This window comes from Malus sylvestris, chromosome 3 (genome assembly GCF_916048215.2).
Source record: "Malus sylvestris chromosome 3, drMalSylv7.2, whole genome shotgun sequence".
Classification (NCBI taxonomy): Eukaryota; Viridiplantae; Streptophyta; class Magnoliopsida; order Rosales; family Rosaceae; genus Malus; species Malus sylvestris.
This window is the reverse complement of record NC_062262.1, coordinates 17,845,410-17,917,498: the sequence shown is the minus strand read 5'-3', so window position 1 is coordinate 17,917,498 and position 72,089 is coordinate 17,845,410. Positions and strand designations below refer to the sequence as shown.

Genomic DNA, 72,089 nt, shown 5'->3' with positions numbered 1-72,089 from the left:
TCAACATATAAAATAATAAAGATTTAACTGTTATCTTAAATCATGAGATCTCATTTCATGGTTAGGATTGTTTTGGCTCTAAATTCAATGAAAATGAAAATATGGATTTCAACTTGTATATTTTGTCTAAGTAAAGATCGAAGATGGAAAAATCATGAAGAAATTCTATCCCTCTTAACCCGTACAAAAATAATAGGATTGAGAGAGACATGTTTTCTTCATAAATACTTCATTTTTTTACTTTCTCTTGGACGAAATATGTATGTTAACATCCATATTTCTATCAACATCCATTGAATTTAGTGAATTAATTGTGCAAGTCGAGTTAATTTTGGACATCAAGCGAGCCCTAAAAATGCAAAGTATGATTGGGCTATATCAATGGTTCAAAAAAAATAAAAAAAATAAAAAGCATCATCAAAATCTATATATTTGACTCAAACATATATATGTAGCTGCTGACCAAAAGGCCTAATTGCCGTGTGAGGCACTGATATTAAACTATCGCTTAATATGCTTTACCTATTTATATAACCAACATAGTATATAGTATATGGTAATATATTTTGGATGGGGACGGTGTCTGGCATGTCAGCCAACCGGAATCATACAATTTAAAACCTCCACATGAAATAACAAAAGAAATGAATTATAGACTTTATAGGACACAAAAGAAAAACAGGATATTAATCAAGGGCTATAATTGTTATTTGACACCCTTGAATTTTTCACAAGGTAGAATGTTTTTTTTTTTTTTAACAAACGATATTATCTACATTAAATAGAAGATGATAAGTTTAGCATCACAGTATGTTAGCAATAATGTGGTTCAAACTTGCATTTGATAAAAATCAAATATAAAACTTCTCACTTACAAATGAATAGGAATATCATTAGACCAACAGGTAAAAATTTGTTATTTGTTATAATCTAGTTAAATTTTATGTAGGAATAATGTTTCTTTATCATATAATTTAGAATTAAGAACAAAATGCACTCCGTACGAGGTTTGGGATCACTTTTAAAGATGGACTTGGATTGTCTGCCCTCCTAGTTGTGGTGTCTTTCCATGCCCTTCTATTTTGTGCGGTCACGGTTAAGCCACGTCAATATTTTATATTAATTTTTTAATGAGATAATAAGATAAAAAATAATAAAAATATAAAATATTGACGTGGCTTAACCGTGACCGCAAAAAATACGAGGGCATGGAAGGGCACCACAACTAGGAGGGCAGCCAATCCTTGTCCTTTAAAGATGGAGGCTTGAACGGCCTAAAAAAATAGTTTGAACTGTTAAATTTCTCACACGAAAGTGATCCCAATACCTCATAGGTGTATTTTATAATTAGCTCCATAATTTATTACATATCTTATGAAATGAGTTTTCATGTTAATAATTCCAGCATAAACTCTAGACATCTTTTGGTTGTGTGCAATAATATAACCAAAGTCATACGACGGGCTATAGCTAGGTGCATCATTCACATACACTCACACATGTTTTTATTTTATTAACACAAGACGTTATCGTGATAGTGTATTTGTGTCATATAAGTCTCATTCATGATTGCTAGGACAGCCAGCCTAGCTAATATAAAAAAGAAACAGAAGAAAAAAGGTTGAAGAAGCTTTTGTGCCTTCAATCTCACTACAAGTGTTTTGAACCTCTCAAAGAAAAAAAAAAATTATTGTAAGCGTTTAAGCATCCACTTTCCTTGAGTGGGGTGTGGAATTTTTGGGCTCAACAAAGCACATGGCTTGATATATATGGAGAGTAGGTACTAGGCGGCTTGGTTATTTGAGGTAAACAATCCGACCAGTGGATAGTGGGGAAGATAATAATGATTTTGCTTATGAAATTACTTTGAAAGAGTAACGCTATGTATACTAAATTAAACTGTCTCCAAGGAGGAGGGAAACAAAAAGAATTCAAAATTTGGGCCAAAACATGTCCAAGAAATATACTTTGGGTGGAAAAAAAAAAAAACTAATGAAAAAGGCTTGAAAACTTTGAGTTTTAATGATAAGGACAAAATAAAAGGTAAAGTGAATAATAGCAGGTTTGACTTTTTAGTGTAAAAATGTAGTTTTTCATTAAAGTGAACAGTACCGTGGGCTTTTCGTTAAAACTCCCAAAAAAAAAAGGGATTTTGAGTTTGGGTTGGAAATTTGGGTCTGCTACAACCAAGGTATTAAATATCGATGATATCAGAAATATCGATAGTCCAAAAACACGGAAATATCGGGATATTATCGATATCGATAAAAATAATATGGAAACCACGGAAATTGTAAGAAAAACTTGGAAATTTTTATTGAAACTTTGCAGGATGTTTATTTAGTCAATTATCTATTAGTTTATCACAAAAAATTGGAAGGAAATGCATTGCATGATGGATTTAACTGATTTAAGTTGATTATATAGCGAGCTGGCAAACATTGTGAATGTAGAAAATATGTAGTAATTAATGAAAGATGTTTAAACACACCATAATCATTTATATATAATGAATTAGTACAATATTTTACACTTTATACATTGCATGGTAAGATACATGAGTGACTTAGTACCACATAGAGTTCCTATGAGGTTCAAAATTTTCATTATCTTCATCATCTCTATTTGTAGAGTAAGTGTATTGTGAAGAGTCAGCAACCATGGCAATGGTTTTCAAGAACCAAAACCCAAAAGTCAATAGGAAACCGAATACTTCGGTATTTTTACCAAACAAATGGGATTTGGAAACCAATCCCATATCGAAAATTTCGGTATTTTTCAAGATGGGATTCCCGAACTTCAGGATGGTTTTGGTTTGGGATTTTTCGGTTTGGGTTTGGGACCTTTTCGGTTTGGTTTGGGATTTTCGGGATTTTTTTCCAGCCCTACCATGTAAGTGACCAAATAAAAAATAGAAAAATTAAAAACCACATGTCATTGACTAAGTAATTAATTGACACAATTTAAAATATAATACCACAAAAAATTTGGAATATGTGCAAATTTGTTTCTTGTAAAAAGAATTCAAAATAAAACCATATATATAAATATTTTAGCATATTATCACAACAACATAAGTGATATGGTGGTTAAGGCGTTAAGGAGTCAAATGGAAGGGGTTCAAACCCCCTCTCTCAAGTCTCAAAATTGAGATTTTTTAGAAATTTTCAAGAATTTTTGGATTTCATATCACAAATATCGTGATATTTTAACGAAAACTCATTAAATACTCATCAAAATATCGGTAACTAAAAAAATACGAAAAATATCGGCGAATATTTTGGTCCTTGGCTACAACCACCCCCCTCGTTTGCGCCTCGGATGGATAAGGGAAGCAAGTGGGATGAGGGCCCAGCTTGTTGCAGCTGCTCATGAAGACCAGATTAAGGCAGTCCTCGCGCGTCAGATGCAGCAGCGTGGAGAGATTGCGCACAGCAATCGGTTTTTCTACGGTTGGGATTCAGTGGCTGGCTCCTGAGTTATGATCCTGTGTAGGGCTAGGATTTTTAGCCATGGGGTTCAGTGGTCGGCTCATATTTGTACAGTAGTATTTCAGCATATCTTCAAAATTAGTTGGCATGGAACCGAACTGATCTATTAATGGTATGGTTTTGATTTGGGTTTTGTTATACCAGCGGTATGCCATATCAGACCATACTGACCGATACATATTTGAAATATTTTTAAAACAATTTTAGGTATTGTTTTGTATGCAAAAGTCAAATAATAGTCCTAAGCCTTTAGGGTTTAGAAAATTAAAACCTCCACAACCTCCCGTACCGCAACGTCGTTCTCAGCTTTCCTCTTCTCGTTGACGAACCAACAGCCACCGCGTCGGTGGCCTGCCATCCCATAACAGATTGCAAAAATGATTTGATTTCCATTCTTGCTGACATTGCTGTTGCCTCATGAAGTAATCATTTGATTTCCATTCTATATTTTCAAGTTAGTTTAGTTGCTTTTGTTGTCTTATGAATGGTGCTTACAAGGTTCGAATTAATGTAGTTTAGCGTTATTAAATTGTAATAATTTGTGAATATATGATATTAGTTGCTGCTTGCCTTATGAAATTATGACATTCTATATATGCTTACAAAGTTTGTGAAATATTATATAACTCATATTATTACATTAGTTGCTACTACTTGCTCGTTGTGCCATTTACCAATCAGACTAGCCAACGGTTTCAGCTAAACCAATTTTTGGCAACCCATTGGTTGGTGGTAGATGATTTTTAGTGATTGTGTATATATGGTTGGCTGGTGGCACAATGCATTGGAGATTACGTTAGTTAGTAACTTATCTTTCACTAGCAAGTCCTATAGAAAGGGAGTGAAAAACCATTCTAAGACCATCTCCAACCCATGGGATAAAAGCTTAAAATATAAGTTTTTTTTAACAAACTATATTATCTACACTAAGGGGAAGGGGTAGGGGCTAAGCCTCACAATGGGCTAGCAATAATGTAGTTCTAATCCGCCTTTGACAATAATCGAACATAAGATCTCACTTAAAATATAATCTTTGAACCCCCCCCCCCAAAAAAACCATCTCCAACCATTGGGCTAAAATGCCCTGGAGAGAAAATATATCTTTGAGTTAGATTCCTCAAGAAGTTAAGTTTGGCTTAAATAATTTTGAACCCACCAAATTGTCATATTTCAAACAATTTTTTTCATTTTTTACTTATAATCCAACGACTGTGATCAAATATAACGGTACATAAAATATTTGACGGCCCAAAATTAAATTTAACGTCTAAAATAATTTTAAAAATTTATTAATATTAAATTTCACTGAAAACTTTATAAATACCTATGTATTTGTATGATTTTTAATTACTTATCGGAATTTAAATATTTTTAGATTAAAATGTTCATAAAAATAAATTAGGATAATCTACATAAATTTTATTTTCAAAAAAATTACCCAAAAAAATTAGGCTAAAATCATTATTTAATAATCTTGGGCTAAAAGTTATGGCTTAAAATTTTTTGGCTTAAATTTTGAAGTTTTATTCCCAAATGTTGGAGATGGTCTAACCTTGTTAAAAAAATTAAAGAAAAATAACCAAAATAAAAGTTATGGACAATATAGTAAAAGAAAATTTGAATTATCTTGGAGCAACGGCGGAGCCAGAAATTCATGTCAGGAGGGGCCTTTAAGCTAATGAAAGAAATTAGAAGAAAAAAAACAGTAATATCATGGAAAATCAAACAAGAGTGAAGGAGTTTTAAAGTTTGTATGAAAAAAATATTATTGAGAGAAGTCATAGTAAATAGAACATGTGTTGATATATTACACAACATTGATAATAACATTATAACTAGCTCAAACTATTATTATGAGATTTTTCTAGAATGTTTATACCTTGTTTTATATGAACTAACAAAAAAAAAAAAAAATTGGTGCAGAAGGGTAGTTATATATGGTTTTTAGGTAAAGGTTTAAAAAACCAAAAAGTAGATGATACCTCCAAAATCTGATCTACCAATACACCACATATTCATTATTGCAAAAATCAGTGGACAATAAATATAAGTTTAAATTTCAGGATGGACCCTGGACTACCCTAGTCTCCATGTGGCTCCGTCACTGTCTTGGGGTATTCATAATAAATTTAATTTACATCAGAAATATTCCGAAAGATGAAGATGCTATGATATTGCTGCAATGTAGCCTACGACGATAAAACCCTAACATAAGTTTGCATCAAGTAAATATGAAATTAAGAGTTGAGAGAAGTATTATAGGGCGAATGAGTTTGATTAAGTTATGAGATCACTTAGTTGCATGTAACTAAAAATGAGGTTTTTAGGGTCATAGGAAGAAAGCCAACGTCTCAACGAGTTCGTGGCAAATTACGAAATAATTATGTGATAAAATATTATGAATATTCCAAGATAAATTCAAAGTAGAATATGACACACTCCGATCCTAGAATCAAGGCGTGCTGGCCGTCACGTGAGTGTGACGTAGCCAAAAGTGCGACACGGAAGCAAGATATAACAGAAATATGAAGGAATTTAAACCAACCACTAGCAGTAAAAACCTACTAGCATCAAAGAGAGAGTTATAAAGTAAACACACGAATTCAGAGCGTAGGTCTAAGTGCAGTCAAGTTGGACCATAAATAAAGTACAACACCCGCAGGTGAGTCCTACATGCAATACGTCTGTCAGAATGCCGAAAAAGACCTCGAGAGCCACCAACTGCTAACTAGAACCTGGAGGGGCGCAAAACAAAGATGAGTGGGTAGTAAAACCAAAGATTTTCCAAAACATTTCATTTAAAACATTTCTAACCCCTCACCGTAAAACCTGTATACTTTCCCAGAAAAATAGTATATAAACATATATATATATATACACAAATCATCAAAACTCAGCTTACCATCTATCAACATAACATCTCAGAAAGAATATGTCATGCCATGCCAAAATATAATATGAATGCATCAATATAACTCAGGTGAAATAATAAATCAACCGGAGACCCTGCAGTGGTCCTGTACGGCTGATTCTATAGCTCAATATCCCATCCAGCCGGAGTCACCAACTGTGACCTGTACGGTCGTGTCGGAGTCACCAACTGTGACCTGTACGGCACTACACTGCACATAAGTCGGAACTACCTAAAGTAGTCTGTACGACTAAGATGGTGAAATAATACGCTCTAGTGCTTCTCTCATCAATCATCTGTACACATAATCTAAAGTCACCCACCAGTCGGAACCCCTCTAATGGTCTGTACGACTGGCATGTCGGAACCACCTCTAGTGGTCTGTACGACATCCACCTACTTGGATCCAAGGCGAGCGTGCGGTGTGGTGAATACTATAAGCACTAATACCAAAGGTGCAGTTTATGAGCTCACAACGCAATCACATCATCATTCATTCATATAAACCATATAAACTCACATGATACTCACTTGTGCGTCCACAGCGTCAATTCACATATATATGCATCAATTATCAATTTAAATATCTCAACAATTGCATGCATGGCAATTTAAATCATATTTTCATATAAACGCATTTTCTAGGAAAAACAGTAGTATATAGGTAATACGAAAACAAAACTGCCCACTCACTGATAAGTCGATGGGTCGTAACCCCGTGACGTCCCTGGATGCGCTCGTCCTCGGGATAGGTGTCACCTATATGCGAAACAACTATAAAAACGTTAATTTAAACACATGACCAACAATTCGAAATAACTTCTCATACGATGCTCAATTTGGGTATATGAATATACCACATCGACCTACTCGACGTCACAGACGTCGAGAAATTTTTAGATAAATTTTTGGAAGCCGCACGCGCCCCCACGCGCCGAGACAGGCACGTGGACACGCGCCCCCACGCGCATCATCCCTAACCTCGGCTCACCGGACTAAACTTTCCGGCGGCCGGTTTCCGGCCAACTTTGAAACTCCTTGTTCTCCTTCGTTTCTCAACCATTTTCTTCGTATTTTATACCAAAATGAAGCCCCAAACATGTAGATTCATGATATACTACTTTAAAGCTCCAAAAACAACTAAATCTCACTGGGAAAATCCAAGAAAAACCGGCCAAACTCGAACCTAGTGATCCCGACGTCCAAAACCTTCAAACGAAGCACTCCGAGCTTCCTTGGGACCTCACTAAGCTCACTATAAGCTTAGAATTCCCTGAAACACAACATTTCACGTGTGCATGAACAGTGACAAAAAATGAGGGTTCGGGTTTCACGTTCTAAAATTAGTACCATTCAACTCAGGACGACGAAAGGATGAAGAATCTTACCTCAATAGCTTCGATCCACTGAGTTTTGGAGGGTTTTGGGTGAGGTCCGTACGATATGGGTGAGAGAGAGTGAGAGAATCGTGAGGGAGGAGAGAGAGAGAGTGATACAGGGAAGAGGGAGAGAACAGGGAGTGTGTGAGGTGTCCAACACCAATCCTCACCATCCATTTCATCTAATTCCCTAACCACAAAATTAACAAAAGCCAAAATTTTAATCCAAAACTTATAATAAGTTAAACCAAATAACGTCACACACACATACCTTAATACCCGCTAAGGGTAAATCCGACATTTCACGTCCCCAATATAAAATCCCGGGACGGGCTGTGACAAAATAAATAAAATTGTCTTTTGGAACAATTTTTAACAACTTTAAAATTATAAATGAGGTTTAAGGGATCTAGGGACGATGCTAACATCATAACGAGTTTGTAACAACTTCCGAAATGTTTTTCCGGCATATAGTGTATTTATTATGAATATACTAAGGTAAAAGGAAATGATATGATCCCCCTAAATAATTCAAAAGGCGGCGCAACCTGACACATGTGTCATCAACAAAATATTTCAGAAGTTGCTACGAACTTGTTGCGACATTGGCATCCCTTACATCCTTAAAACTTCAGTTTTGAATTTTAAAGATGTCAAAAATCATTCCTAAAAACGATTTTAATTGATTATAATTTGAATCTATATTAGAATATTCATAATAAATTCATTTTACTTCCCAAAATTACTTCGAAAGTTGCTCTGAGCTCGTTGTGATATTGGCGTCGTCTACGTCTCTATAACTTAATTTTTAGTTTAGAAAAAGAAAAAATTAGCCTTATAAACTTGAATTTAGTTACATACGACTAAGTGGTTTCGTAACTTTGCTAAATTCGGGCTTACTCTCTAACACTTCTCTCGACTCTTGAGTTCAAATTCACTTAATTACAACTTAGCTAAGGATTTTATTTCACAAGGAACATCGCAATGAGTTCGTAGCATATTTCAATATATTATTCCGATGTAAAATGAAACTTTTATGAATATTTCAAGATAAGTTCAAATTAAATCATGATTAGAGGACGTCTTTTAACAATTTGGAAAATAAAAAGTGAGGTATATGGATGTAGGGATGAGTACAACGTCTCAACGAGTGCGTTGCATTTTACAAAATATTTTTCCAATGTGTAACGAATTTTTTATTAATATTCTGAATTTAAGTCATAAGAAAAATAGTAAAAAAATTAAAAGGAATAACACGTGAGTAGCCCTGAGTTTATCCCGCCCATATTTTTCTTATTCACCTGCTGCCGTGTGTCATTCTTTTTAGGTTTTTTCCAACGAAGTTAAACGAAAAACTTTTGGTATTGTTTATTTTAACGAAAAATTACATTTTTATACTAAAAAGTCAATCTTGGTACTATTGACTTTACCTTTTATTTTGTCATTATTATTAAAACTCAAAACTTTCAAGTCATTTTCATTAGTTTTTTTTAAAATTATTTTTCTTCTGATTTAATTTAAGATTATTAATAAAAAAAATTCATTATTCTACGAAAAAATTGCTACGGACTAGTTGAACGTTATCTTCGTCTCAACATCCCTAAAACCTAACTTTTGATTTTAAAAATTGTTAAAAAAAAAGTTCTCTAAACATAAATTTTAATTTAAAATTACCTTTAAAAATTCATAAAAAATCAATTTACTTCGAAAAAATATTCTGAATGATGGTACAAACAAGTCGGGATATTGGCGTTGTCCTTACAACTTTAAAACCTCATTTTCATTTAAAAAAAAAACACACTAGTTGTCGGAACTTGAATTACTTGATATAAAAACTTATTTTAGGACATTATTTGCACAGGAAACGTCGCAACGAATTCGTACCACCTTTCAAAAAAAAATTTTGACTTCAAATTAATTTTTTGTGAATTTTTAAAGACAAATTTAAATCATGTTTCACATGTGTATTAATGGTTCAACTTTTCTCAGGGCACTCACAATTAGTTTATACTTAGACTTTTACGTTAGATTTTAATTTACTCACAATTTTTCCATATCACTTGGTATTTATAGGCTATAGCTTAATCGCCTCCAAGTATCGGCCAACACGCTATAAATTTGAGCAACTTCTACTCATAATTTTTTCATATCACTTACTGTTTATAGGATTACAGACTACTCCACAGAACGAATAGGAAAAGGGATTCTAGACCACTCAACGTAATCCAACGAAGATAGGGATCTAGACCACTCAACGAAACTTAATAGAGAAAGGGATTCCAGATCACTCAACGGAATCCATTCCTAGAATGTGTATAGTGTTGGTTATATGTCAACAATCTGTGATAATTTTATATATGCTAATAAATAATAAATACGAATGAATATTGAAGAGAGTATGAACAACGAAATAATTTAAAACAGAAAGATTGAAGATCAAGGCTTGCGTACCGCAATGTCCTTGAAACAGAAATTCGTCCCTACTCAGTGCTTGTAGTTTTACGGACGTCTGCTTCACCAGGATTCAACGATCAAGTTAGAATTCCAGCACCAGAAAACTTAACTTCTGGCGAACTTCTGTGTGGTTCTCTCAGAAAGGATGTTTGAGATTGTAGAAGAAGAATATTGATTTTTTTGTATTCTAAATGTCATGCAGATGGATGTATATATAATAGAAGGATGCATGTTCGCAACAGGTATGAGAATGAGATGTGTCTGTTGGAAGACATCTCTCCAAAGGGGTGCTTTGCTCTGTGTTCTTTCTGAACTCTTCAAACTTCATCTAAAAGGATGAGTCTGCTGGTAAAAAATAATTAATTAATTAAATTCAAAATTAATTAAAAATAATTAATTAAATCCAAAAATAATTAATTAAATAATTTAATTATTAGAGCCCGAGCCCCAAGGCCCAAGACCCATTTTTTGATAATTAATTACCAATTAATTAGTGCACCCCAAAACCCAACCCCAAGGGTGAGCCCAATTTTATTCTCCAGGCCTATTACACCAATCACTTTCTATAAATGACAAAGCCTTATAAAGTAATAAAATATTTTGGGAATGGCCAATGTGGGACAAAGAAATTTCTACTCAAACTATTCAAATTTCCAACAATACCCCACATTTGAGTTGAAATTTCATTCAAACTCCAACAATTACCCCACATTTGAATGCAAATGTAAATGCAAATGGATGACTAGGCTGCCTAAAACTGAGAGAAAATAGACATGATATGCATAGAGTGAAGTGTCTTTTGGACTTGAACTTACCCTAGTGAAAACATATCGGGTTTACTTGGTGACGAAATGGATGTGGAAGATCTTAAACTGTCCACCGCAGTAGTAAACCGAGATAATATGCTACACACATATCATGTCTGCCACACGTAAATTCATACGGTTGTGTTCATTTTGGCCCTGAACAAATCCCGGATTTCATAGGAGTTTTAGAGAATTTAGCCAGGTCAATTCTCATAAATGTGGCCCCATTTACTCCTATATAGGTGACATTAATTAAGAATAGTCTGCTATATTCCTCTTGATAACAAGATATTAATGTCATCAAATGTATAAAACATAACCTCTCAAACGTCAACAGACAACACACATTTTATCATAAGAATGGGCAAGTTGTGTGTTCAACTTTTGAATCAAACTCAACCAGTTTGCCTATTGAACATAGACCATGGGATCTCCAATCAGCTAGGTTAGGTTTCCGCCCAGTTCGATTCATTGAATTGGCTTAAGACCCATTCCCCTCGATGTAAATAATATTTGCTCTCTTGGTAGGCCTTTTGTCAAATGATCAACTATATTTTCCTTTGACTTTACATAATCAATGGATATTATTCCATTGGAGAGCAACTTGTTAAGAGTATTATGTCAACGCCTGATGTGACGTGACTTCCCATTGTATACATGACTTTTGGCCCTTGATTGTGCAGCCATACTATCACAATGTATACATATAGCTGTTACCGGCTTTGGCCACATTGGAATATCCTTTAGAAAATTTTTGAGACATTCGGCTTCTTCGCCAGCCAAGTCTAAAGCTATAAACTTGGACTCCATGGTGGACCAAGCTATACATTTCTGTTTAGAGAATTTCCAAGATATTGCTGCACCTCCTAAGGTAAAAACATATTCACTTGTCGACTTGGATTCTGTAGTGTTAGAAATCCAATTGGCATCACTGAAGCCTTCTACAACAGGTGGATATTTTGTGTAGTGTAATCCGTAGTCAAGTGTATTTTTCAAATACCTTAACACTCGTACTAAAGCATCCCAATGCTCTAGTGCCGGATTACTTGTATATCTACTAAGCCTACTTACTGCATAAGCTAAGTCGGGCCTAGTTGAATTCATCAAGTAGATTAGACTTCCAATTACTTGAGAATATTCAAGTTGAGATATGGCATCGCCTTTATTTTTCTCCAACTTGCATCTAGCATCAAAAGTAGTTGCAGCAGGTTTGCAGTCAAATTGACCAAACATTCGTAATATTTTTTCTGCATAATGAGATTGTGTAAGGACATATCCTTCACTATTTCTCTTAATTTGAATTCCTAAAATGACATCGGCTTGACCTAAGTCTTTCATGTCAAAACTTGAATTCAACATTTTCTTTGTTTTGTTTATTACATCTTTATCGCTTCCCATTATGAGCATATCATCCACATACAAGCAGACAATAACACAAGTTTTATCATTACTCTTAATGTAGACACATTTATCATATTCATTTATTTTGAACCCATGTGTCAACAAAATATGATCAAATTTCTCGTACCATTGTTTTGCTGCTTGTTTAAGTCCATAGAATGACTTAACTAATTTGCACACTTTGCTTTCTTGTCCTTTAAGCACAAACCCTTCAGGTTGTTCATGTATATTTCTTCATCTAGTTCTCCATTTAAAAAATGTTGTTTTTACATCCATTTGATGTATATCAAAGTTGTATACAACTACAATCGTTATTAATGTCCTAATTGACGTTATGCAAGAAACTGGAGAATAGGTGTCGAAATAATCCAAGCCTTCTTTTTGGCGATAACCTTTGGCTACTAAACGTGCCTTGAACTTATCAATGATTCCATCCGCCTTAAGTTTCTTCTTGAAAATCCATTTATGGCCAATTGGTTTTACTACCGGGAAGTAAATTAACCAATTCCCATGTGTTATTTTCCATAATGGATTCCATTTCACTTTTAATTGCTTCCTTCCATAAAGGAGCCTCAGAAGAAGACATTGCTTCTTTAAAAGTTCTAGGTTCATTCTCGGACAAGAAAGCAATGAAATCTGGTCCAAAGTTTTTAGAAACTTTGATTCTTTTTCCTCTTCTTGGTTCCACATCATTTCCTTGGACACCAGAAGAAGAGGCTTCATCATGACTATAATCATGAACCCTCTTTGTATAAGAACCAGATTCCTTTTCTTTGTAAGAAAAAATTATCCTCAAAGAATTCTGCATCTGCTGATTCTAATATAGTGTTGACATGTATGTCAGAAATTGAAGATTTTACAACAACGAACCTATAAGCAGCACTATTATTTGCATATCCAATGAATACACAATCAATAGTTTTAGGTCCTAGTTTCGTTCTTTTTGGTAACGGAACTTGCACCTTTGCTAAGCAACCCCACACTTTGAGGGTTTTATAAGTGGGTCTATGTCCTTTCCATAGTTCAGAAAGGATGTTTGAGATTGTAGAAGAAGAATATTGATTTTTTTGTATTCTAAATGTCATGCAGATGGATGTATATATAATAGAAGGATACATGTTCGCAACAGGTATGAGAATGTGATGTGTCTGTTGGGAGACACTTCTCCAGAGGGGTGCTTTGCTCTGTGTTCTCTCTGAACTCTTCAGACTTCATCTGAAAGGATGAGTCTATTGGTAAAAAATAATTAATTAATTAAATTCAAAATTAATTAAATCCGAAAATAATTAATTAAATAATTTAATTATTAGAGCCCGAGCCCAAAAGGCCCAAGGCCCATCTTTTGATAATTAATTATATATTAATTATAATTAATTACTAATTAATTAGTGCACCCCAAAGCCCAACCCCAAGGGTGAGCCCAATTTTATTCTCCAAGCTTATTACTCAAATCACTTTCTATAAATAACAAAGCCTTATAAAGTGATAAAATCTTTTGGGAATGGCCAATGTGGGACAAAAAAATTTCTACTCAAACTATTCAAATTTCCAACTTATAGTCCTCCAGTGTGAATTAACCAAGCAGAACTATAGGCAACTATCCTATAGCGTGGTCCCCCAATGTGAATTTGCGAGGCATGACCACTTATGGATTATAATGTAACCAAGTAGGTAATGACCCCCTGATGTGGATTAACCAAGTGGAGTTACCCCTAGTATGCGTATGATCCCCCAACGCGGATTATCTACGCATGAGTATAGGTAAGCATCTAGCAGTGTGGTCCCTTAATGCGGTTTAACCAGGTTGGACTACCCATCGAAGTAATGTAACCAAGTAGACTGTAACCCCTTAACGTGGATTAACTAGGCAGAGTCACCCTTAGAGTGCGTATGATCCCCTAATGCGGATTAACCAGGCAGAACCATAAGCAAACCTCTAATAGTGAGGTTCCCCAATTGGATTAACCAGGCGAAATCGCCTATGGAAATGATGTACAAGGTAAGCAGTGATCCCAAGGCAAATTAATCAAGTGAAATCACCCATAGAATGTGTACGGTTTTCTAATGTGGATTAACAAGGCTAGACCATTCATGTACCACATTGCTTATGGTGCAGTCACACCATCACACATCATAGCTCATACATCAATTCAACATGAATTACAATGTAATTACACACACTATTGATTCCACATGACCAACGAATATCTAATCACACAAATGTATAGGTTATGCGCAGTAATTCTAATATGGTCCCCAACTTATCACTTCATACTCCTAGGCTTATAACTGTCCATTATCATTGTTGTTGTCTAGAATCGAGTGATCACGGGTCGTGAATCATCTAGAAACCGACAACCTGGACAAATGAGACAAATTTTGATTGGTTCATGTTCAAAACCAAGAGATGGGTTGAATGGGAGTGGTGGCCAAAGTCAACATCGCTTGAACTCGATGGAAACATTGTTAAAGTTTTCGAAGGGAGCTAGGTCAAATTGCCACACTATTTGGGCCGCCGGGTTGACCCGTGAGTTTAGTTTTCCACAAATGGGAAGGCTCATTCCAGTTTATATGCATTCCTTAAATAGAAAGTTTGAATGACCAAAATGTCTCCACCAATGCCCATTAATTTCTCCTTCGTTATAGCTTCTATTCGTGTTTTCACCTATGCATTCATAAGATCAAACTCTAAAAAAAAAAAAAAAAAAAAAAAAAAAAAAACTAAGAGTGACCTCAAAAGGTCTATGAATTTTCAATGACTAATTAAGGAAAATCAACTTTGTAACTAAGTAACTAAAACACTAAAACTTCCTAAAATAAAATAAGTTTGCATAAATATGAAATACGTAAAATCAAGCAGTGAAATCCGGAAACGAGATTTCACACCTGCCAAACGAGTGCTAAGTTTTACAAGATAAAGTGAGATTATCTTTGAGAATTAGACAGCATCGTCGGAAATAAACCTCTCTTTATTTTTATTTTTTTTATTTTTAACCAAGAACTAAAACCAGATAATGAAAAAGAAAGCAAAAAAAGTAGAGGAGAGTCAAATCTCCTCCATCATATGCCCTTTTCCTCCACTTTAATCATTAATCATGATTTTCTACATATTCAGGCAACAAAAAAAAAAGGAAAATTAAATAAAAATGAATAATCTGTTATTTTCTTATGCAGTACACTTGTAGATACATACACCACAACTATTGCAGCCCTCCACGTGTAATTCCACTCAAATCCAGAGCCTTATCAGTGCGAGCAACTCCACTCCAAAGCACTCTAGCCCAACAGGACTAGCCCTGAGTATTGAGGGGTCCTGTGCAAAATATTATTTGTTATTTTTTTAATGTTATATTTCTTTATTTATTTTTCAATTTTTTCATCTATAAAACTAAAATATTATAAGTTACTGCAACAAAAATAAGTTATTTGATTAGTCAGGTGTTTTTCTTACCTTCAAAGGTCCTGAGTTTGATACACGTTGGATGCCTTTTTGTTATCTCCTGTTTACAAATTAGCAAAAGCTTAAAATATAACAAAACTATATCACTGGGATTCGAACCCAGCACATGGGCTATAATAAAGAAGAGCTAAACCGCTTGTGCTAGAACCCCAGATAAGATTATCTTTTGCATCTAATCTATTTTATATGCATATGTATACATGTAATGAAAATTTAGGGGCCCTTCTGAATCGGGGGCTCTGTGCGGTGGCACCTGTTGCACACCCTTAAGACCGGCTCTACAGCCCACTTTGGAAATTGGGCATAAGATGAATTCGACAGAGAAGTCAGGTAATAATCTACTGGCTCAATGCTTGGGCATGTGACGCAAGGTTAATTTTATCATTACGTTAGCGATAATTTAAATTATTAAAAAATCATAAAAATTATTAAAAAAGTATAAAAAAATTAAATAAAAATATAAAGAATTATATTTTTTTTCAATAAATACTTAATCGTGTTCTTCCACTTTACATTATATTTCAATATTTTCAACTAATTTGTTATTATTATCAAAAATTAAAAATAAAGTTATCTTTTATTATTTTATAAAATAAAAAAAATTATATTTTAATACGAATTGACTGGGTATTCAGTTTAGTATCAATTCCTGTTTATTTAAAGAAATTGAACTGCCTATTGCGCCATTCCCGTAATTGCATACAAAAAGCAAGGGAAATATCAATATCGATCGTGACGTAATCACGACAGCAACCGGCACTACCTTATTTGTTCAACCCAAGAAAAATTACATACTAAACTGTCACGACAAAACCAAGAAAAAAACAATACAAACCGAAAAAGAAAAATAAGAAAGGCAGTGACGGAGCACCGTGGCAGGGCTGTGATTGACAGCCAAGCTCCCTCGGCCTCTTTATTGTGGCGCACTTTTAGCGCACGGAGAAAGTTTTAATTACGACGGGACACATCATATATGTTTTTATGTAAATAGTTAAAAATTTTAATTTTTAAATTATTAACCTTTTAACTCATTGTTTATAACCATTTATATAGAAAAATGTGAAAAGTCTATCCTCCGATGGACTTGGATTCTCTGCCCTCCTATTTCTGTGCCCTCCTGTTTTGTGTGGTCACGGTTAATCCATGCTAACATTTTATATTGTTTTTTATAAAAATAATAAGACAAAAAAAAAATAGTAATATAAAATATTCACGTGCCTTAACCGTGATCACACAAACACAGCCGCGAAGAGCGCACCCAATTGGGAGGGCAGAGAAGTCCATCCTCCGACACAACTACGCAGAGAATTTCGCAGAAGAGCAGTGAAGCAGCAGCTGAAGCACTGAACACGACAGAACTCACCTCCCCACACCAAACGACACCGTATTCGACACTCATCGTTCTCTCGCATTCTCTTCGTCTCCTTTCTTTCTCTGCAACTCTTCAAATTTCACCATTTTTCAGCAGCTCACAGAAACTGACGTGATAGCAACAATGGAGGCTTTCTACAGGCTCGAAGCTTGTGGAATAGTGTAGGTTTTTACTCCCTTTCGGAAGGCCTTCAGCTTCCTCCCCTTTCTCTCTCTAGAGATTTTCTCTCTCTTCACTCTATCTGTTATAGATGGCTGGCCGGAGATTGAGACTCAATGCATGGAACTTGGATCAGGAGAGGAAGAGGACCGGCGGACTGAGGACGAAGCAGGCGGGGAGAGGATCGTGCCGTGGAAGTTAGGCGCCGCCGAGAAATGCACACTCTCCGGACTGATTTATTTGTCATTTGAATCGGCTGTCAATTTTGTCTACTCTGTTCTGTTCGATTAGTGCTTTAAATTTTCTGAATTTTTGGATCTCACGGAGAGGCGGTAGCCATGGGGTTTTTGCTTAAGGAAGCGCTCAATAGGCTGTGCGGCGCCAATCAGTGGGCTTACGCTGTCTTCTGGAAGATCGGCTGCCAGAACCCTAAGTAAGTTTCCCAATAAATTGGAGCAAACACACAGAATACTGATAATTTTTGGTTTTCCAATTATTCGTTTCTTTAATTTTTTGAAAATTATGGTCAGTCCTCTGTTTGGTTGCTGAGAAAGTGGAGGAATAGTGTGACTAGTTAGTTTTAGGTTTTGGGGAGATTTGAGATTTTATTGTTACTGTTTTGTTTCCTGCATTTCTGAGTAGCCAAACAGAGTGGATCTGGTATCAGGATTGGATTATATTGTCCGTTTCCGTTCGGTTTGAATGAGTAGGGTGGGAGGACATAATATATAATCTAAGATACGATGGAGATGTAACAGTGTAACAGTGTAATGTGTCTATTGTGTTTGGATTCGCGTGATCTCAACTAAAGTCTTTATTTCCGTTTTTGGTTATGTTTTGGTTTGTTCTGTTTTGTCTTTGAGAATCTAATGAGTGAAAAAGTGAGTTTGCATTTAGCTTGCCAAACCTGCCCTTTAGTGGACGCATTTACTCCTTGTTTGTTTATACTCGGATACAAGCGATAGTCTACTTCAAATTAATCTAAACTACCGGGAAGAGGATTTGAACTTGGGTGCGGAGGGTTAAATCTGCTGATGAGTTGCTCTAAGAAAGTGCACTTGATATAGATATGTTTTGAAACTTAGATACATTATTATGCATGTTAAAACTACTCCCAGGTACCAACTGAATTGAATTTTGTTTTTATCTTTTAATCTGTTATGCAATCATGTGTCATGTCATCTTTAGATGCTTTGGTGTCTGCTTGCTTGGGAATGATATGTTTCTAATGAACTTGGTGGCAGACTATTAATTTGGGAAGAATGTCATTACGAACCATCAGTATCTTCTCTACCTAAACGCAATGCTGAAACTGAAAGAGCTGAATTACCATTCGGAGAGTGGGAGGGATGCTGGGTTTCTTCTAAAGTGTGCTCCTCTTCTAGTGGCATTCAACAAGAGGAAAGAGTGTCCACACTTATTAACACAATGATGATGGATAAACCGTTTAACATAGTGGGTGAAGGGTATGACTTTTCTGTTCCCTGTGCTTGTTGCTTTTCTTGTTAGCTGTAAACAACCATTTGAAAAACTGTTCTTTTGGCCATTTCAGGATAGTTGGACGAGCTGCATTTACGGGGAACCATCAATGGATTGTATCAGGCAATTACAGAAAAGATGCCCATCCACCAGAGGTATATATTGGTATTTCTAATTACCTGATTTTTATATGAAATTATTTTTTCTTTTTGCGGATGGAAGTATAATAAATTTCAACCACACATGAACGTACATACCCCTTCTTAGACTGGATACCCCAATCAGGATGTGACATGGCTGATCGACCACTTCTCACATTTCTCATTTATGGGATCTCATATATCACACACACACACACACACATATGTATATATACTATGAATATAAGTATATAAAAATATATATATATTTTATCTAACATATGAAATCACATTTGTGTGTGTATTTTCATTTTATATATACTGTCATGAAAATCCATGCTTACCAATTACCATCGAATCAAAATCCAATGTTTAATGAAAAATTTGATCTTTTTTAGAAAGAAAAGTAATTTCTCTGAATCTTTAAAGTTTCACAGGGGTTGATTTCGCAGTGAGTGGAAGATGCGTTCTTGTATAACAGTATTTCTACTTGTCCCCATTAGTACCGTTTTTGCTTGAAAAGTTTAATGAAATTTTTTGGGAAAAGGTCAGGACCAGTTAGTAAGCACGCGTATCTACTTGCTCAAGATCTGTTATTCAGTGCGTCTATCTTAGCTAAACATGTATATGTTGGTTATTCTCTTTTGATAGAGTACAATAACAACAACTAAGCCTTATCCCACTAAGTGGGGTTGGCTGTATGAATCCTGGAAAACCATTGCGCTTGGTTTTGCGTCAAGTCTTCCGTTAGCTTCAAATACTTCATATCTTTTCTTATAGTCTATTTCAAAGTCTTTGTAGCTCTTCCTCTACCCTTTTTGCATTGACTGAAGCATCTGTAGGTCTTCGGTTCTCGTGTCCAAACCATCTTAAATGATTTTCTCTCATCTCATCTTCAATTGCGGCTACTCCTACTTTACCTCGAATATCCTCGTTCTTAATCCTATCATTTCTTGTGTGCTCACACCTCCAACGAAGCATTTTCATCTTCGTTACACTCATTTTTTGCATGTGTTGTCTTTTGACCACCCAACATTCCGTGCCATAAAGGATCGCTGACCTTATTGCTGTCCTATAAAATTTTCCTTTGAGCTTTAGCCGCATACAACGACCTGATGCGCTCTTCCACGTCATTCTTCCAGCTTAGATTCTATAGTTGTGGTCTCCATCTAATTCTCTATTATTTTGAAAGATACATCCAAGATAACGACAACTTTCACACTTTGGTACTTCCTGATCCTTGATTCTCACCCCTATCTCATTTGGGACCCCATTCCCACTGAACTTGCACTGCATATACTTTGTCTTTGACCTACTTAGGAGAAGACCTTTAGCTTCCAACACTTCCTGCCAAAGGTTAAGCTTCACATTTACTCCCTCTTGTGTTTCATCTATCAGCACTATAACATCTGTGCAAAGTATACACCAAGTGATACCATCTTGAATATGTCTTGTTAACTCGTCCATTACCAATGCATAAAGGTAAAGACCTTTAGCTTCCAACACTTCCTGCCAAAGGTTAAGCTTCACATTTACTCCCTCTTGTGTTTCATCTATCAGCACTATAACATATGCGCAAAGCATACACCAAGTGATTCCATCTTGAGTATGTCTTGTTAACTCGTCCATTACCAATGCATAAAGGTAAGGACTAAAGACTTGAAGTTGAGCTTTAGTGTAGCCCTGTGGCCATTAGAAAGCTTTCAGTTTGTGCTGCATGAGTTATTACAATAGTCGTTGCTCCATCACACATATCCCTTATTGCTTGGATATATGCTACTTGTATTCCTTTCTTCACTAGTATCATCAAAAGAATTTCTCTTGGGACCAGTGTTATAAAAAACTCGCCTCAGGGCGCACCTAGGTAGCCTTGGAGGCTGGGTTTTCGCCTCTATTTTGTGGGGGCGGGCGTAGGGCGGCGTTGGGGCGCACCTAGACGGCTGAGGTGCGCCCAGGCGTTCAACTTGGGCCTTTTTTTCCTTCTAAATCCATGTATGGTTCTGAAATGCAGGAGACTTGTAGTTTTAATGAAGAAGAAATAGAGTGTTTCTCTCTCCAAATCCTACGCGACGAAGTCTTAACTCTAACTGTTTTCTATTTTTTTAATTTTTTTTTAAATTGTTGCCCATTCAGATTTCGCCACTGAGCATTTTAATTAGCAAAGTTTTATTTCTCTTCCAATTCCTTATAATTACTCCACTCAACCTTTATTTTCCTTTAAATTCCATATAATAATGGCTCCACTAAGCCTTCATATCCTTTTAAAATCCCTATGATTGCTCCACCCTGTCTTTATTTCATTTTAAATTCCCTATAATTGCTCCACTCAACCTTTATTTCCTTTTGAATTTCCCTATAATTGTGACATTCAGCCTTTATTTTCCTTGAAATTCCCTATAATTGTGGTCACTCACCCTTATTTCTCTTGAAATTCTCTATTATTACTTACAATAAAATAAATAATCATAACATTTTAAGACTTTTTGACATTTTCCTTTAATTCCATTTAATAATGGCTCCACTAAGCCTTTATATCCTTTTAAAATCCCTATGATTGCTCCACCCAGTCTTTATTTCATTTTAAATTCCCTATAATTGCTCCACTCAACCTTTATTTCCTTTTGAATTTCCCCATAATTGCGACATTCAGCCTTTATTTTCCTTGAAATTCCTTATAATTGTGGTCACTCACCGTCATTTCTCTTGAAGTTCTCCATAATTGCTTACAATAAAATAAATAATTATAACATTTTAAGACTTTTTGACATAGTTTCTAAGTACAACTAGACTTAGTAACGAAGAAGATGAAATTATCTTTGATTTAGTTATAATTATATTTTATAAATATATTATATATATAATATATATTAAAATTTTACGTACCATGAAGCTTTGCCTCACGCCTTGGTGGGCTATCTATAGGACGCCTCGCCTACGCCTTATACCTTGCTTGGGACCTTATCATATGACTTTTCCAAATCGGTAAAAACTCCGTCTATGCAAGTTTATCTTATCTTGCCAGTCCCAAAGCTCGGATAAAGGAGGGGGAGGGCGTTAGGTAGTCGACAATAGGCACTCCTATCTTACGTTGAATCCTTGGGATGCGATCATACCAACTCACATGCATCGGATCACATCTGAATTTCGAAGTTCAACGAGTTTTGGGCGAGAGCAGTACTAGGATGGGTGACCTCGTGGAAAGTCCTCGTGTTGCATCCCCCACAGCCGACCCCACATAGTGGGAAAAAGCTTAGAAGAAGGACGTAAAAACCATGTGCAAATCCTTTTTTCGTATCTCTTTGTCGTTCTATTGATCTTCGTAAGAGATAGATTGCCTCCATTGTCGAGCACCTTGGCATGAACCCAAATTGATTCTCTGAGACTTATGTCTCTTGCCTTAATCTATGCTCAATTACCCTCACCCAGAGCTTCATTGTATGGCTCATTAGCTTAAAACCCTTATAGTTCATGTAATTTTGTATGCCGCCCTTGTTCTCGTAAATAGGCACCAAAGTGCTTTCTCTCCACTCATTGGGCTTCATTTTCATTTTCAATATCTTATTGAAAAGGTTTGTGAGCCATGCTATGTCGTTCTAACATGCTATACCCGTCTCTCCCAAAACCTTCCACACTTGAATCGGTGTATTGTTGGGACCCAGACCCACTACTTTTCTATGCTTCATCTTTTCAAAGCTACAACCACTTCCTCTTTCCTGATTCGGTAGTAAAAGGAGTAATTTCTGCACTCTTTCGTGTTACTCAACTCACCTAAAGAAGTACTCATGTTGTGTCCCTCATTGAAGAGATTATGAAAATAAGCTCTCCATCTGTCTTTAACCGCGTTCTTCATAGCTAAAACATTTCATTCTCATCCTTGATTCTCCTTACTTGGTTCAAGTCTCTTGTCTTCCTTTCCCTTGCTCTAGCTAGTTTATAGATATCCAACTCTCCTTATTTTGTATCTAATTGGTTATACATGTCGTCAAAAGCCACTAGCTTCGCTTCTCTCATGGTGTTCTTTGCTTCCTTCTTTGCTATCTTATACCTCTTACAATTTTCATTGGTTCTATCCTTGTATAAGGCTTCTATCCTTGTATAAGGCTTTACAACATTCTTTCTTAGCCTTAAGCTTTTCTTGCACCTCCTCCTTTCACCACCAAGATTCCTTTTGATGTGGAGGAAAACTGTAGAGAGAGAGAGTAGCTGTTGACTATACTTGGATGAGTGAAACTAAATTTTAATGGAAGATAAATGATGTATAGCTATCTATTTAGTTTTCATAAATTTAGTCGTTTGTCAGAGGCATTTTTGCACATGACAATTTTGAATTTACATAAGCATTGTTTCATCAAAGGATAAAACTTGTATTCAAGTTTTGGGGTTTAGCATTTGTACTTATATGACTTAATTGTGACTGCTTCAGGTCCTCAATGAGATGCACCACCAATTTTCTGCTGGCATGCAGGTATGCTAGTTCCTATATAACAACTGTTTTGCGTATTCTATATTTTTCTGTTTCATGACATTACTTGTATTTTTATTTGGTCTGCAGACAGTTGCAGTTATTCCTGTTATTCCTCACGGTGTTGTTCAACTTGGTTCTTCCACAGCTGTAAGTCCTTGGTTCTATGGCGCCCTCAAATTATTCCCTAAATATTTGATTCCAGTAGTTTGCATCATATTCACCCTGTGCCTGCCGCTAAAATTTTCTATTCTCAATAAATGACCAAATTTGTCCAACCATGAGGCAAATTTTGGGTTGGCCATCCTGTTAAATTTTCCACATGGGCACTCAGATTTCGGCGATATATAAACACAAGAAAGCTGCATTTAGCAATATTTCCTAGGCAAGACGATGAAATCTGGATTTTATACTAACCTGTTGAGAAGTGGGTATTTTGTATGGCGTGAAAGCTAGTCATGGGCTTCAGGCCAAATAAATTAATTTATTGACTGGCTGCCATTTTACATGAATGGCTGTTGGTTACACCTTTGTTCTGTTACGAGCAAAAATTATTGTGATATTAACAAGCCCTACATGTCAATTTATTTTATTTTTACCCCCCTATGAATGACTATTACCACCTATGTTTTCTTCAAGTTTGACCATTCTAATAAGGGTTTTTATCACAAGTAGTCCCTGAAACTGACCTATACCATCAAGACGGTCCCTGAAAATGAAAATCAATCAATGTTATGGGTGTTGGAAATCAATGTGCTCATTCCGTTAGAATTTCATCAAAATTTCTGTTAGTATGCTGATTTGGCACATATGGACCCCACAAATATTGCCACATGGATAAGTTATTAAAAACTTTATAAAAATTTAATTTAAAATCATTTAAAACTAAGTTCAAAATGATTAAATAAAAAATTAAAAGCTGTTGAACAAAAACAATTAAAGCTGCTACTTTCACGATGAGGAAGACTCAATTCGTGCAAGGAGAGAGAGAGCCATGGGGAGGCTAGGGGTAGAGGAGATCATATGCAATGATCGAGTCGAGGACGTCATCCAAGCTTTTCTAAAAAATTCTACGATCTTAGGTTGTCTCGCTGTCTCAAAATTGGGATAGGGGGTTGCGATGGGGGACTGGTGGTTGTTGGCTTGGTGTCGGTTGGAGGTTGGGTTGAAGGGAAGTGGGTTGAGGTGGGTTGGTGTGGTCACGGTGGGGAGGGAAGGGGTCGACAATTCGACGGTGAGGGGGAAGGATTAACAATATTGATGTCAGGGGTGGGGTGCGGGTGGGGAAGATGGTGGCTTGGGGTGGGAGAGATGGCAAGAGAATTGGCAGATGATGAGGATTGAGAATTAAAGCTGCACCTAATTGTTTAATTTAATTAGATGAGGCTTGAGAATTAAAGATGCATCTAATTTTTTTTGTTGAATAGCTTTTAATTTTTTAATTTAATCATTTTGAATTTAGTTTTAGTGATTTTAAATTAAATTTTATAAAGTTTTGAATAATTTATCCATGTGGCAATATTTAATAGAGTTGTGGGGTCCACATATGTGCCAAATCTGCATACTAACAGAAATTTTGACGGAATTCTAACGGGGGAGGACGACATTGATTTGCAACAACATTTTCAAGGACTACATCGATTGATTTTCATTTTCAGGGACCATCTTGATGGTTTGTGTCAATTTCAGGGACTACTTGTGATAAAAACCCTTCTAATAATGCAAGCGGTTGATTAAGCCAAATCAATGTTTGATTTGTGTCTGTTGTCAGTTCCTTCCAACCTGATTAATGTATCCATTCTGATTCAGATGATGGAGGATACAGGATTCATCAATGATGTGAAGAGTTTAGTCCTGCAACTAGGACGCGTTCCCGGTGCTCTTTTAGCAGAAAATTATGTGCCAAAAGATTTGGTTGAGAAATCTCGGTTACCCTATACTTCTGGAACAGTGGCATCTATGCATCCAGCAGGTAATTTAAAGGTAACAAGGTCTACACGGATGACTGATAACTACACCCATCAAAGTCACTTTACTCGGGCCTCAGGCCTTTCTGGCCAACTATCTCACTCTCTTCTTAAAGATATTCAGAATAATTCTCAAACCACTTCTTCAGCATTTCAAACCCCAAATCTCACCCAAAGTCTGCCCAAAATTCATGATGATCCTCAACAACCAACAGTTTTTCCATCGATGAAGCCAAGCTTTGATTTGAGTGGCCAACTAAAGGATAGAGTTCGGGGAACTGAATTGATTACCTCGAATTCTGATGCGTGGTTGAACCAGCCGACTCCCTCTTACAATTCAGGGGCGGGACTCAAATACCCGTCTTTAGGTCAATCAGGTTCAGTTCAGAACAGCCTAAAGTTTATAAAACATATGATCTTGTCTGCTGGTAGCATTAGGCATCATCTTGATAAGAACTTTAGCGCATCAAATGGTATCATGCCTCAATTGGGAACAAGTGGAAGTTTAATACTTGATCAGAGCAAAGGTTCGACAACAGCCACATTGCTTGGAGGAAGTCAAGTGCATGGTGGATCGGGTAGTCATTCAAGGCCAATTTCTGTTCCTTGCTCTTTTTCAGACCCCCACAGGGTAGCTGACATCAACCTCTCTGGTGGATGTCTGTCTGGTGTTAAATTTCAAAAGGCTGATGCATTCCAAACGGAAGGAGTTTCTTCATCCAGTGTTGCAGGTCAATCATCTGCTAATAACATGCCTTCCAAAGGCTCTGACCAGAGACAGTTTTCCGCCGATGTGAAGCTTACCCAGAGTGAATTGGCCCCACAAAGGATAGATGATGAATTGTTTCAAGCACTGAACATTCCATTGGCAGATTCACATGAAAATATCCCCTTGAATGCACACATCCCTGGTATTGTTCTCGATGATTTTGATTATAAAAACTGTAGTCCAGGGTCTGCAAATGCTACAAATGATGCATATACTCAGGTTTCATCAGGGGATGATTTGTTTGATGTTTTGGGTATGGATTTTAAAAACAAGCTGTTTAATGGCAATTGGAATAATTTGCTTGCTGATGAGACACATTCAGACGCAAAAGATGTAGGTGAGAATACTTCAACATTTACAAATGTGCAGGAGTTGGCTTCAGATTATAATCCAGCAGGTCAAGAAATATCAAATGGTTGCATTTTCTCTGGGGCAGGCACTGAACATCTTTTAGATGCTGTGGTCTCTCGGGCTCAGTCTGCTGTCAAGCAGAACTCTGATGATAATGTGTCTTGTAGAACAACATTGACAAAAATCAGTAGCTCTTCCGTCCCTAATAGTTCTTCCCCGTATGGACGAATTATTATGTCTAATGATGTGCACGGGGAGAAATTTGGCCTTCCTAAAGCTCTTGTAAAGGCAGGGACGGAAGAAACTAGTTCCTTTCAGTCTGGGTGTAGAAGAGAGGATGCGGGAAACTGTTCACTGACTAACTCTATATATGGATCTCAAATTAGTTCTTGGGTTAAACAGGGTAATAGTGCAAATCATGAGAGCAGTGTTTCAACAGCATATTCTAAGAGGCCTGATATGATAGGAAAATCAAATCGCAAAAGGCTTAAGCCTGGAGAGAACCCTAGACCAAGGCCAAAAGATCGTCAGATGATCCAAGATCGTGTGAAGGAGTTGCGTGATATTGTGCCAAATGGGGCAAAAGTAATACCTTTCTTCCTATTCCTTGTTTTTAAATTTTCAATATTCAGATAGTGATGCCATTATTTTGATAACTTTATATGGTTTTACAGTGTAGCATAGATGCACTGCTTGAACGCACCATCAAGCATATGCTGTTCTTGCAAGGTGTCACAAAGCATGCCGACGAGCTAAAACAAACGGGAGAGTCAAAGGTACAATCACTGTCTACTTTTCCCCTTGTTTCCTTTAAAAAGGAATCTGCTTTCATTGTTGAGAGAAATCCAGAGTTAGGGGAGTGGGATTCAGAATATGAGATATTTAAAGACAAGGATATAACAAATACTCCTTTTGAGATGATGTATGTCCTTTACTGCAGATGCAGATTATTGGCAAAAAAGATGGACTGGTTCTAAAAGACAACTTTGATGGAGGGGCAACATGGGCTTTTGACGTTGGGACACAATCAATGGTTTGCCCTATCATCGTTGAGGATCTCAATCCACCCCGTCAGATGCTTGTGGAGGTTAGTGACTGGCATTTTATGAAATATCTGAAATTGGAGCTTTGGCTATCAGTGAAGTACATGGAACAATATGTTTCCTTTCTATTTTATTCTCTTTTTTTTTTCAGATGCTCTGTGAAGAACAGGGTTTCTTTTTAGAAATAGCTGATTTAATCAGAGGTATGGGTTTGACCATCCTGAAGGGGGTGATGGAAGCTCGGAATGATAAGATATGGGCGTGCTTTGCAGTAGAGGTAATATTGAAAACAAGAGCCTTTTTTATTTATGATCATCTGCAACCATGAAGTCCTTAATTCCCATTCAATCTACAAACCCTATGCACCTTTTTAAACCATTCACCCTGTTGTCAGAAAATTTCCTATTGATCATACGGGATCCTTTAAAGGATTTACACATGGTCTTTATAGATTTGGAAAAAGCGTATGATAGGGTCCCAAGAGACATTCTTTGGAGGATTTTAGAGAAGAAAAGAGTACGAGTAGCATATATCCAAGCTATAAAGGATATGTATGATGGAGCGAGGAATGCCGTAAGAACTCATGAAGGACAAACTGAAAGCTTCCCCATAACTGTAAGGTTGCATCAAGGCTCATCCTTAAGTCCTTACCTTTTTGCATTGGTAATGGATGAGTTAACAGGACATATTCAAGATGATATTCCTTGGTGTATGTTTTTCGCAGACGATATAGTGTTGATAGATGAAACTCAGGAAGGGGTAAATGTGAAGCTTAACCTTTGGAGAGAAGTGTTGGAATCTAAAGGCCTTTACCTAAGCCGATCAAAGACAGAATATATGGAGTGCAAGCTCAGTGTAAATGGAGGCCAAAATAAGTTAGGGGTGAGGATCGGAGATTAGGAAATACCACAGAGTGACTGCTTTCGCTACCTAGGATCTATCTTGCAAAAGAACGAAGAATTAGATGGAGACCTCAACCATAGAATACAAGCTGGATGGATGAAGTGGAAGAGTGCATCCGACGTGTTGTGTGACCGTCGTATGCCACTGAAGCTCAAGGGAAAATTTTATAGGGCGGCAATAAGGCCGGCGATGTTGTATGACACAGATTGTTGGGCGGTGAAGCATCAACACGTACATAAAATGGGTATAGCGGAGATGAGGATGCTTCGTTGGATGTGTGGGCACACAAGAAAGGATAAGATTAGGAATGAGGATATCCGAGGTAAAGTAGGTGTAGCTGAAATTGAAGGAAAGATGAGAGAAAATCGGTTACGGTGGTTTGGACATGTGCAAAGAAGGTCTACTGACGCTCCGGTTCGAAGATGTGACTATGGGACAGAGGTTCAGGGCCGAAGGGGTAGAGGAAGACCTAGGAAAACTTTGGAAGAGACCCTAAGAAAAGACTTAAGAGTACTTGGATCTAATGGAGGACATGACACATAACCGAGCGTAATGGCGTTCTAGGATTCATATAGCCGACCCCATTTAGTGGGAAAAGGCTTTGTTGTTGTTGTTGATCATACAGGATCCTAATATATGAAATCTAAAGGGATTTCTTAACATCAGCTTCACTTTACATTGAATACTTTCAAATATAAAACTAGAAGTCCAGGACATAATAGACCGTTGGTTCTTTTGCTCCCTCATATGACCGAGATCTTGGATCAAATTCATGATTCATGTAATTTTCTGGAGTCTTGAATTTATTTAATTTAGGTTAAAACTGAATGTTAAATTAACATATATGTGAGCAAATCTGGGTATATCATAGTTGTAGCAAAAAAGATGCATGGCAATTTTAAGTGTCCCTGTGGTCTGGTTTTCTCATAGTAGAGATGATGTTTGTTATATAGCCTGTAAGGCATTCCAGTCATGATATTACTGCCAATGTTTTCTTTGATTTTGTGGTACCAACTAGCAACTTTTGAATCTTGTTGCCAATATTTTGCTTGTTCGGAAGGCGCATCCAGTATTACCTTCTTTATATTGGTCATTTACGTCCAAAGTGTTATATGCAGGCCAATAGGGACGTAACAAGGATGGAAATATTTATGTCACTTGTTCAGCTTTTGGAGCAAACTGTAAAAGGCACTGCGTCATCAGCCAATGCCATGATGAACAATATGATGGTCCACCACTCAATACCTGCAACTGGCAGGCCTAGTAATTTGCAGTGATCCGCTAGATATACAGTTTCCGAGTTCATAGGCGAAGTAGATTGTGATGAACCACAGTTGCTATAGCTTGTTGGTCTGGACATGTTGAGAGTGAGCCAAGATTTCGCTTGCCATGACAAACATGCATTCTTGACTAGCATCTCTGGCAACTCTCACCTTGGCCCAGTTTAATGTTTCAGAAACCACAATCCTGGCTGTCTTCACTTTAGCGGGGTGAGATTTGTTAAACTAGTCAGAAACTGCTTTGTAATAGCATGTTTTCTTTGACGTAGCTAAGAAATCTGAATGTTCAACTATATGCCCTACTGAAACATTTCAGCCATGGACGGCACTGGTGGTGTGTGTACTGATTGGGTATAACCTATGGGATATAGATTTTTCCAAATGTATAGAGGTTGGTAGGGGTGGGGATACCGTAGGTTTCCGACTGTTAATTAAACGAAGACCACCGTTTCGTTTCCCGGAGTTTTCAAGGTTTATAGATCACTTATGTTTGATGTCTAAGAATGTGGTTATTGAATGTTTTTTCATCTGGTCTCGTGTTTTGGTTTTCGCTTAATTGAACAGCATGACATTATTTTTGTGTTCACAAGTTGTATTGGGTGAGGGAAATTAAAGAGAATAGCATTAAACTTTAGACCGACACTAGAAAACTTGCCTGTGCTTTGCCTAGGGTTTTAAAACCATTATCCACAACAGACATGATTAATTTCCGCTGAAAGTAATTAAAAAGATGTTGTAGTACCTAAGAACCTATGAAGTGAAACTTTGCTTGAGATATATGGTTATGCATACTGTAAGAACATGTACAATCAAAAGGGCGGATTTCAAAGACAACGAATATAATCATTGTCTCATTAATTACCTAACTCAAAAGGTTACGTTCGTCAGTATGTTGATTCTCTTTGCAGTGATCACCATAAAAGAGGATTTTTTTTTGTTTTCAAATGAAGACGACGTCCAACTTTTCACCCAAACGAAATAATATACCAAAAATGAAGTAAAAATGATAGCATGTGTAAAAGAGAGCATTGAAATAAAACATACGAATGAAGCCATATAGAGTTGTTTGAAACTAAAGATATATAAAACTCAAAATAAAACCTCATTACGCAAAAGAGAACACATAGTTCTGAATTCTTATTTGGATGGACTTCGAATGGCTTGCAAACATACTTATCGTTCCTTCTCGATCCAAACAATCTAAAAGCTTTATCTTATTCCTGACCAGTCAAGTAAAAAAAAAAAAAAAACCACACAAAATGAAAAGAAATGAAACAATAACTGATAAAACAATCGTGGTGAAAAAGAGCAAAGCAATTGCATTACTGTAAATCAAATCTACTACAAACAAAATCTGAGAGAGATCAAAACCTTGCCTCTCCAAGCACGCTTACATGCGTGCGATAGGTTTTTTTTTTTAGTCCCGGGCTCTACCTGTCCCTAAAGATGATGAATGCATACATTGAAGTGTATACATTTCAAACAGACTACACGTAGACATTATTCACTTTCACCTTGCAAATCAGTCACATACCAAGATATCAATTTGTGTTAAATTAGATCAATACGTCTGGTTTCAATCTAAATAACTATGTCAATCATATTGCAGGCAATAGGCATGAATGCAACACAATTGTGTTTCCATGAATTTTACACATGGTATGTAGCCTATATCCAATTTCCTTAAGAAAAATCCATTAGTTAAGTATTGATACGTAACTAAAATAACTCAAACTACAGGATCGAAATGATTGTTTCCACATAAAATAAATTCAACTGTTAGAAGGTCTTACAATTAGACAAAAGAAAAACAAAATGACAGACCACCACCCTCCAATGCCAACACAAAACACATACAAACAGTACATGATGAACATGAAAATGAAGCTGAAATGAAAGAAAAGTAGAGCCTAAGCTGAAATGGATTCAAAGGAAGATTTTTGCACCAGAAGAACAACATCGTTACCATTCAAATACAAACATATAAGACAACAACATATGTCAAACCATTTGCAAGACTAAGAACTCCTACTCTCAAGCCCTTGCCACTACAAAAGAACCGTATATTTCTTCCTAGATGATCAATTGAAACGCCCCAGAGATCAATTAATTCAAATCATAATTAAATTCTAATAGTGGTTTTAAAGAGTATAGGCGTGTTATATATATAGATGAAAAAACAGATGCCAACTTGTTTAGTCATAGATTCAGAAAAACAGACAGAAAAAATATTCATAGATCAGATACCTTAATGGTGTTCACGTTAATATGTCAAATTTTGCCTTTTTCTAGATAACTCTTTGCATGTATTGGATTGCAAACTTCACCTAAATAAGCAAGAAAAAAAAAAAAAAAAAAAAAAAAAAAAAAAAAAAAAAGAGGGTGAAGGTTAGAGGTTATAACAGTCATGACTTAGTATGCCACTATAACAGAAAAACAAAAAAAAAAATAAAAAATCATTGCCCAATATAGGCGAGGACTGGTAGCGACCATCAGAAAAGCTCTAGTTAAAAGCAATCAATTCCCCAATATGCACCAAAATACAGTTACAATATCCCAGATAATCAGACATATAGGATCTGCTTACAGTGAACTTCGACAAACTAATGTTGTAGGTGTCCACCAATTCCGTCATTAAATCAACCAAATGAGAGAATATAGGAACTAACATTGGGTGTCAAGATTTCGTACCGTGGGTGTAAAGAATTTGTACCCGTATTGCGCGGATTCATAACGATGAACTAAAACTGCGGTTGAGTATTCCTTAACGATACAACAGTAATAAGATTAGTTATATTAAGCAAGCTTGAGAGGTAAGTAAGAGAACAATAATGTCGCACTGGAGTAATCTGAAGCAATAACGTATAACTATTCAAGATGACACATAAAAGCTTAACTTCGTGGATGAAAAAAAGTTCAAATGGTGGTTTGATTAAGGAATACTGAGAGTTTTGCCTTAACCATAGCTACATTGAAGAATGCCAAGTAAAATTGCATACGACAGAGAGACTAAAACATGAGCCGGTCCACGTTCTCAGCCGGACGTTAACAATTCTCTGTCCAAACAGAGAAACAATCAAAACATACTGATGTGCCAACAAAATGCTACATTAGTAAGAATACTCCACTTAAGACAAAATTTAGAGCTGTAATTGGCATTTAGAAAACTAAGTAGTAATATTGTTATTCGAATACAACCCGAGTGTTATTCAAAAACTGAGTCGTATACTATTGAAACTAAGTAGTATGCTATTGAAACTAAGTCGTATACTGTTGAAACCAATTATTTCCTTACTACAACCAACACTTCCAATATCAAAAGAGAAAGAAACCAATTATTTACACTAAAAACATTTTCGATAAAATTTTGTCTGCCTTTGAAACTACTTTACCTCATCCTCACTAAATCTGCCAACACTGCATATTCTCTCGAAGAGTTCTCCCCCAGTTACTCCATCACAATGGCTAGATGAGTTAGTGTCAGCTGCACCTGAGAAAGAGACCGCACTACTCTCAAGTCTTAAAAACAAACCTCTTTATCCATTATCACAAATAAGCCACTCTAAATACTTTCCACTCTACAGTAAAAAGAAAGTGCAGGAAGTAAAGCTCATATTCTTAGCAGAATTATTTCAACAACAATTCTGCAAGTGGTGGATTGCCCCGGTGGGTAGGGCATTTCTCTTAGTCCAACTGCATCCAGGGTTCAAAGTTCTAACCATCCTCCGTACCATTTTAAGCACACCAAGGGCCAAATTTAGCATGTTCTGTCTTCATCCACCCAAGCCTATATCATGGCAAGCAAGGCAGATTCACTCTCACGTCCATGTGTTACCAAATCTCAGTCTATATGATTTTGCCAGAGCTACCTAATGTTGAATATATATATATATATATATATATATATATATATATATAGGAATTGCTTAAGGGGAGGGATCCCCATTTTTTCAAAAAAATGGGGACACGCTCCCCACCGTTGGATTTGACTTAAATGAAATCCTGTGGTTGAGATTCTATGGCCTGTGTTTTAATCTCAACCACACAATTTCATTAAAGTCAATCTAACGGTGGGGAGCGTGTCCCCATTTTTTTTGAAAAAATGGGGATCCCTCCCCTTAAGCTCCCTATATATATATATATATATATATATATATATATATATAGGGAGCGTGTCCCCATTTTTTTTGAAAAAATGGGGATCCCTCCCCTTAAGCTCCCTGTATATATATATATATATATATATGTTGAATGTTCTACTAACATCAACATTGTAAAGGTTCCTAATCGAATCATATATTTAAAATGCAAGCATGAAAGCTTTACAGAGACAAATAAACAAATGTAAATAACTAATTAGGCAATACACAGCAGAGAGGGGGAGAGAGAGAGAGAGAGAGAGAGAGAGAGAGAGAGAGAGAGAGAGAGAGAGAGAGAGAGAGAGAGAGAGAGAGAGAGAGAGAGAGAAAACGAGAGAGAGAGAGCAATTGAAAGGAGTGAGAAGCAAAGCAGCATACCAAGTGGAGAGTAGGCAGATAAGCATAGTCATCATGCAGGGAATGCCTGAGAACTGATCTGTGCTTCTCTTCCTTATGATCCTCTTAAATGTAATTCTACACATTTCTAAACGAAAATTACAAAGTAGAATTCAAAGAAATTTAAAGAAACCTAGTAAAGATTCAAGCTTTTTGATTATCCAAAAGATATACATAACCCCATGTAACAAAAACAAATTTATGACACAAAAGACATGATCTTTAGCCACAAAAAGCAAGAGAGAGAGAGAGAGAGAGAGATTGCTTTTTGAACCATGCAAAATGGGTAGAGAATCATAGCATACATATATATATACTGAAAAATAACTGCCCACTCACTGATAAGTAGCCGGTTCGTAACCCCCACTCCTAGTTTGGTTACTTTCGTCCTCGGTATAAGTCTCACCTATAAAAGAATAATTATACAAACATCATTTAAAAGCACATACACAACATTCGCTAATAACTTCTCATATATTGCTCAATTTGGGTATGTGAATATACCACCGTGACCTACACGACGTCAAAAACACGTAGCAATTTTTAGAACAATTTTTGGGTCACTCACGCGCCCCCACGCGCCGGGAAGGGCACGGGTCCACGCGCCCCCACGCGCGTCTTCTTCCTCGGCTCGCCGGACTGGTTCGCCGGTTTCTGGGCAGTTTTTCAAATTGCCATAACTTTGTCATTTCTCAACGAAATCAAGTGATTCAAAAACGAAAGTTGTAGCTCTTGAAGAGAAAAGTATAATGGTACCTCACAAAACACCTAGATCGCCGTGGTTTGTCCGGAAACGTCCTCGAAAGCCTCGGAGGTCGCCGGAAACTGGGTATTTTTCAAAACGTCATAACTTCTTCATTTCTTCACCATTTTCAACGTAATTTATATCAAAATGAAGATATTGATGAGATGAACACATTAATACCTACCTCGACCCCTAACTCGCCGGGGATTCACTGGAAAAAGCCTCGAAAGCTCCGGTCAAACTTTGAACTTGTCGATCTCCGTGTTCTTACGTCCAAAAACTTCCAACGAACTACCCCGAGCCTCCTAAGGACCTCAAGAAGCTTCCTATATGCTTGAAAAGTCCTAAAAATCAACCAATAAAAAGTTGATGAATAGTACCTAAATCGGAGTTCGTGTTTTCGACGTGAAAACGTTGTAGTTCTTACCTGAAATTGGTATGGTTGGACTCGTATCGTCGAGACGAAGACGATGGTGGTTTTATTTTCTTCGATCTGTGAAATTTTTGAGAGTCTTGTTGTTTTGCCGTGAGTGTAGAAAGAGAGAGGGAGTGAGAGAGAGCTTGAGAGTTTGTCGGGGAGAGATAGAGAGAATGAGTGAGAGGGGAAATCACGGATTAAAGAAAGTAAAAGGGAAAAGGAATGATTTCTGTAAGCCCCGTGAGGGCATAGGATTCCAAAGTTTAATCATTCAAACATATACGGCCGTAAACGTCCCTATCCGTCCATTATCAACCAACTTTAAAAAGAATTAGGATAATTAAACACACTTCACACAAACGAAAGTGTTAATGCGGGACGGGCTGTCACAACCTACCCTCCTTATAAAAATTTCGGCCCCGAAATTTACACAATCAAAATACAACACTAATAATCATAAAATAATCTCGGATACATCTCTCTCATCCGATCCTCTGTTTCCCAAGTAGCCTCTTCCACCGAGTGGTTCCTCCACAAGACTTTTACCAACTGCACTGTCTTATTTCTCAGAACTTTCTTTTTCCAATCCAAGATAGTCACTGGTTCTTCATCATAAGTCAAATTCGGGCTAATCTCCAAAGGTTGAACCTGAATCACATGCGATGGATCTGCAACATAATGATGAAACATCGAGACATGAAATACATTATGCACTTTGGACAGCTCTGAAGGCAACTCAAGCCTGTAAGCAACTTCACCAACTCGCTCGGTGATCTGATAAGGTCCGATGTACCTAGGGCTCAGCTTACCCTTTTTCCCGAACCTTACTACTCCTTTCCAAGGCGATAGTTTCAAAAATACCCAATCATTAACCTTATAAACTCGATCAGTAGCATGCCTGTCTGCTAAGCTCTTCTGCCGATCCTGGGCCATTTTCAAATTAGACTTAATTAATTGAACATTCTGAGTAGTCTCCTCCATTATCTCCGGGCCTACCAAAACTCTTTCACCGACCTCTGACCAACATAAAGGAGTACGACATGACTTTCCATATAAGGCTTCAAATGGAGCCATCCCGATGCTGGAATGGTAATTGTTATTATAAGCAAATTCCATTAAATCTAACTTTGCATGCCAATCATCGCCAAACTGCATTACAGAAGATCTTAACATATCTTCCAAAGTCTGTATCGTCCTCTCTGATTGATCATCTATCTGGGTATGATATGCCGTACTATATAGCAATCTCGTACTAAGAGCTTCCTGATAGGAGCACATTTATGCGACTTAGTTGGCTTGTTCTTGTGCATTTATGTCGTGTTTCCTTAGTTATTTTAATGTTTAAAGTCATTTTCGTGTGTTTTCAGATTTTATGGACAAAGTATGCAAGAAGATACATTTTGGAGGCCTTTGGAGCATGTTTCGGGCTTGGAATGGATAGCAAATGCATGGGCCAAGTGGATGGACGAATTTGACAACTAAAGAGGCCAAGAATATGAAGAATTATGGTCCAAAAAATGAAGAAAACAGCCCAAAAATCTGTCACCCCAACTTGCATTCCTTGCCATGCAAACCACATAGAATTCCCTTTGGATTCCATGCCTTGCTTGATCACTCTTGTCCCCTACATAATTTCTAATTTCATGCTTCAATTCATTTAATTATTACACTCAATTGCTTGATACCTCTTGTTCCCTTCACTCATTAGATTTTAGACAACATTTACATCCATTGCATGCACCAATTGATGCTCCATCATTCACATTTGGAATCCAATGCCATGTGCAACACATGTTGTTGCACCTTTGACCCATTTGTTGACACATTTCACCTCCCTTTCCATCTCTATGCAATGTACACAATCATTCATGCTCCCTAGCTACAACACCACTCCATTTTACCCTTCACACTTTGCATCATTACTTCATTTTCACCCTTGGACCATTGCACACCACACACACAAATTGCCATGCATTTCATCCTTAACCTAACTTTATTTTCTAAGGTTTTTGGGGCCTATAAATACATGTTTACACCCCTTGGCCAAAGGACAATCCCCCATATTCACCATTCATCACAGAAATTCGTCCATACACACCCTAGGAAGCAAAACACCCCAAAAACACCATTCTAGTGCCTAGAAAACATAACAGCCACTCCACCTTCTTCCACCCTCTTTGCCTAGTTCTCCACCACCCTCCAACCATCAAACACTCCTCCACACTCACCCTAAACCCTTCCATACCATTCCCCATCCATTCTACATCATAAAACTACCCAAAATCTGTCCATAACCCAATCTGCCGCAAGCATAGGGAAATGAGGAATCTTGGATGCACTTGCTACCAAGTTGGAGCATTTTAGGTGTTTTCTTTCCTTTGATTTTAATGTCTAATTTTATGTATCTTTGCTTTGTGAGTATGAGGAACTAAACCCCTCTTAGTTAGGGGGTGATTCGAAACTATGTTCATACTTGCAATATGATTTGATTACATCCAGTTGTGATTTATAAGTTGTGAATTCAATTTACTTATCCGTTCATATAAAAACTAATTTATGTATGTTGGTTAAGAGTGCACGCTTAATTTTCATGCATGAATTTGACGCTAGAATATAAGGGAGTTTCACCTAATCGTTATAAACTTATATTCACAAGTAGTGAAGGTTGCTAGTCACAATCACGTTAAGTAAACTCTTGGCATAAGTTTCATGCAAATCATAGTAAAGAGTAACTCGTCAATGCTTATGTTTTTCATAGAACTTAATGATTCTTGCTTGTATCTCTATTATGCAATTCATGTAGGGAACTTGTAGGGAATGTTTTGGGTTGTCGTATGCAATCATCCAACCTAATAACTTGTGGAAAAAACTGAGGGTTAATTAGTGCAATTCACGGTTAATTTGGGGCGTTGAGTATTCATAGCTTATCGAAAAGCAACTGGAAATCGTTTTGTATGCAAGTGTGACATGTGTAGAGAAGAACCTCCTAGCTAGCCTTCCATCCATAAGTTTCATTCAAATTCATTTTACAATCTGTTTTGATTCACTTAAATTTGTCTAAGAATTTGTTTACTTTGTTCTTGTCTTAATTTAATTATTTTCATCCAAAATCAACCCCATCTTATTTCTTTGAGTCATATTAATTAGAACTTGTCTTAGATTATGTTTTTAAGTGTTTTAGTTCATTAGAAAACCAAAATTCGTCCAAGATTGTGTTAGAGTCCCAAAACTGCCCAGATTGTGTGTTTAAGGTAGTTTTGAGTGTTTAGGGGCTGTTTTGAGTCTTTTGGTTTGTTTTAGTGTTTTAAAGTATAGTTTTGCATTCTTTGAGTCTAGTTAGTGTTTTAAACTTTGTTTTTACGTTTTCAAGTCAGTTTCCAAGTGATTTAGCAATCCCTCCTAATCCCCGGCCTAGAACGATCCCTACTTACATACTTTACTACAATTGATAAAAAGAGGGTTTAATTTGTGTGTTTAGTTATTTTACGCATCACTTCCTGAAAAGCTGTCCAGAACTTAGAAGTGAATCTAGGATCTCGATCTGAAACAATACTCACTGGAATCCCATGGTACTTCACAATCTTAGTGATAAACAGCTCAGCCAATTTGTTCAGAGAATACTTTTCTCTCACTGGAATAAAGTGCGCTGACTTAGTAAGTCGATCTACAATCACCCAAACACCATCATAACCATTCCGTGTACGAGGAAGCTTGTACACAAAATCCATAGTGATATTTTCCCATTTCCACTGTGGAACGGGAAGTGGTTGCATTAAACCAAACGGTTTCTTCCTTTCAGCTTTAACCTGCTGACAAACTGCACACCTACTGACATACTCTGCAATTTCTCTTTTCATACCTGGCCAATAGTAAAATGGCCTAATGGTATGATACATCTTAGTGCCCCCTGGATGCATTGCATATGCTGAAATATGCGCTTCATCAAGAATCTCTTTCTTCAAATCCGCATTATTTGGCATGTACATCCGCTTATCCTGCATAAGCATGCCATCAGATTCCCGAACATTGAGATCCTTTTTCTTTCCTTGAGAAACTGCAAGAAATAAACTCTGAACTTCTTCACCAATTCCTTGGGCTTCGAGTATACGGTCCATCAAAATAGGCCTAACTTGGAAACTAGCAAGTAAGGCTTCTTCTCGTCTTACCACAATTTCTTCTTGTTCCTCCAATCCCAATTGCACTCCAGTGGACCTCAAATCTGCAAGAAGTGGAACAAGAGAAGCATACAAAACGTTAACCCGACCTTGGGATTTCCTACTCAAAGCATCAGCCACCACATTAGCACGACCAGGATGATACTCAATAGTGCAATCATAATCGCTAAGCAGCTCTAACCACCTTCGTTGCCTAAGATTAAGCTCTTTCTGGGTGAAAATGTATTGAAGACTCTTGTGATCCGTAAAGATCTTACACTTTTCACCATAAAGATAGTGTCTCCAAATCTTCAAGGCAAATATAATGGCTGCTAATTCCAAATCATGAGTAGGGTAATTCTTTTCATGAGGCTTTAACTGACGTGAAGCATAAGCAATCACCCTACTATGCTGCATCAAAACACATCCCAGGCCATTCAACGAAGCATCGCTATAAATCTCGAAATTACCACTGTCATCAGGAAGTGCCAAAACAGGTGCATGAGTGAGACAATACTTAAGCTGCTAAAAACTCTGCTCACACTTACTATCCCACTCAAACTTAACTTCCTTTCTAGTTAACCTGGTAAGTGGTAAAGCGATAACTGAAAAATCCTTAACAAACCGTTGATAGTAACTTGCTAAGCCAAGGAAACTCCGTACCTCGGTGACTGTTCATGGCTGTTCCTAATTATTCACAGCTGCAATTTTCTGAGGGTCTACCAAAATACCTTGAGCTGATATGACATGTCCCAAGAATGCCACTTCATTTAACCAAAATTGGCACTTGCTAAACTTAGCATACAAATGGTGTTCTCTCAATTTCTCTAACACCAGAGTAAGATGTTGAACATGATTTGCGTCAGACTTGGAATACACCAGAATGTCATCAATAAAAACAATGACAAATCTATCCAAGTATTGCTGGAATACTTTATTCATCAAACCCATAAAAGCTGTTGGTGCATTCGTCAATCCAAACGGCATCACAAGATCATAATGAACATAACGAGTTCTAAAAGCAGTTTTGTAAACATCGTCACTCTTAATCTTCAACTGGTAGTAACCTGACCTTAAGTCGATCTTTGAGAATAAACAGGCACCTCGAAGTTGATCAAATAGATCATCGATACGCGGCAATGGATAACGGTTTTTAATCGTTACCCGATTCAATTGCTCGTAATCGATGCATAACCTCAAAGTTCCGTCTTTCTTTCTTACAAACAAGACTGGGGCTCCCCAGGGTGAAGTACTAGGTTGAATGAAACCTTTATCAACCAATTCTTGTAATTGAATCTTCAATTCTCTTAACTCAGTAGGAGCCATACGATAAGGAGTTAAGGAAATAGGATTTGTACCTGGAAGTTAGTCAATAGTGAACTCGACATCTCTATCTGGCGGAAATCCAGGTAAATCATCTGGAAATACGTCAGGAAAATGTCTGACTACTCCTACTTCTTCCACACTACTAGGAGCAACATCATCTAATATCACATGAGCCAAGTACCCTTGACAACCTTTCGATAACAACCTTTCAGCTCTCATAGCTGAAATAACTTCATGCCTCAATCCACTAGGCTCACCTACGAATGTAACTTCAGGTAATCCAGGACGATGGAAAGTCACTGTTTTCCCGTAACAATCAATTTGGGCACGATTAAAATGCAACCAATCGGTGCCTAATATCACATCAAAATCCACAATATCTAACGGGATAAGATTAGCTGGCATAACTACATCTTCTACCATCACTGGACACCCTGGATATACACAATCTACATAACATCTTTCCCTTCTAGGCATAGCAAACTCTAACTCAAACCCTAGAGGCGTAGATCGAGGTTGAGTCAATCACGGATTAAAGAAAGTAAAAGGGAAAATGAATGATTTCTGTAAGCCCCGTGAGGGCATAGGATTCCAAAGATCTTACACTTTGTATCACTTGGTATGAATGTGCAATTTTCTGTAAGCTCACGTGATGGTTGGAATCCTATGTAACCTAAAACACGAACTCCGATTTAGGTACTATTCATCAACTTTTTATTGGTTGATTTTTAGGACTTTTCAAGCTTATAGGAAGCTTCTTGAGGTCCTTAGGAGGCTCGGGGTAGTTCGTTGGAAGTTTTTGGACGTAAGAACACGGAGATCGACAAGTTCAAAGTTTGACCGGAGCTTTCGAGGCTTTTTCCAGTGAATCCCTGGTGCGTTAGGGGTCGTGGTAGGTATGAATGTGTTCGTCTCGTCAATATCTTCATTTTGATATAAAGTACGTTGAAAATGGTGAAGAAATGAAGAAGTTATGACGTTTTGAAAAATACCCAGTTTCCGGCGACCTCCGAGGCTTTCGAGGAAGTTTCCGGCCAAACCACGGCTATCTAGGTGTTGTGTAAGGTACCATTCTCTTTGTCTCTTCAAGGGCTAAAACTTTCGTTTTTGAATCACTTGATTTCGTTGAGAAATGACAAAGTTATGGCAATTTGAAAAACTACCCAGAAACCGGCGAACCAATCCGGCGAGCCGAGGAAGAAGACGCGCGTGGGGGCGCGTGGACCCGTGCCCTTCCCGGCGCGTGGGGCTCGTGAGTGGCTCAAAAATTGTTCTAAAAATTGCTATGTGTTCGTGATATCGTGTAGGTCACGGTGGTATATTAACATACCCAAATTGAGCAATATATGAGAAGTTATTAGCGAATGTTGTGTATATGCTTTTAAATGATGTTTGTATAATTATTCTTTTATAGGTGAGACTTATACCGAGGACGAAAGTAACCAAACTAAGCGTGGGGGTTACGAACTGGCTACTTATCAGTGAGTGGGCAGTTATTTTTCAGTATATATATATATACGTATACTTGACGTATTTCCCAGAAAACGTATTTTAAAAGAAATACAATTTAAGTAACCTGTTATGTATGCATCATATTATAGTATATGCATTACCATAATTATGCATATTGTTGCATGGTGCTGAGGAGGCCCATGTAAGCTACATGTGAGTATATTACATTTGAAATACATTTGAAATACTATTGAAATACAATTGAGATACGATTGAGATATAATTGAGATACGATTATGATACAATTGAGATATGATTGAGATATAATTGAGATACATTTGAGATACGTTTGAGATATGATTGAGATATAATTGAGATACGATTGTGATACGATTGAGATACGATTGAGATATGATGAATCATATGATTGAGATGTGATTGAAAGCTCATTCACTTCCACATGTATATTAGTGCTCCCGCCCAGAGTTAGGGGCACAGTCTTTCACGTGATGTTCACCTCCCGCACCGCATGCTCGCCTTGGATCCAAGTTAGGTGCATAGTCCTGTCGTATAGACCACTTTTAGTGGGTTCGACTCGTAGGTGACCCGCGATTTATCGCACAGTCTTTACGTGATTGTAGCACTAGAGCATATTATGTTATATACAGTGATGAATTGCAGACCACGTGAGGTGGTATTGAATGTGTGCAGGATATACATATATATACATGATGTGATGAGATGATTATGAGCTATATATGCAGCCGAGGGCTGAGTTGATTGTGATGAGATGATTATGAGCTATATATGCAGCCGATGGCTGAGTTGATTATGATGAAAGAGTATAAACCATATTTATAGTCGAGGGCTGAATTGATTATATGTTATTCCATAACTTTTATATAGAGATGATGAGCATTTAGTTATGATACGTTGGCATGATGTACATTCATATTATATGGCATGATTTTTGAGATATATTATGTATATGAGAATATACTTTATTCTGGGAAATTATACTTGTTTTACGGCGAGGGGTTAGTATATTCAAAGAGAAAATAAGGTTTTGAAGAAGTTTGTTTTGCTGACCCACTCAACTTTGTTTTGCGCCCCTCCAAGTTCTAGGTAGCGTTTGTTGTTGGATCTCGAGGTTTCCAGCTGAAGTTCTGACAAACCATCACTCATGTAGGATTATCTTCGAGTGTTGTAAATTAGTACATCTTATGTTCGACTGCACTTAGACCTTGTGCTCTGGTTGTGTATTCACACTTAAACTTATCTTAGAACCTATGGTATTTGGTTTTGAATTATTCGTACTTTCCTTAAAATATCGCTTCTGCACTGCGCACATGGCTACGTCACGTGATAGAGATGTCAAACTGACACACCCCGATCGAAGACACGTCACGTGATACAAAGTGACATAGGATTCCAACCATCACGTCACTTTAAAACACGGACCAACATTAGAACTCTCTCAAATCTTCATAGATCGAAGAAAATAAAACCACCATCGTCTTCGTCTCGACGATACGAGTCCAACCATACCTATTTCAGGTAAGATCTCTAACGTTTTCACGTTGAAATCACGAGCACCGATTTGGGTACTATTCATCAACTTTTTATTGGTTGATTTTTAGGACTTTTCAAGCTTATAGGAAGCTTTTTGAGGTCCTTAGGAGGCTCGGGGTAGTTCGTTGGAAGTTTTTGGACGTCAGAACACGGAGATCGACAAGTTCAAAGTTTAGCCGGAGTTTCGAGGCTTTTTTCCAGTGAATCCTTGGCAATTTAAGGGTCGAGGTAGGTGGGAATGTGTTTGTCTCGTCAATATCTTCATTTTTATATGAAGTACGTTGAAAATGGTGAAGAAATGAAGAAGTTATGACGTTTTGAAAATACCCAGTTTCCGGCGACCTTCGAGGCTTTCGAGGAAGTTTCCGGCCAAAAAACGGAGAGCTAGGTGTTGTGTGAGGTACAATTCTCTTTTTATCTTCATGGGCTACAACTTTCGTTTTTGAATCACTTGATTTCGTTGAGAAATGACAAAGTTATGGCAATTTGAAAAACTGCCCAGAAACCGGCGAACCAGTCCGGCGAGCCGAGGAAGAAGACGCACGTGGGGGCGCGTGAGTGGCCCAAAAATTGTTCTAAAAATTGGTACGTGTTCGTGACGTCGTGTAGGTCACGGTGGTATATTAACATATCCAAATTGAGCAATATATGAGAAGTTATTAACGAATGTTGTGTATGTGCGTTTAAATGATGTTTGTATAATTATTCTTTTATAGGTGAGACTTATACCGAGAACGAAAGTAACCAAACTAGGTGTGGGGGTTACGAACCAGCTACTTATCAGTGAGTAGGCAGTTATTTTTCAGTTTATATATATGTATGCTTGACGTTTTTCCCATAAAACGTATTTTAAGGAAATGTGATTTAATTATCCTGTCATATATGCATCATATTTTAGTATGTGCATTATTATAATTATGCATATTGTTGTATGGTGCTGAGGAGGCCCAGGTAAGCTACATGTGAGTATATTATGCTGGTAACGATGATGAGATACGATGTTGGTTATGATTGAGATATGATGAGATACGATGTTGGTTATGATTGAGATATGATTGAGAGCTCATTCACTTGTACACGTATATTAGTGCTCCTGCCCAGAGTTAGGGGCACAGTCTTTCACGTGATGTTCACCTTCCGCACCGTATGCTCGCCTTGGATCCAAGTTAGGTGCACAATCCTGTCGTATAGACCACTTTTAGTGGGTTCGACTCGTAGGTGACCCTCGATTTATCGCACAGTCTTCACGTGATTATAGCACTAGAGCATATTATGTTATATACAGTGATGAATTGCAGACCATGTGAGGTGGTATTGAATGTGTGCAAGATATACATATATATACATGATATGATGAGATGATTTTGAGCTATACGTGCAGCTGAAGGCTGAGTTGATTATAATGAAAGAGTATGAACTATGTTTATAGCCGAGTACTGAATTGATTATATGTTATTCCATCATATTCACTTAGAGATAACGAGCATTCAGTTCTGATACTTTGGCATGACATACATTCATATTGTCTAGCATGATTTGAGATATAGTACGTATATGAATATATACTTTATTTCTGGGAAACTATACTTGTTTTACGGCGAGGGGTTAGTATATTCAAAGAGAAAATAAGGTTTTGAAGAAGTTTGTTTTGCTGACCCACTCAACTTTGTTTTGCGCCCCTCCAGGTTCTAGGTAGCGTTTGTTGTTGGATCTCGAGGTTTCCAGCTGAAGTTCTGACAAACCATCACTCATGTAGGATTATCTTCGAGTGTTGTAAATTAGTACATCTTATGTTCGACTGCACTTAGACCTTGTGCTCTGGTTGTGTATTCACACTTAAACTTATCTTAGAACCTATGGTATTTGGTTTTGAATTATTCGTACTTTCCTTAAAATATCGCTTCCGAACTGCTCACATGGCTACGTCACGCTCACGTGACGGCCAGCATGCCTTGATTTCGATCGAGGTGTGTCAGTTTGGCGATGATTGGCATGCAAAGTTGGATTTAATGGAATTTGCTTATAATAATAGTTACCATTCTAGTATCGGGATGGCACCGTTTGAAGCTTTGTATGGAAAATCGTGTCGTACTCCTTTATGTTGGTCAAAGGTCGGTGAAAGAGTTTTGGTGGGCCCGGAGATAGTGGAGGAGACTACTCAGAATGTTCAAGTAATTAAGTCTAATTTGAAAGTAGCCCAGGATCGGCAGAAGAGCTTAGCAGACAGGCATGCTACTGATCGAGTGTATAAGGTTAATGATTGGGTTGAGTTGCCTTCAGAGCTGTCTAAAGTGCATAATGTATTTCATGTCTCGATGCTTCGTCATTATGTTGCAGATCCATCGCATGTGATTCCAGTTCAACCTTTGGAGATTAGCCCGAATTTGACTTATGATGAAGAACCAGTGAATATCTTGGATTGGAAAGAGAAAGTTCTGAGAAATAAGACAGTGCAGTTGGTAAAAGTCTTGTGGAGGAACCACTCGGTGGAAGAGGCTACTTGGGAAACAGAGGATCGGATGAGAGAGATGTATCCGAGATTATTTTATGATTATTAGTGTTGTATTTTGATTGTGTAAATTTCGGGGACGAAATTTTTATAAGGAGGGTAGGTTGTGACAGCCCGTCCCGCATTAACACTTTCGTTTGTGTGAAGTGTGTTTAATTATCCTAATTCTTTTTAAAGTTGGTTGATAATGGACGGATAGGGACGTTTTCGGCCGTATATGTTTGAATGATTAAACTTTGGAATCCTATGCCTTCACGGGGCTTACAGAAATAATTCATTTTCACTTTTACTTTCTTTAATCCGTCATTTCCTCAACCTTGTCCTCTCACTCATTCTCTCTATCTCTCCCCGACAAACTCTCAAGCTCTCATTCACTCTCCCTCCCTCTCAAACCACATGGCCAAACACACGGACCAACATTAGAACTCTCTCAAATCTTCATAGATCAAAGAAAATAAAACCACCATCGTCTTCGTCTCGACGATACGAGTCCAACAATACCTATTTCAGGTAAGATCTATAACGTTTTCACGTCGAAATCACGAGCACCGAATTGGGTACTATTCATCAACTTTTTATTGGTTAATTTTTAGGACTTTTCAAACTTATAGGAAGTTTCTTGAGGTCCTTAGGAGGCTCGGGGTAGTTCGTTGGAAGTTTTTGGACGTAAGAACACGGAGATCGACAAGTTCAAAGTTTGACCAGAGCTTTTGAGGTTTTTTCCAGTGAATCCCCGGCGAGTTAGGGGTCAATCTCCGTGTTCTTATGTCCAAAAACTTCCAACGAACTACCCCGAGCCTCCTAAGGACCTCAAGAAGCTTCCTATAAGATTGAAAAGTCCTAAAAATCAACCAATAAGAAGTTGATGAATAGTACCCAATTCGGTGCTCGTGATTTCGACGTGAAAACGTTAGAGATCTTACCTGAAATAGGTATGGTTGGACTCGTATCGTCGAGACGAAGACGATGGTGATTTTATTTTCTTCGATCTATGAAGATTTGAGAGAGTTCTAATGTTGGTTCGTGTGTTTGGCCGTGTGGTTTGAGAGGGAGGGAGAGTGAATGAGAGCTTGAGAGTTTGTCGGGGAGAGATAGAGAGAATGAGTGAGAGGACAAGGTTGAGGAAATCACGGATTAAAGAAAGTAAAAGGGAAAATGAATGATTTCTGTAAGCCCCGTGAGGGCATAGGATTCCAAAGTTTAATCATTCAAACATATACGGCCGAAAACGTCCCTATCCGTCCATTATCAACCAACTTTAAAAAGAATTAGGATAATTAAACACACTTCACACAAACGAAAGTGTTAATGCGGGACGGGCTGTCACAACCTACCCTTCTTATAAAAATTTCGTCCCCAAAATTTACACAATCAAAATACAACACTAATAATCATAAAATAATCTCGGATACATCTCTCTCATCCGATCCTCTGTTTCCCAAGTAGCCTCTTCCACCGAGTGGTTCCTCCACAAGACTTTTACCAACTGCACTGTCTTATTTCTCAGAACTTTCTCTTTCCAATCCAAGATAGTCACTGGTTCTTCATCATAAGTCAAATCCGGGCTAATCTCCAAAGGTTGAATTGGAATCACATGCGATGGATCTGCAACATAATGACGAAGCATCGAAACATGAAATACATTATGCACTTTAGACAGCTCTGAAGGCAACTCAAGCCTGTAAGCAACTTCACCAACTCACTCGGTGATCTGATAAGGTCCGATGTACCTAGGGCTCAGCTTACCCTTTTTCCCGAACCTTACTACTCCTTTCCACGGCGATAGCTTCAAGAATACCCAATCATTAACCTTATACACTCGATCAGTAGCATGCTTGTCTGCTAAGCTCTTCTGCCGATCCTGGGCCACTTTCAAATTAGACTTAATTACTTAAACATTCTGAGTAGTCTCAACAGGATTAGCAGCAGTTTCAGAATCATATCGAGACAAATCGGTAAATTTCCGATAGTACTCATTAGCAGACATCTTTCTTTGCTTCAAACTGACGAATTCCTATTTCTTCCGGTCAAGATAGGCTGGAGGAATAAACCTCTTATAAAATGAATCCTTAAAATTCTTCCAGTTTGCTACCTCTTTAGGCAACCATCCACGAGATTCTTGTTCCCACCAAGATGCAGTCTCTTTACCCAAAAACCAAGTGGTAGTCTCAACCCACCTTTCAGCAGGGAGATTGCCTTGACTCTGCATAACCCGAAAAGTCTTCTCTACATGCTCAAGCCATCGCTCGACCCCTTCATGTCCTTCATTACCCATAAAAGTAGGTAATTTCAAATTGTACACTGCCTCTAAAGGAGTTTTCCGAGAAGGGCGAAGTGAAGCTTGAATGGCATTGGCCATGGCTTCCCCTAACTGAGCGATATCGGGAAAACCAGGCTTAGAAGAAGTACTTGGATCTCTACGAGGCGGCATAGTTCTGACAGAAGATACCAAAAATAATTAGGGAAGTTCACAAAATATGCAGGACTACAACCTAGGGCTCTGATACCAAACTGACACACCCCAACCGAAGTCAAGGCATGCTGGCCGTCACGTGAGCGTAACGTAGCCATGTGCGCAGTTCGGAAGCGATATTTTAAGGAAAGTACGAATAATTCAAAACCAAATACCATAGGTTCTAAGATAAGTTTAAGTGTGAATACACAACCAGAGCACAAGATCTAAGTGCAGTCGAACATAAGATGTACTAATTTACAACACTCAAAGATAATCCTACATGAGTGATGGTTTGTCAGAACTTCAGCTGGAAACCTCGAGATCCAACAACAAACGCTACCTAGAACCTAGAGGGGCGCAAAACAAAGTTGAGTGGGTCAGCAAAACAAACTTCTTCAAAACCTAATTTTCTCTTTGAATATACTAACCTCTCACCGTAAAACAAGTATAGTTTCCCAGAAATAAAGTATATATTCATATACGTACTATATCTCAAATCATGCTAGACAATATGAATGTATGTCATGCCAAAGTATCATAACTGAATGCTCGTTATCTCTAAGTGAATATAATGGAATAACATATAATCAATTCAGCACTCGGCTATAAACATAGTTCATACTCTTTCATTATAATCAACTCAGCCTTCAGCTGCACATATAGCTCATAATCATCTCATCACATCATGTATATATATGTATATCTTGCACACATTCACTACCACCTCACATGGTCTGCAATTCATCACTGTATATAACATAATATGCTCTAATGCTACAATCACGTGAAGAATGTGCGATAAATCGCGGGTCACCTACGAGTCGAACCCACATAAGTGGTCTATACGACAGGACTGTGCACCTAACTTGGATCCAAGGCGAGCATGCGGTGCGGGAGGTGAATATCACGTGCAAGACCGTGCCCCTAACTCTGGACGGGAGCACTAATATACGTGTGCAAGTGAATGAGCTTTCAATCATATCTCAATCATAACCAACATCGTATCTCATCATATCTCAATCAAAACCAACATCGTAGCTCAATCATATCTCAATCATAACCAACATCGTATCTCATCATATCTCAATCATAACCAACATCGTATCTCATCATCGTTACCAACATAATATACTCACATGTAACTTACCTGGGCCTCCTCAGCACCATGCAACAATATGCATAATTATGGTAATGCATATACTAAAATATGATGCATACATAATAGGTTACTTAAATTGTATTTCTTTTAAAAATACGTTTTCTGGGAAATACGTCAAGTATACGTATAAAAGAATAATTATACAAACATCATTTAAACGCACATACACAACATTCGCTAATAACTTCTCATATATTGCTCAATTTGGGTATGTGAATATACCACCGTGACCTACACGACGTCATGAACACGTACCAATTTTTAGAAAAAATTTTGGGCAACTCACGCGCCCCTACGCGCCGAGAAGGGCACGGGTCCACGCGCCCCCACGCGCGTCTTCTTCCTCGGCTCGCCGGACTGGTTCGCCGGTTTCTGGGCAGTTTTTCAAATTGCCATAACTTTGTCATTTCTCAACGAAATCAAGTGATTCAAAAACGAACGTTGTAGCCCTTGAAGATAGAAAGAGAATGGTACCTCACACAACACCTAGCTCACCGTTTTGTGGCCGAAAACTTCCTCGAAAGCCTCGGAGGTCGTCGGAAACTGGGTATTTTTCAAAACGTCATAACTTCTTCATTTCTTCACCATGTTCAACGTACTTTATATAAAAATGAAGATATTGACGAGACAAACACAGTCATACCTACCTCGACCCCTAACTAGCTGGGGATTCACTGGAAAAAACCTCGAAAGCTCCGGTCAAACTTTGAACTTGTTGATCTCCGTGTTCTTACGTCCAAAAACTTCCAACGAACTACCCCGCGCCTCCTAAGGACCTCAAGAAGCTTCCTATAAGCTTTAAAAGTCTTAAAAATCAACCAATAAAAAGTTGATGAATAGTACCTAAATCGGAGTTCGTGTTTTCGACGTGAAAACGTTGTAGTTCTTACCTGAAATTGGTATGGTTGGACTCGTATCGTCGAGACGAAGACGATGGTGGTTTTATTTTCTTCGATCTGTGAAATTTTTGAGAGTCTTGTTGTTTTGCCGTGAGTGTAGAAAGAGAGAGGGAGTGAGAGAGAGCTTGAGAGTTTGTCGGGGAGAGATAGAGAGAATGAGTGAGAGGACAAGGTTGAGGAAATCACGGATTAAAGAAAGTAAAAGGGAAAAGGAAAGATTTCTGTAAGCCTAGGATTCCAAAGTTTAATCATTCAAACATATAGGGCCGAAAACGTCCCTATCCGTCCATTATCAACTAACTTTAAAAAGAATTAGGATAATTAAACACACTTCACACAAACGAAAGTGCTAATGCGGGACGGGCTGTCACATAACCCATTTTGACCCGTTAAGAACAAATTTATTTTGATAATTTTAAAGTTTAATTACTAAAAGATTTATTATAAAATACAATAGCCATATTAATATATACAATATATTCTATATTAAATATATAGTTTTGTATTATTATTCTATATAAGTTTAAAAAAAAAAGTTTTAGTCATTATTTATTTTTATTATGAGAGTTCCTTATTATCATTACTAGAATAAATTTTACTTAACATGTTGTTGTCCAAAATTAAAATAAACTATAGGCAAGAATTAAGAAGATATACATACAAGTACGAAAAATGTGAAAGAATATATAAACACTCGTGATTTATCATTATTCATCCACGAGTAGATAATGGTTATACTTACATTATCGTTTAGATTTTTAAAATCCTCCAAACCTTCATGAATAATGTTTTTTATTTGAGGGAAAAATTAATAAAATTAATAATAATTATTGTAGAAGTGTAAATGTAAAAAAAAAAAAAAATACAATCACTCATAGTGACAAACTTTACAACTTTCATGAAGGGATTAGCTTCGAAATCCAACATTATAATTCATAAACCTTAAATTTATATTTAACCGTTAATTGCTATTTACGTTTTATTCTTCTTACTGAATTTCATTTTTAAAATTTTCTTTTTTGAAAACATGATCATATGGCGGATGTAAGAAGATGAACGGTTCAGATCTTTGATATCACGTTTCAATATTTACGGTTAACTGAAATATGAGTCGATGTCATATAGTTTATAGAAACTTTATAAACATCAAACAATATTTTCACTAACCGTAAAACTCTGAATATAATATCAATGATCCAAATCGTTCATCTCCCTGCATCCTTTAATAGATCAAGTTTTTAAAAAAGAAAATCTGAAAAAAAACAAAATTTGATGAGAACAATGAAGCGTAAATGTAAACAACAATCAACGGTTAAATTTTGATCTATGATTTATATGATTATAGTGGCAAATTTCGAAGTTAAGCTCTTCATGAAAGTTGTAAAGCTTGTCATTACGAGCGTTTATATTTTTTTTTACACATCTACATTAATTAAAAAACTATTAAAGACTTTAGGTAAGTGAAAATATACTTAAAAGAAAAATGTGTTTTATGTTTTGGATGTGACAATATGGTATGTATATACTTATTTAGTATTATGTTTTTTATTTGATTATTTATTGGTTTAAAATATATTTTCCTTAACGGGTAACGGGTCGAGTCATATTACCTGTTAATATTATCGGGTCGATTTCAGATCGGATCATTTTACTCGTTTATTTTAACGGGTGTTATACGACACGACCCGTTAAGATATCGGGTATGACACGAAAACGACACGAACACGGAAAACACGACACGAATGCTAGGTCTATGGGAGAGGGCAAGTGGGAGTCCAAGGCCTGAGTGTCTGAGATGGAGTGATGCAAGGCTGACGTCAGCCACGTTATAAAAATTTTTGTGTCAGGCATGTGGGCGCGTCTCGGGTAGATTTTTAGACGATGGAGCTCGCGTGTCAGCCCCACTCAGTCACTTTGAATCTGGACCATTTGATTTCCAGATCAACGGTTCAGTTTTTCAGCTTTAAATTTTTTTTAGAAAAAGAAAAAGAATAAAAAAAATGTTTGGGTGGGCCACACATGACTCATGTTGGACTGTTGGATTTCAAAATTTTGTATTTCAATGGTCCAGATTAATTAAGTTATTAATTTTTTTTAAAACTAATTAAAAATCCGAAAAAATTAAAAAAAAATTATAATGTTTTTTTTATTAACACCTTACCATTTTCTTGCACTTTACACTACATTTCAATATTTTCAATGATTCTAAAAAGGTAACGACATGTGGAGCTATAGAATTGGATAAAAATCAATCACAAAAAATGTACTTTCGAATAATGACACGTAAAGTAATGAGGCCAGTTAAAAATCTTATCCGAAATTACAAATAAAATTATTTTTTTATTATTTTATAAAATAAAAAATATTAACATTTTATTGCCTATTGCTATGACTATTTAATTTAAGGATGAAGGTGCAAAAGACAATTATTATTGATTAAAGACAGTTACTATTCGGAGGATTCAATTGTCAATTGCCAATTGCCATGAAGGATCTTCCTACACTACACTGGGATTCAATTGTCATACCCGATATCTCTCTCTTTGCAACCAACGTCAGTGGAAAGCACCCACCCCCTCTCTAGCTCCTACCCTTCCCATCAACCCTCTTGCCTCTTACTGTGCAAACCCTAAACTCGATGTCACCCTCTGCCTCTTCGCACGATCTCCTTGACGAGATCGAAAGCAACCTAACGGGTTGGGCCTTTGCTAACTAAAAATTTAAGCCCAGGGAACACATAATGGGCGGCCCAAAACAACCCACCCGCAATTTCAGCCCCAATTTAATGGCTTCTTGTAAATAAAGTGAAATTGAAGGGCGAAATTGTGACTGTAGCTAAGCTACAGCCAATCCCCTTCAGACTTTAGAATAGATAATGGTACTTCCTAGTAAATTTTATGCTCACAAGAGCAACACAAATTGGTACAATTGAACCCCACCAATAATAGTAATTTACGGTAACTTCTCTAACTAACTATCATTGTGATAAAAATCCCCGCCTAGGCGATAGGCAGTTGGCCACAACCCTGGTTAATCTCTAGGTGTTGAAAATTAACAAAGGGCGTCTAGACTTACTTAGGCGCCCGCCTAATCCGTCTAGACCTGCCTAAGTCACGGCTTATTTAGACAAAAAATAGATAACTTTGATTTTGCATGTTTTTTTTTAATAAATTGTAAGAGTTTATTTTTTTAACAGCAATTGTAAGAGACTTATTGAATACTTATGAAAACACATTATATGCTTGTTTCTCATGTTTTCATTATATTTCAATACTTTATAATATATATATATATATATATCATTTTATTTTGCAGTTTATGATGAAATTATATATTTTTTAAGTATAAGCAGACACTTATTATACAATATATAATAGATTTACTTAAATCAGCTTAATCTTCTTAGGCTCCCGCCTAGCCACCTAGACCTAGCGTAGACGTTAGGCCTCAGTCCGTCGTCCGACTAGTGCCTAGTGTCACGGGCCGCATGTTAAAAACAAAGAAAATGCCCAAGACATCATATATCTAAGCCCATGAAGCCATGTCTTCATGGAAGCTTCTGGAACGTCCCGGAGAAATCAAGAACGTGGCGGAGCATTCAAGATAATCTAGGGCATTCCGGAACATTCCACACAAGTGTACATATTTAAGCCTCACCTAGAATAATCTAGATTAGGCAAGTTGTATCTAGAACTATGCTAGATATTTTTGGATGTAAGTAGGGGATTCTAGAACCCTCAATTGAGGAGGTGACTTAGGCCTATAAATAGGAGGTAAGGCCATTTGGCCAAACCATCCAAGAATTGTAAGCAATTGTAAGGTTCTCTTAAGTTTCAATACAAAACTTCCTTTCTCCCATCTTCTAAGTGATTTTAGCATTCTCCAAGCTATCTTAGCTTTCTTTGTGATTCGATCCGGGGAAGCGAGGCTTCGAAGGCTTACTTAGCTTGTTCATCGAGGTATTCAAGTCTAAGTGCCGCACGGGCGGAAGGCTTAAAGAGTCATCCCGTGACAGCTGGTATCAGAGCCTAGCTCGTGAATCACTTGAAGGAAAGTAGGATATGGCAAGTGTAGAGATGGTGTCCGGAGTCTCCGATCTAAGGGAGCGTACTGCCGAGGTCCAAGATGTTGCCAAGAGCAAGCCAAAGTTAAAGGACTTGCAAGCATCGATGGAGACCATGGAAGAGCGACTCGAGAAGGTGGAACGAACCATACTCGAGTTCGATACTCGACTTGATGAGGACGTTGTCGACAAGGAGGAAATCCAAACCATGGTGGACAATGGTAAGGATGAACTGCGTGGCTTGGTGGAAGGGCTACGAGATGAGCTCCTTGGCGCTCTCAACACCATGGCAGACAAGATGCGGAGGGAAGTCCAGGTTCACCTTGACAACATAGAGGCAAGGTTTGTGGCACTTCAAGAAGAGATAAAGGACACAAGGGAACTTAAGGGAGATGTGGCGTTTTGTAAAGAAGCAGTCGTCAAGCAATTCGTGCAAGGGTCGAAGGAAATCAAGGCGTTGGACTCCAAGGTAATCGACTCCTTTAAACCCAAATCCTATAATGGGAAGAGGGAAGCAAATGAGCTCGACACATTCGTGTGGAACGTGGAGCGATACTTCAAGTACCTGAAGCTTGAAGATGACGAGTCCAAAATCTCAACGGCAACCATGTTCTTAGCTGACAATGCCCTTATGTGGTGGCGTCGCCGAAGCATGGAGATTGAGCAAGGTACGTTCTCCCTCACCACTTGGGATGAATTTAAGAAAGATCTTATGTTGCACTTCTATCCCCAAAATGCCAAGTACGAAGCCAAGGAGAAACTAAGGTGGCTTAAGCAAACGGGGAGCGTCAAAGACTATGTGAACGCCTTCGTGAGCTTGTTATTCGAGGTGCCCAACATGTTAGAGGAAGACAAGCTCATGTACTTCATGAGTGGACTGAAAAATTGGGCAAAACTCGAACTACAAAGGAGACACGTGCAAACATTGTATGATGCCATTGCTGCCGCCGAATCCTTGATTGAGTTTAAATCAAGCCACCAAGGTGATTCCAAGTCCACGGGGAAGAGGGGTAACCATGAGAGAAGTGGGGGAGAACATAAGCCGAAGGATAAGGCCGAGACAAGCAAACCGAAAGAGAAGAAAGCCGATAAGCATGACAAAGGCAAGGGTAAATCTTGGCAACCCACTTGTTACCTATGCGACGGCCCTCACATGATGCGAGATTGCCCACAAAAGAAGGCCCTTAAGGCCATGGCCTTCAAGGAGGACAAGGCCGAGGAGAGTAACGATGCAACGATGGGATGCATCCGTCTACTGAATGCCATCCAGACAACCCTCCCACAACCTAAAGTTCAAGTTGGGGGAGGATCATTGTTCGTCGACGTCAAGACTGGTGACAAGACGACGCGTGTGTTGGTGGACACGGGAGCAACACACAACTTCATGACGTCGGAGGAAGCCACAAGGCTTGGCCTCCGAGTCACAAAGGAGCCTGGTAGCGTGAAGACGGTAAATTCCGTTGCCACCCCCATTGTTGGAGTTGCGCGCAATGTACAAGTAGACATTGGCACATGGAAGGGAAAGATCGACTTCACCGTAGTCAAGATGGACGACTATGGCGTAGTCATTGGGTTAGAGTTCATGGACAAGGTACGAGCCTTTCCCATTCCCTTCTACAATATTTTCTGTATCCTGGCCGACGGAAGACAACCTTGCCTGGTGCCATTGGAAAGGCAAGCCAAGAAGTGTACCCAGCACTTGTCGGCAATTCAATTTGCCAAGTCTTGGAAGAAAGGCGAGGCCACATTTCTTGCAACCCTAATGTTGAATGAAGGGGATGAGAAGCACGGGCCTTTGCCGAAACAAGTGGAAGACGTCCTTGTGGAGTTTGCGGACGTGATGCCTAAGGAACTGCCAAAGAAGTTGCCACCAAGGAGAGAGGTCGACCATGCGATTGAGTTGGAGCCTGGTGCTAAGCCTCCCTCCAAATCACCTTATAGGATGTCGCCACCCGAGTTGGAGGAATTGAGGAAGCAACTCAACGAGCTACTTGATGCTGGCTACATCCAACCCTTCAAGTCCCCATATGGTGCACCCATTTTGTTCCAACACAAGAAAGAAGGTAGCCTAAGGTTGTGCATCGACTATAGAGCATTGAACAAGATTACCATCAAGAACAAGTACCCACTTCCGTTGATCGCCGACTTATTCGATCAACTTGGTGAAGCAAGGTACTTCACAAAGTTAGATCTTCGATCGGGATACTACCAAGTGAGGATAGCCCCTGGAGACGAATCGAAGACGGCGATGGTGACCAGATATGGATCGTTCAAATATAAAGTCATGCCATTTGGTCTGACCAATGCCCCCGCAACATTCTGCACATTGATGAACAAGGTATTTCATCCTTATCTTGACAAGTTTGTCGTGGTTTACATTGATGATATCGTTGTCTATAGCAAAACATTGAAGGAGCACGTCAAGCACTTGCGCATAGTGTTCAAGACCCTTCGGGAGCATGAACTCTATGTCAAGAAGGAGAAATGCTCCTTTGCCACAAAAGAAGTAGAATTTCTTGGCCACAAGATAAAGGAGGGGAAACTTATGATGGAAAATGGCAAGATCAAGGCCATTCAAGAGTGGGAACCGTCGACCAAGGTACCAACACTACGATCCTTTCTGGGGCTAGCCAATTACTATCGGAGATTCATAAAAGGGTATTTAGCCATAGCGGCACCCTTAACAGACCTTCTTAAGAAGAACAAGGCATGGGAATGGACGGACCGGTGTCAAGAGGCCTTTGAGAGGTTGAATAAGGCCCTAATGGAGGAGCCTGTACTAAGGTTGCCCGACCTTAGTAAGCCATTCGAGTTGCACACTGATACTTCCGACTTTGCCATAGGAGGAGTGTTGATGCAAGAGGGACATCCGATAGCCTATGAAAGTCGCAAGCTAAACAATGCCGAGAAGAGGTACACGACCCTTGAAAAGGAGATGACCGCCATCGTCCATTGCCTTAGAGTTTGGAGGCATTACTTGCTTGGTACCCCATTCATCATCAAGACAGACAACGTTGCCACTAGCTACTTTCAAACCCAACAAAAGCTCACACCTAAGCAAGCAAGGTGGCAAGAGTTCTTAGCGGAGTTTGATTACAAGCTAGAGTACAAGCAAGGAAAGGAGAACGTGGTGGCCGATGCTCTAAGTAGACGAGTAGAGTTAATGGCTACGGTACTCAAGCCGCAAAGCCATCTATTGGGCCGTGTCCGAGAAGGTTTATCACATGACGTCCAAGCCAAGAACATTGTGGAGTTTGTCAAGGATGGGAAGACAAGAAGGTTTTGGCTTGAGGACGGCTTGCTATACACCAAGGGCAAGTGGATCTATGTCCCAAAATGGGGAAGCTTAAGGAAAGAAATCCTTAAGGAGTGCCATGACTCAATGTGGGCAGGACATCCTGGCACTCACCGCACGTTGGCTTTGGTGAATGATGCTTATTATTGGCCACAAATGCGAGATGATGTAGATTCATACGTAAAGACTTGTCTTGTGTGCCAACAAGACAAAGTGGAACAAAAGCAACCGGGAGGACTGTTGGAACCACTTCCCACCCCATCAAGACCATGGGAGTGTTTGACCATGGATTTCATCACACATTTGCCCAAGTCTGATGGATGTGGATCTATCTTCGTCGTGGTCGATAGATTCACCAAGTATGCCACTTTCATACCCGCACCCGTGGAGTGTACAGCCGAAGTAGCTGCACGTTTGTTTCTAAAGCACGTGGTGAAGTATTGGGGTGTTCCGAGGAGCATAGTCAGCGATCCAGATGCTCGCTTCACAGGTAGATTTTGGAATGAGCTCTTCAAGCTACTTGGCTCAAAGTTAGACTTCTCCACAGCTTTTCATCCCCAAACTGATGGACAAACGGAGCGGGTTAATGCATTGTTGGAGACTTATTTGCGGCACTATGTTAGTGCCAATCAACGAGATTAGGCTAAGTTACTTGATGTTGCCCAATTCTCTTATAACTTGCAACGTTCGGAGTCGACGGGGAAAAGTCCGTTCGAGTTGGCTATAGGGCAACAACCCTTGACCCCGAACACGGTCGTGACTGGCTACACGGGGAATAGTCCAGCCACTTTCAAAACCGCTAAGGAGTGGCAATTAGCCCACGAACTTGCTCGAGCTCATTTGGAGAAGGCTTCAAAGAAGATGAAGAAATGGGCGGATTGCAAGCAAAGGAATGTGGAGTTCCAAACTGGCGACCAAGTCTTTGTGAAGCTCAATGCGTCTCAGCACAAGAGTACTCGTGGCTTGCACAAGAGCTTGTTGCGGAAATATGAGGGACCATTCCCTATCATCAAGAAGGTTGGCAAAGCCGCGTATGTTGTGGAACTCCCACCCCGCCTCAAGTTTCACCCGGTGTTCCATGTGAGCAACTTGAAGCCTTATCATGCAGACGATGAGGAACCAAGCCGAGGTGAGTCTCATCGAGCACCCCCTTTGATGACGGAGGCATTTGACAAAGAAGTGGAGAGCATTGAAGCCAAGCGTGTCGTGGTGCGACCAAGACAACCAAAGCATGTGGAGTACTTTGTCAAATGGAAGGGGCTACCATACTCCGAAGCAACCTGGGAGAAGGAGACGTCCTTATGGCAATATAAGGACTTGATTCAGACATTCGAGAGGCAAGTGTCGACGAGGACGTCGACGGCTTAAGTGGGGGAGGATGTCACGGGCCGCATGTTAAAAACAAAGAAAATGCCCAAGACATCATATATCTAAGCCCATGAAGCCATGTCTTCATGGAAGCTTCTGGAACGTCCCGGAGAAATCAAGAACGTGGCGGAGCATTCAAGATAATCTAGGGCATTCCGGAACATTCCACACAAGTGTACATATTTAAGCCTCACCTAGAATAATCTAGATTAGGCAAGTTGTATCTAGAACTATGCTAGATATTTTTGGATGTAAGTAGGGGATTCTAGAACCCTCAATTGAGGAGGTGACTTAGGCCTATAAATAGGAGGTAAGGCCATTTGGCCAAACCATCCAAGAATTGTAAGCAATTGTAAGGTTCTCTTAAGTTTCAATACAAAACTTCCTTTCTCCCATCTTCTAAGTGATTTTAGCATTCTCCAAGCTATCTTAGCTTTCTTTGTGATTCGATCCGGGGAAGCGAGGCTTCGAAGGCTTACTTAGCTTGTTCATCGAGGTATTCAAGTCTAAGTGCCGCACGGGCGGAAAGCTTAAAGAGTCATCCCGTGACACTAGTATCTTCTAAAATCTTGCTAACTATACAAACACTTCAAAAGTTAAGTTGGACAAGAAAAACCTCAGTATTCAATAGTATTTAGACAGCTAGCATCCATTTGACATTTTTCAGCTCGTAAAGTTTCTTATAAATATATTGTTTCATTTTTTTCCCGTAGTAGTATAGATATGATTGCAAGAAAATAATGTGACCTCACTAAACCTTTTTAGGTAAAACCCAAAGACCTCTTTTCGTATTTAGGATTGGATTGGAAATAGATAACTCTCAAAATTCAAGGTTTATTAAAGGTGGAGGAGGATGATTTTTCATTGTAAGAGGGAGTAAACATAAAGAAACTATCATGTCTGGGATGGGACAAATGCAAAAATATTCCTAGGTCTAAAATTCATCACTTTTCGGGAATATTTGATAATTATTTCATTTTCAGTTTATTTTTTAGTCACAAAAAATAGTACTCTTATTACATTTATCATACTACATTTGTATCACCTTTCTAACAGAGATGAGATCCACAAACTGAATTCAAATGACAAATAACAAGGAATAATGATAAACTCAATATGAATTCACTAACTCGTTGAGTAGACAGTTGCTTGCAGATTGCAATGTCCTTGAAACAAATTTTCGCCTCTACTCAGTGTTTGTAGTTCATTAGGTGTCCGCTACACCAGGTTCAATTGTCTAAATCAAAATCCCAGCACTGGGACTTTGATTTCTGGCGAAAATCAATGTGGTTTTCAATAGGAAGACAAGTATGGAAGTTTGGGGTTGATGATTATTTTTCTGTCATGCGATGGTGTGTTTATATAAAACACGTTGAACCTAATGCCAATAGGTGTGAGCAGTTACAAACCGTTTCTCATCAGACTTATCTTTTTGGAAATGATATGACTGAATTAAACCAGGTTTTAATGATTACGTGTACGAGAAGCCTTTACTTCATCAACGTGGGATATATAAAATAAGTAAGAATTTCTACTCAAACATTCCAACAATACCCCAGATTTGAGTTGAAATTTCATCCAAACACTAATAACACCCCACATTTGAATGCAAATCTAAATGCAAATGTAATGCAAGGTTGCTTATCTTACTAAAGAGAGAATAGATATAGTACGCATCGAGAGAAGTGTCTTTTGGACTTGAACTTACTCTAGTGATAACTTATCGGGTTTACTTGGTGGAAGATCTTGAACTATTCACCGCAGCAGTAAAGCAAGACAATATGTCTCACATGTATCATAGCTGCCACACGTCAATTCATACATTTGTGTTCATTTTGGTCCTGAATGTATCCCAGTTTTCATAGGAGCTTTAGAGAATTTAGCCATCTCAATTCTCATAAATGTGACCCCATTTACTCCTACATATGTGACATTAATTAAGAATGGTCTGCCACATTCCTTATCATAGTAAGATATTAACGTCATTAAGGTACTGTTTGGTACGTGGGATGGGACGGAACGGAGTGGGACGAGGCGTTCCATCCCATGTTTGGTGCGCCTAAAACGGGTGGAACGCGCTGTTCCACGGGATGAATTTCGGGTGAAATTTCGTTCCGTCTCACCCCTCTGGAATGACTCGTTCCACATCCGTGGAACACAAAATTATAACCTCTCCATCTCCTTCTTCTTACTCTTTGTTTCCATCCGAGGGTATCTTTGCTCCATCTCCGTTCTGTCCCATCCTGTCTCGTCCCGTCCCGTCCCATTCCTTTCCGTCCCGTCCCGTCTGCATACCAAACGATAACTAAATGTTTTAAAACATAACCTCTAACATCAACAGACTACACATATCTTCGTGATAGGAGTGGGTATGATGTGTCTTCAGCTATTGGATCAAACACAACTAGTTTGCCTATTGAACTTAAACCATGAGATCTCCAATCAACTAAGTTTGGTTTCCGCCCAGTTTGATTCATTGAATTGGCTTAAGACTCATTCACCTTGATGTAACTAATATTTGCTCTTTTGGTAGGCCTTTTGTCAAATGATCAACTATATTTTCCTTTGACTTTACATAATCAATGGATATAATTCTATAAGAGAGCAACTTCTTAAGAGTATTATGCCTACGCCTGATAGGTCTAGACTTTCCATTGTATACATGACTTTTGGCTTTTGCTTCCGCTGTCATGCTGTCACAATGTATACAGATTTTGGTAACAAGCTTAAGCCACGTCGGAATATCCTCTAGGAAGTTTTAAGCCATTCAGCTTCTTCAATAGCTAACTCCAAAGCAATAAATTCCGACTCCATGGTAGATCGTGCTATACACGATTATTTAGAGGATTTCCATGATATTGCTGCACCCTATAAGGTTAATACATATCTAGTAGTAGATTTAGTTTCTGAAATATCAGAAATCCAATTGGAATCACTAAATCCTTCAATCACAAGTGGATATTTAGTATAATGCAATCCATAGTCAATTGTGGATTTCAAATATCTTAGTACTCGCACTAATGCATTCCAATTCCCATTTATTATTTTGCATAATGGATTCCATTTCATTTTTAATTGTTTCCTTCCAAAAAGGAGCCTTAGTGGAAGCCATAGCTTCTTTTTTGAATATCCATTTATGGCCAATTGGTTTACTATTGGTGGTAGATCAACCAATTCCCATTTATTATTTTGCATAATGGATTCCATTTCGCTTTTGATTTCTTCCTTCCAAAAAGGAGCCTTAGTGGAAGCCATAGCTTCTCTATAAGTTTGTGGATATTTTTTAGACAAATAGGCAACGAAATCTGGTCCCTAATTTTTAGAAATTTTATTTCTTTGTCTTCTCATGATCTTGGATCCCTGAAGAAGAGGTTTCACCATGATTTTGATCATGCATTCTCTTATTTGTTGAACTAGACTCATTTGCCTTTTCTTTTTCTTTATAAGGAAAAATATCCTCAAAGAATTCTGCATTTGTCAATTATAATATCATATAAACATGTATATCTGGGATTGCAAACTTTACTACAAAAAATATGTAGGCTGTACCAATATTTGCATATTCTATGAATGCACAATAGACATTTTGGGTCCAAGTTTTGGTTTTTTTCGCAACGGTACATGGACTTTCGCTAGGCAACCTCACTCTTTGAGGGTTTTGTATGTAGGTGTGTGTCATTTCCATTCTTCATAAGGTGACTTGTTGGTCTTATGAGGAATTTTATTTAATATGACGTTTGCAGTAAGTAATGCTTCACCCCACAAATTGTGTGAAAGTTCGGAGCTATTTAACATGGAATTAATCATGTCTTTGAATGTTCTATTTTTTCTTTCAGTTACATCATTTTATTGTGGTGTATATGGAGCCATTGTCTGATGTATTGTGCACAAAAATCTGAGAAGGTTAAAGACTTATACTCCCCTCCTTTATCAGATCTAAGTGCTTTGATTTTTCTTTCGAGTTGATTCTCGACTTCCACTTTATGTCTTAAACATATCCAAAGCTTCATCCTTGCTATGAATCAAATAAACATAATAATACTTACTAAAATTGTCTATGAATATAATAATTCTTTCAAGTTGGAGTGATTTTAAAGTCACAAAGATCACTATGAATTAGACCAAGCAATTCATTTGATCTTCCGAAAATTGACTTAAAAGTTTGCCTAGCAACTTTGGATTCCGTACATGTCTCACACTTATAATTAAAATTGATTTCAAATTTAGGTAGTAATTCTAAGTTAACAATTCTATACATAGAATGAAAATTCACATGTTATAGTCTAGCATGCTAAATATTAGAGGACTCTTCAATATGAGTAGAAGCCTTATTTATATTATTAATAACATCAACAACCAATACATTGAGTTTCACAAGGCCATCGGCTAAGTAGCCATTTCCGACAAACATCCCTCCCTTAGTTAGGACAAATTTGTTGGATTCAAATACAAGTTTGAATCCTTTAGCAAGGCCAGAAACTAGGTTTCTTCTTATTTCAGGAACATGCAGCACTCAAGCAAAGTTAGATTTTTTCCAGAAGTGAGTTTGAGTACAATTTTGCCTCTGCCTTCAATTGCAGATGATGCAGCATTTCCCATATATAATTTCTCTTAAGTAGCAACAACACGATACTGCATGAACATGTTTTTGTCAGCACATATGTGGCAAGTGGCACTCATATCAATCATCCAGTCGCTAATATTTGAATCCATATTAGTCTCGGATACTAGAACATCAAATTCACCTTTTGTCATAGTCATATTTGAATGGTTATTGTCGTTATTATTGTTGTTTCCATTAGCATGAATTCCATCATTTTGATGGCGACATTCATGTGTTTTATGGCCCACTTTTCCACACACATAGTAGCATCCTTTAATCATCTTCTTAAAGTTCTTGGCTTTTGGTGCATGAACAGATTGCTTGTTGGATTTCATTCCCTTATTTTTCTGAGAATTTGGCTTAGGCCATGAAGTTTCTCCTTCAATTGGCTTTGGCTTCAAGCAACACATCATGTTTGTCTCTCTTCCTATGCTTATGCTTGAGGTAAATTTTGAAATCATTCTAAGAGGGTGGTAATTTTTTAATTATGGCCCCAACTAGGAAATGTTCATTAATAGCACATCCCTTAGCATGAAGTTCATATATTAGCTTATAAAGTTCTTCAACTTGAACAACAAGGGATTTAGAATACGCCATAAAGTATTTCAAAAATTTGCCAATTACAAATTTCTTTGAACCGCCATCTTTAATCTTATATATTTTTTTTCTCCAATGATTCCCACAGATCCTTTGCAATCTTACAAAGTGAGTAGATATCATAGATATTATCATCCAAACTGTTAAATATGTAGTTTCTGCAACAAAACTCAGAATGATTCCAAGCTTCAATTGCGCTCAAAGTTTCCTTTGACATCAGATCTTCATTAGATTGCGGAGCATCTTCCTTGACAACATATGCCAAGTTCATTGTTGTGAGCTAGAAAAGCATCTTTTGTTGCCATCTCTTAAAGTCAAATCCTTTAAATTTCTCTGGCTTCTCTGAGTGAGGATTTTTGGAGCCATTGACAGCATTCGCAGACACATTTTGTTGATCCATTAAGATCTGTTTCAAGATTGTTAGAAATAGATAAAAAAGATTGTATTCTTCAAATATATTATATGAAATTAATCATATAAAATCCCAATATAAACTAATATATATAAAAGATGTAAAGCACATCAAGTGTGTGTGTATATATATATGTATGTATGTATGTAATTCTAGAAACTAGAATTAACGTAATACAACAAGTGTATACATAATTGGATTTTGAATAATAATAGCATAACAAACTGAATTCAGATGATAGATAACGAAGAATAATGATAAACTCCATATGAATTCACTAACTCATTGAGTAGACAGAGGCTTGCGGATTGCAATGTCCTTGAAACAAATTTTCGCCTCTACTCAGTGCTTGTAGTTCGTTAGGCATCCGCTTTACTAGGGTTCAATAGTCTGAATCAAAATCACAGCACCGAGACTTTGATTGCTGGTGAAAATCAATGTGGTTCTCAATAAGAAGACTAGTATGGAAGTTTGGGGTTGATGATTATTTTTTTGTCAATGTGATGGTGTGTTTCTATAAAACACGTTGACCTAATGCTAACAAGTGTGAGCAGTTACAAACTGTTTCTCATCAGACTTATCATTTAGGAAAGGATATGACTGAATTAAACTAGGTTTTAATGATTAATTGAAAGAGTCCAGAGGCCTTAGGCCTTTATAATTAGATATATAATTATCATGCTCTTAATCAAGAAATTGCTCCACATGGCCCATCTCTTAATTTAATTAGAGGGGGAAAGCTAAGTGTTATTAAGTGCATGAGAAACCTTTACTTCATCAGCGTGGGATATATGAAATAAGTAGGAATTTCTACTTAAACATTCCAACAATCACTATCACAAAAGCTAACTAGAATTGCAAACTGACCTTTTTCATATATGATTTCAAAATCAAGTGTTCCTTGCACATACCAACAAGTAGGAGTTTCTACTTAAACATTCCAACAATCACTATCACAAAAGCTAACTAGAATTGCAAACTGACCTTTTTCATATATGATTTCAAAATCAAGTGTTTCTTGCACATACCTTAACACTCTCTCTGTAGTTCTCAAGTGAATTCTTGTGGGATTATGGATAAACCTTGAGAGAAGACTTGCAGAAAACAGTATGTCAGGTCTTGTTGCTATCAAATGTAGCAAATTGGCAACCATTTTTGTAGAGACTTGAATCAACTGGTTCACTTCCATTATCCTTTCTTAGTTTCTAATTTGAAAGCAGAGGGGTACTCATAGTTTACACCTTGTGAGGTCGAACTTCTTCAACATTTGTTTAAGCATACTTTTTTTCTGATTAATGAAAATGTTGGATTCTTGCACAACTCCAGGAAATGGTATAGAAGTCCTCAATTTGTCATCTCATACTTCATCATCTTTTATTCTCTAAATTCATTTACCATATTCTCACTGTTCCCTATGAAAACCACATCATCAACATAAACTGACATAATGGGGGTATTTAATTAATTTCTATCTTGGTATAGAGTATTGCCTCACTAGGACTCTTCTTAAAACCATACTTAGTGAAGTAAAAGTCAATTGCACTATACCAAGCTCTTGGATATTGTTTCAAACCATAGAGTGCCTTCATGAGTTTGTAGACCTTGTTTCTGAACCTTCAATTTCAAAACCTTGTGGATGATCCATGTACACTTCCTCTTCTAGAACATCATTTAGAAAAGATGATTTTACATCCAACTAATACAAATTTAAGCCCTTTTTGTGCAGCCAATGCAATTAGTGGCCTTATGGTATCCAACCTTACCACAATTGCAAATGTTTCATTGAAGTCAATTTTAGGCTTTTGTGAGTAGCCTTTGGCCGACAATCTTTATTTGTTCTTCTGCACAAACCCATCCAAATTCAACTTGATCTTGTAGACCAATTTTAAACCAATTACTAGTTTGTCACTTTGGTATGTCAACCAATTCCCATGTTTCATTATTTTCTATCATTGAAATCTCATATTTCATAGCTTTTTACCATGATATGTCTTTCTTTGCTTCCTAAAAAATCTTTGGTTCAACCACATAGTAATTACAAGTAGCAAAGATTTCATGAAGCTTCTAATCTTATTGGTTTTAAACTTGGAGTTGAGCCTTGTGGTTCTTCAATCTAAGGACTTGATCATGTAGATTGAGAAGTTTGAAGTGGTGTACTAATTCTCACATCTTCATGAACTTCTTGTTCGTTTCTTGTTAGCTTATAGTTCATTGAGTTTAACTTACAGAGGAATTTTAGCTTGTTCTTTTGCATTAGTCTCCTAATTCCACAATGCCTCTTCATTAAAGATCACATATGTGGAAAGATTGATGTTTTTTGTTTTCAGGTTGAATAATCTATAACATTTCTCATTGATTTCATACCCCACAAATATGCATGGATTGCTGGATTCCTACAACTTGTGTCTCAACTATCATGGCACATGAGCTTAACACACTAAGGCAAAGACTCTCATGTCATTTTTTTACTGGCTTTCTGATAGGATTTTTACTACTCATGTGAACGGGCTTAAATCTCCTATTTTACTTGCAAGAATCACAAGGTTATTGTAGTATACTTGGATCTCGCAAGGTCGTCTCCACAGGGACTATTAAATAATTCGAAACTAATCAGATTCCATTTAATTATTGGAAAGTAGAAGTTTAGGTGATTGATTTTATAACCTAATTAAAATAAAAACGAAATCAATGAATTAAAATAAACAATCTGCAATATTAGAGCTAGAGAAAAAAGAAAACAGTTTTGGGAGAATAAAATTAAGAAAGCACTAGGGTTCCACCATCACCTAGCAATCCTATGAATTTTTACCAATTACTTATGATCTACACATGCCACTTTGAAGGTTAGATTTTCCTAATTCATATTCTACTTGGAACCTCCAACATAGAACGTATATCAACATGCAACCCGTTCGGACGTTCGGATCAAATCTGAACATAAAAGACTCATTATGCTTTATGAAAATTCTTTGAAAAACCATGCAATCCTTAAGACGTGATATTCATCCTAAGTGAAATTACAATTATTAATCACAAGAAGCCAGCGTCAATTTCAGGGAACCTTCCGACCAAAATTGCATCAAATTACTTTTCTAAAGATCCTAATGGTGATCAGGCATTAAGACAATTAGATAGTTTTTATCCCGGTGATTAACAATTCAAAGTATGCATGCAATCAATCATAAGCAATTAAATAAAAATCACATATTCATGCTAAGGCTCAAGGCTTCGCTCTAGCAATAGGAAATTAGTTACGCATATTCATAATTGAAATCATAGAAAATATTATTAAGAAAAGGTTTGAAAACACCTTCAAGTAGAAAATCTCCAAAACCCTAGCACTTCTCTCTGTCTCCAAAATTGCATAAAATAAAGCGTAGCCAAAAATGTGTTAGATGGCTCAGCCATATATTTGCTAAACCACCACATAAACCCTAATCCCCCTAAAAAAAACATAACCCTAAATTAAAATGGTAAAAATTCGTCCAAAATCTGAACAGCCACGTTTTTGACCCATAAGCTGCTCCAAAACTGCCCCAATATAGCTGGATTTAATGTTTGGAATATTCTGAACACTTCTCCAGAAGGCCACGAACCCATCCGAGGTCATCTTGGGCTCCAAAAACGCAATTTAAGCCCAAAAACGTCATTTTCCAGCATTGCGCATCGCTCCTTTATTTTATTTCCAGAAAATAACCGCTAGGTGGAAAAATCCCAAATTTTGATACAATCAAGCTAAGTGACTCACGAACATCCTCCAATTGGAATTACTCCAAAATTCGTCCATTTGATCCTGTTTTGCTCCAGAGGAAGTCAAAAGGCCTATATTGAAAATACAATTCAAAGTATCAAAATTCTTCCAAAATATTAACCAAAATATACTAAGATTAGGGTAAAATATATAGTATAAAATCTACTCATCAAAATACCCCCAAACTTAGCGTTTTGCTTGTCCTCAAGCAAAACAAGACTCAAACAAAAATAAAAACTTAACAAACTAGACAACTAGCTAAAACTCAACCAAGCCAAAACTTCCACCTTCAAGTTGCAATCCATAGCAAATTTTAAAAACTAGAACATCTTTTCAAAAGTTCCAACCAATCCCACCACAGAGTCTAAGCCATTTAGAATCAATTAAAAAAGAATTCACAAACTTCCTTTGCTGTAAAGTGAACCAACATAGTTAAGGAGACTCGACTAAAACTCTTACCTCTCGTCCTTCTTTATTTCACACATACTAACTTTAAATATAACTATTTTTCTTTTTCTCTTCAATTTTTTTCTTTTTTTTCATTTTTTTTCCAGTAACAGTAGTGGTCGTGCAATGTCGGTTCACTTAAGCTTTTGATCCAACCCATGTAGTGAGCTTTAGGTCAATGACTCCCAAACCACTAGGGCTTTAGGGCACTAGGTGTAAAACACCCCTAAGGACTTATTAACCCGAGCTGAAAAGGCTACGAAACCAACTAACCACCCTGCCCCATGCCAAAACTCTACCGTTTGACGCGAGAATCACTGTTGATTAGGCAGGATTGGTCCGGTTACTAGGCAAAACCTTGGGTGAGACAATTATTACTTTATTCACAATAATAACTGACTTTACTTAAAACAAAAAATAAAAATAAACTTAGACTAAAAGCAAATGTTTCAATCTCACTCCCCACAAACCATGTTGGTGTGAAGTGCCAAGTTTAAAGTATAATTCATGAATTAGTGCCTAAGCAACGATAAATAGCAAAGACTCTAATGTGGGATTGACCTTCACCATGTCCATTTGTTCTAACATTTAAAATAATCTATGGATATTAACTTAAAAAGAATGAAAATTTTTAATTGACACAAAAATTAAAATCCTAAAAGTTTACTTTCCCACCCCCAAACTTATTTCCCACTTTGTCCTCAAGGTGTGGAAAATAAATAATAGCAACTATGATGAAAGAGCGGAACATAAGAGACAAACTAAAACAGAAAATAAAATAAAACAAAAAGTGAAGGAAATAAAAAAAAACAGAAAAGAAAAAATAATAATAATAAAAAAATAAAAAAGAAAAGAAGGCACCTCAAATGTTCTAACTTCTAACCCAGGATCTTGGAGGTGCTGGCAAAATTTTGAAATAAAGTGCAATAACTTGCATGGCTCTGGGGAGTCGAACTCGCGAACTGGTGGGCAAACAGAAGACGTTGAGATTCTACACATCAACCACACGTGCTCACATGCGTGCACCATAAAACCCTAGCTGGTTGTGACCCAACTTTGGATCCTCCGCATCCATTCTCCTCGAGCCCAGCGCCTTCTTTGCATCAAACCCAGAGCCAAACGGCTCTCTTTTTCCCCATTTTAAAACAGCCTTCTCGGTCAGTCATGCAAAGCTCCATATATGTACACGTGTCGGCCATCCAAATGATGAGTTTCTTAGGATTCCAACTGAAAAGCTCCATTATGTTCCATTTCTCTCTAAAATGAAAAATAACTCTCCTTCTCTCAAATTTGTTTTTTTTTTTCATTTGTTTACCCCCTTTTCACCCTCAGCCGCTCAACCACACACACTCTCCGCTGCAAGAACCCCAAACCAACGCCTCTGTCATGGAAATGGTAGCACATTTGAAGCTCAAATCTTCCCACAAAGGTAATCTTTGTCCTTGTCCTTTTTTTTTAATTTTTTATTTATAGTCTCTGGGTAACTGGTTGAACACCATGGTTCTGTGATTGATGCATGTTGGTCTCAGGTCTGTGTATATTATGATTATGCAAATGTCCATGACCTGAAAGCTCTGCAACGGTAATGAACAGGAACAACAACAATGACTGTGCAGATCCGGTTCCTGCAAAGGTAAAATTCTTGTACTCCGTAGGTTAATGAACCCCATGTTGTGAGAAAATAGCGTCATTACCTCTGCATGTAATTATTATGGTGTGGTGTTTGTGCAGGACACTCAGATCCATGACAGATCTGAGAGAAAGAAATCTCAACTGAAAATCCACTGGACAGAAAGCATGGCACATCTTAAAAGTCGTGATCTATTGATTATGAAGGTATAAACTCAGCCTTGCTTTGATTTAAATGGCATGATTAATTTCGTCCATGGATTTGTGAAAATTGTTAACAAAAACCATATGTATATGCGGGTTTGAGCATGAATCGAACTAACAACATACGGACTAACATGTATACGAGGAAAGTGGACTCGAAATGTGTGAGACTTAACGAAGACTAACTGAGCATGAAAAATATAGACCCTAAAACGTAAAGGACCCCAGATCTGATGAACATATAACAAAATGGATACAACCTACAGAAAATATGACTTTCACAATATTATGTGTTTTAAGTGATACATAATCTGGATCATAAAAGTCATAATGTCACCAAGTTTTCTATTGTGAGCTGTGCAGGACGACAAGTTGGTCCCGAAACAAAGGAAGAAAACAGGACAGCTCGGACATCACAGATCCACCTCCCATACGAAGGTAAAACTAGTCCGGGTTGTGATGTGTCTTGATATGATGATATTTATGTCCCAGCATGGTTTCATTGTGTTGCTCTGTGCTCAGAGAATGCGAATCCATGATAGAGCCCCTGGGAAGGAAAGTGGATGGACAAACATCAGCTTCAATAGACAAAACGACACAAGCTTCCAAGAGCCCAGATCAGTGCATCTGGGAGGTAAAATTTCATATCCTTGCAAGTTGAATTGTTGT

At 37.6% G+C, this 72,089-nt stretch overlaps 2 protein-coding genes, 4 long non-coding RNA genes and 1 pseudogene across 8 annotated transcripts in view; all 7 read left to right on the top strand.

Moving 5' to 3' along the window:
• Window positions 1-17,160: 17,160 nt before the first annotated feature.
• Window positions 17,161-30,362, top strand: LOC126615282 (transcription factor LHW-like). 3 transcript variants are annotated; one of them, XM_050283096.1, is made up of 11 exons: window positions 17,162-17,435; window positions 17,525-17,866; window positions 18,678-18,899; window positions 18,986-19,067; window positions 23,476-23,517; window positions 23,605-23,664; window positions 25,324-27,186; window positions 27,276-27,377; window positions 27,542-27,688; window positions 27,796-27,921; window positions 29,666-30,362. In XM_050283096.1, the coding sequence occupies exons 2-11, from the start codon at window positions 17,772-17,774 to the stop codon at window positions 29,822-29,824; spliced, it is 2,898 nt and encodes a 965-aa protein (XP_050139053.1). In that variant the 5' UTR covers window positions 17,162-17,435; window positions 17,525-17,771; the 3' UTR covers window positions 29,825-30,362. The 3 variants fall into 3 exon arrangements, with proteins under 3 accessions (XP_050139054.1, XP_050139053.1, XP_050139052.1); XM_050283095.1 differs by having other exon boundaries at window positions 17,162-17,866; XM_050283097.1 differs by lacking the exon at window positions 27,796-27,921 and having other exon boundaries at window positions 17,161-17,866.
• LOC126617543 (5S ribosomal RNA) lies at window positions 22,152-22,271 on the top strand (annotated as a pseudogene).
• LOC126615284 (uncharacterized) lies at window positions 27,928-29,288 on the top strand. The gene is made up of 2 exons (XR_007620723.1): window positions 27,928-28,264; window positions 28,369-29,288. It is a non-coding gene; the product is annotated as an uncharacterized LOC126615284 (long non-coding RNA).
• Window positions 30,363-42,418: 12,056 nt separating the features above from the next.
• LOC126615285 (uncharacterized) lies at window positions 42,419-45,906 on the top strand. Its single transcript, XR_007620724.1, has 2 exons — window positions 42,419-42,486; window positions 45,715-45,906. It is a non-coding gene; the product is annotated as an uncharacterized LOC126615285 (long non-coding RNA).
• A 9,206-nt stretch (window positions 45,907-55,112) lies between these two features.
• On the top strand, window positions 55,113-57,867 carry LOC126617038 (uncharacterized). The gene is made up of 2 exons (XM_050285114.1): window positions 55,113-57,713; window positions 57,802-57,867. The coding sequence occupies exons 1-2, from the start codon at window positions 55,113-55,115 to the stop codon at window positions 57,865-57,867; spliced, it is 2,667 nt and encodes an 888-aa protein (XP_050141071.1).
• Window positions 57,868-71,078: 13,211 nt separating this feature from the next.
• Window positions 71,079-71,605, top strand: LOC126615283 (uncharacterized). The gene is made up of 2 exons (XR_007620722.1): window positions 71,079-71,220; window positions 71,319-71,605. It is a non-coding gene; the product is annotated as an uncharacterized LOC126615283 (long non-coding RNA).
• Window positions 71,606-71,778: 173 nt separating this feature from the next.
• Window positions 71,779-72,089, top strand: part of LOC126615286 (uncharacterized) — a 1,708-nt gene continuing 1,397 nt past the window's right edge. Inside the window, exons 1-2 of the long non-coding RNA XR_007620725.1 lie at window positions 71,779-71,858; window positions 71,943-72,054. This is a non-coding gene — a long non-coding RNA (uncharacterized LOC126615286). The remainder of the gene's footprint in view (window positions 71,859-71,942; window positions 72,055-72,089) is intronic.

Coding starts and splice junctions, on each gene's coding strand:
- LOC126615282 (XM_050283096.1), top strand. CDS start 17,772: ATGGGGTTTTTGCTTAAGGAAGCGCTCAATAGGCTGTGCGGCGCCAAT. Junction 23,518..23,604: donor AATTTTCTGCTGGCATGCAG/GTATGCTAGTTC, acceptor TTTGGTCTGCAG/ACAGTTGCAGTTATTCCTGT. Junction 27,378..27,541: donor AACAAACGGGAGAGTCAAAG/GTACAATCACTG, acceptor CCTTTACTGCAG/ATGCAGATTATTGGCAAAAA.
- LOC126617038 (XM_050285114.1), top strand. CDS start 55,113: ATGGCAAGTGTAGAGATGGTGTCCGGAGTCTCCGATCTAAGGGAGCGT. Junction 57,714..57,801: donor AGTGGGAACCGTCGACCAAG/GTACCAACACTA, acceptor CACCCTTAACAG/ACCTTCTTAAGAAGAACAAG.